The 72,089-nt window shown below is 36.0% G+C and overlaps 2 protein-coding genes across 3 annotated transcripts; one reads left to right on the top strand and one right to left on the bottom strand.

Moving 5' to 3' along the window:
* Window positions 1-41,059: 41,059 nt before the first annotated feature.
* LOC143611947 (auxin response factor 2A-like) lies at window positions 41,060-47,870 on the top strand. 2 transcript variants are annotated; one of them, XM_077086043.1, is made up of 15 exons: window positions 41,060-41,141; window positions 41,251-41,366; window positions 41,467-41,562; window positions 42,087-42,143; window positions 42,233-42,388; window positions 42,932-43,016; window positions 43,102-43,192; window positions 43,342-43,506; window positions 44,164-44,283; window positions 44,375-44,450; window positions 44,532-44,703; window positions 45,316-46,127; window positions 47,078-47,268; window positions 47,362-47,492; window positions 47,586-47,870. In XM_077086043.1, exons 1-14 carry the CDS (start codon window positions 41,078-41,080, stop codon window positions 47,486-47,488), a joined length of 2,328 nt encoding a protein of 775 aa, XP_076942158.1. In that variant the 5' UTR covers window positions 41,060-41,077; the 3' UTR covers window positions 47,489-47,492; window positions 47,586-47,870. The 2 variants fall into 2 exon arrangements, with proteins under 2 accessions (XP_076942158.1, XP_076942157.1); XM_077086042.1 differs by having other exon boundaries at window positions 47,362-47,494; window positions 47,575-47,870.
* An 825-nt stretch (window positions 47,871-48,695) lies between these two features.
* On the bottom strand, window positions 48,696-51,341 carry LOC143611949 (transcription factor ICE1-like). The gene is made up of 4 exons (XM_077086044.1): window positions 50,649-51,341; window positions 49,608-49,859; window positions 49,067-49,237; window positions 48,696-48,979 (listed from the first exon to the last, which is right to left on the bottom strand). Exons 1-4 carry the CDS (start codon window positions 51,339-51,341, stop codon window positions 48,896-48,898), a joined length of 1,200 nt encoding a protein of 399 aa, XP_076942159.1. The 3' UTR covers window positions 48,696-48,895.
* Window positions 51,342-72,089: the final 20,748 nt, after the last annotated feature.

Genomic DNA, 72,089 nt, shown 5'->3' with positions numbered 1-72,089 from the left:
CTTTGTTATTACATACATTTTCTTGGAAACAATAAAACGACTTTACTTGAGACTTCATTTTCGATTTTTATTCTTATACTTTCAAAGAGTATATGATACGCGATTTACATATTTCGTCATTAATTCGAGTCTCATGATTATTGCGATTTTCTTTTCAATTGATGAGATGTTTCGATGGTAATATTATGCACATGAGATTTCATTTCGTGTTTTGTCTATTTATGACCGAATTCAAGTTATTCAATAACAATTGGTGTACTACTTTCAAAACCTTATTTATGCTAAAACAATCTCATTTACATTTTAAACGATATTTTCATAACTATGTTGTTCATGTTTGAGCATTTATGTTTTTCAAGCAAGACACAAATTCTATGCATTATTCTACATCATTTCATTTAATCTATCAATGGCCTATGTGTGGCTGTCCGCAGGTTTTGGCGATATTGGAAACTGTTACCATAATGACGATTATGTAAATGGTTTCACAATAGAGGTCGTATTCGCATTTTATCACGTTTCATCGATTGGTTTGTTAATCAAAATTCTATTTATTTTTAGTTTGATACATGTATACGTCACCCCAAAGAACTCACCGCATTCTCTTGATACTTAATCATTTCATGCAATCATATCCGCAAATACTTATAACCTCAAGTTTGTTCACGTAAGAAATTTATCGTACGATATTATTGTTAATGGTATCGTTGTTTATCCCAACCTCATGTACTCACTTATTGGATTTTCTCATTTTCACTAATTGGATTCTTCCTTTCCACTTACCGGAGTCCTTATAATCGGGTTTCATTTATCGATTTTATTTAGTACCTTGATTTACGGACTTTGATGTTTATCTTGATGACTTTTAACTTCAAATCTTATTTCATATTGTTTACCCTAATTTATTTATTTATTCGGTCGTCTCTACTTATTTTAAACCAAATTATTATTTTCACCTACGTTTATATCTTAAGATTTTTAGTTGTCTTAATTATTTATCCCATTTTTCCTACTTATTTAAAACTCAATCCAAAAATGTTCAACCACTAGTATCGGTTTGTCAATATTGGTAACATTTAACAGATTTTATTTACGCTTCTAATGTTTAAGATTTCAAAATAAATATGTCTTTTAAACCACACAATGAAACGAACCATGTGGACTATACGACGATATAAATAATTATGGGTGCACACTTAATTATCGAAATCCTCGTATGGAAGCCATAGTAAGTACGCTTGTGTGTGATAACTCAGACCCGAGAATGATAGCGGAAAGACGGTAGAAATGCGAGTTATGATAAGGGCATGGTGGATATGCCGCTGGTACATCCTATATATAAGTGTCTTTATTATGTTCCTCATTTGTGGCGTTTTTTAAGTCATGCAATAATTTGACGTTATTCTTTTACTTAAAATTTTACATGCAATTATTTTACTAAAAGCGACATTCGTTAGTAATTACCTTTTTTCTTTAAGTTTATTTTAATTTTGGGATGAAATTTCCAATAAGTTGGGAATACTGTGACATTCGTCAATTTCGGGGTCCTATTTGTATTCGTTTGTGTATTCTTTTATCATGTAAACCGACCCGATTTCTATCCCGAACATTTCAAATATATAAAATATTGGATTTTATGTTAAAAAATCATTCCCACTTGTTCAATTTGAAAACCCCATTTTACGGATTCGAAAACGCCTTTAAAACGCTCAAACTACATCGAAAACAAACTTTCGGGACGCAAAACGAACCACGCAAGACGAGCTGACCAACCCAAACCCCCTAGCACGCCGCGACGCGCGGACATGGAGGCTAGGCTGGTCGCGTAGCGCGGCCTCAGACCTGCAGATTACTTTTTGTGTTCCCTTGTTTGTTCTATTGTCCAACGAATCCAAATTTTAACCATTAAACCTCTTGTTTAACCTCTTTAATCACCTCCTATAAATACCCAATCCTTTTCCACATAAATCTCTGCTCATAAACTATTTTCTCACTCAAATCCAAAAATCATTCAAGGTTGTTTTTCATGTTTATGTCAAGTTTGACTTCCAAAGTCAAACTAAGTTAGTTCTTCATTTTTATTTGTATATCTTGGTCTAAATTAATACTTGAAGCATATGGCACAACATATATATAATATACACCCCTTGTTACCTTTGGTAGTTACTTATCCGGCCCCGGTTGGTTAAGTTTCAGGCCTCGTAAGGCAAGGCTACATGGAGGACTTTCGTGGTCCTTGTTATATATTTTCCACATCTAACCATTTAACTTTATTATTGCTTACTAAATTATGCTCATTTTAGTTTGCTTGTCATATTTACAAGTTCCATGGTTAAGGGTTCTAAGAGTCTAGCCTCGGTTTAACCGTAAATAGCTCTAGACCGTAAACCGAACTTTGTTTACTAATTTTTGTTAAACAATTGTTTAAACATGCTTTATGTTAGATTTAAGTTTAAAAAATCATTATTATACAAGTTCATTGATATTGGGCATGTAGAAACCATCTATGAACTTATTGTGAGATGGAAACCCAACCAAACCAAACTTTCATTTAAAGACTTTATTGTTAACTTTTTGGTTGTAAAACTTAAGTTTCTTCATTTATAAATTATTATACAAATTCTTTGATATTTGGACATGTGGAAACCATCTATGAACTTATTGTGAGATGGAAACCGAACCAAACCGAACTAAACCAATTTTCACTCACTTAAGACACACAAGTGTGTTTTTAGCTATCAAGACTTGTATAAATCTTTAAAAATACTTTATAAAATGATTTTGATTATCTTCTTAAGTACTTCAAAATATTGGATCCAACTTGATCTCATAACAAAGTTTGGACCGACAAAACCGAACACTCGCTTAAAGGACGTTGTTAGTTCTAAAACAACAGAACTACATACTTGGTTAAGTCTTATTAAATTTTATTGAGTTATCTCATAACATCTATGAGTTTGGAAAGTTGACTTTGGGTTTAACCAATTATCAAGACCCGAACCAACAACCCGAAACACTCGTTAAAACCCGTTTTAATATCTATATTACAAATGGACATTCATTCTCGCATTTTTACCCACCTTATTACTTAACATAGGTTGAGTAAATATTAAGGGCTAGATATTTTAACCCGGTTTCGAGCAAACTTATATTTTTAAAGGACTATAGTTACAATTTATTAAATATTTACATTTTTAAACCTTAAACTTTAAATTGTTTGCATCTATTATCATTATTTTATTTAAAGACTTCCTAGACAACCATTATAATTCAAGACTTCTTTTCGTCTAGACTTTGCTCGTTAAACCTCATCCTTCCGGGTACTCGTCACTTTTACCGAATCAAGTTTGTTACTTGAATGTGAGTACTTTCATACCCCGTTTTCCCATCTTTCGTTTTGGGGGTGATATTGCATCTTATTCAAACTAAATGCTTTATACTTGAGTCGTAAACCACAAACTTTATTGTATACTTTACTTAAATAAATGCTCGATTTGGTGTTCTATGATTACATGCGTATATGCTTATGTGTTTACCGCTTTTGGTTGGTTGATTCATAAATCCGTGAAATATCTGGTATTCTCTTATATCACGGTGCCGTTAATGTATTCTTATTAACGACTTCATGAAATCCGAATCTATTTGGTATTCTCTTATAGACGTTGCCGCTAATGTATTATTATTAGCGACCTCAATTTTATGCAAATTATTGCTTTTATTTATTGTTTCGTATAAAAGTTGTGATATTTTCTTATTATATACATATGTGTTCAAACTATGAAATTTCTCACCAACCTTTGTGTTGACAAACTTTATTTTATGCAATGTTACATGTTTGACTTTTGTGGACTCGAGAACTTTACGAAAAATGTTATCAAGTGTCACACCCCGTCTAGGGCCTAGGAGCGTGACCCATAAGTTGGTATCGTAATTGTAAACAAATCAGAATTGCATTTAGTTGCGGAAGACTTATAAAACTTTAAGGATCGAAAGTGTAACTTTATATATATAATCAAAAGACGGGATTATAAAATACCCGTTTAAGTTATTACAAAATATTTATGTGTTTATGATTACAAACCACCATATTAAGTTATTACAAAATAATCCGAGCCATCGGATATTAGTAGCACTTCGACACTCTAAGTGCTAAACATGTTCACCTGCAAAATGTAAGAAAATACGTTAACAACGAATGCTGGTGAACACGCTGACGCAAAAATAACTCTTTTACTTTATTACCCCTCGAGACTACGCCTGCCTCGGCCCAACGTGGCTTAGGAATAACAAAGTCAAATAACACATTATAAACTAGAGCCTCTACGCTAGGTCACCTCAGCAAACACCGCAGTGTTCGACTTAATTAAGTACCCGTAAATATACACATAAGGTCGTACTCCCCGCAGGAGAGCATCCTACGACCAAGGGTGGTGCGATCATGCCATTACATCGCATAGTACCACCTATGTAAGGATCCAGACATACGTATACCACAGCCTGAGGGCTAGGTTTATACCCATAGTTATAACAGTTTTAGGAACACATAGTTCCTTGTAAACACTTTCACATAACAAGTTTGACTCAATTGAAAACAAGTTTAAAAGTTTTGGGGGCGTATTCACCTTATCTCTTTAGGATCGGCTTCACTCACCGTACAAGGGTTTTTCCCTTTCTTTATCTCGAACCTATAGTTACGAGTATAAATATTTTTAGTCAGATACACGATCCGGCTTAAGACCTTTAGTCTTATATCTCAATCCTCGATTGAACCTTTAATTCAATTCTTATTTACTTGAAAACCTCTTGTTTAAAAGTAAATTATAAACCTTTAGTTTATATTCAAAACCCGACGTTTCTTCTTCTCCAAGAAATGTAATCTTTTTCTTTTATTATTTAAGAATACTCTTTATTCTTTAAATAATATTTTCATAACAAAGAATATATACATATATACTTACACATATATATATGTTATTACATATTCAACATTCAATCTTTCATTCATTTCTTTGTTATGTTTTCTTTTCTTTTATCGAGGCATCGAGTATAACCTCGACTTAAGGCTTAAGCCTTGAATATAATATTCAATTATATTAAATTCATTATTACGCCTAACCTCGTTGGCGTTTAGAAATACTAGGGACTTGAGCAGCACTCCGACGCTGCTTTACTTCTCGATCGTCAAACGAATACACCAAACTTCAATACTCATTGACACGCGTATCGAGACTCATTGCCATTTCAACAACACCTTCTTGGTATGTGAGTTGAGGATGGCACAACTTCTAAAGGAAACGTCCATTACACAAACGTGATATTCGAGGCACGCTTATCGAGGAAATCGTTTATATGATTATTGGATTTCTAGTGAGAGAGTAGAGAGAGGTGAGAACTGTGTTTGGATGAGTGAAAATGAGCAGCCCTTGGCCGCTATTTATAGACCAATTCTGTTTTCCTATCGCGTACCGTGCCCAGCTCTTCAGCAAGCCCGTCGCGTACCGCGACGTAGGCTTGCTGAGTCAATATGTAGGCTTGCCACGTGGCGACACGTGGCAGGCACCGCGCCAAGTGGCGACACGTGGCAGCAGTGTTGCCACGTGGTGACACGTGGCAGCACATAGTGCCACCGTGTGCCACGTGGCACACGTGTCACAACCTGTCAGACATCCCATCGCGTACCGCGATTGGTGTCTCTTTTGACCCGGCGCGTACCGCTATGGGTAAAGAAAATAGAATTTTCAATTTAAACCCTCAAGTTTGGATTTTGGCAAATTTTAGTCCCTAGACTTTGGAAAGTTGATACTTTGAACTCGAAATTTTCACGGTGTTACATCCTCCCCACCTTGAAACAAATCTCGTCCTCGAGATTGCTTTATTCAAACAAGTGTGGGTATTTACTTTTCATTTCCGATTCGAGTTCCCAAGTATATTCGGGCCCTCTACGCGAGTCCCATTTAACTTTCAAAATTTTCAAAGTTTTTCTTTTTAACTTCTTTGTTTTCGAATCTTCAATTTATATTGGACGTTATACGAATTTTAAGTTTTCGTTTATTTCTACGTGTTTTAATGGCATAGCCAAAGATTCGTCGGTCAAACACTTACGTAGATTCGAAACATGGAATACATCGTGTATTTCTTGCATTTCCTCGGGCAATCGCAAACGGTATGCAACATTGCCGATTCGTTCGAGTACCTCAAAAGGTCCAACGAATCGAGGACTCAATTTTCCTTTCTTACCAAAGCGAACGACGCCTTTCCAAGGCGAGACTTTCAATAATACTTTGTCACCGACATTGAATTCTAATGGCTTACAACGGACATCAGCGTAACTCTTTTGACGATCACGCGCCGTCTTAAGTCGTTCTCGAATTTGGAGAATCTTGTCGGTTGTTTCTTGGACTATCTCGGGTCCAGACAATTGATTATCTCCGGTTTCAGACCAACACACCGGCGTTTCACACTTTCTTCCATACAATGACTCGAATGGTGCGGCTTGAATACTTGCGTGATAACTATTGTTATACGAAAATTCCATTAGGGGTAAGTGGTCATCCTAACTTCCACCTAAGTCGATCACACAAGCGCGGAGCATATCTTCCAACGTTTGAATAGTCCTTTCACTTTGCCCATCAGTTTGAGGATGATAGGCAGTGCTAAGGTTCAATTTCGAACCAAGAGCTTGTTGGAAACTTTTCCAGAAGTGAGATGTAAAACGATTGTCTCGATCAGAAATGATAGACAGCGGTACTCCATGCAAAGCAACGATGTTGTTTACATAAATACGCGCTAGTCTATCCATTGAGTACGACTCATTGATGGGTATAAAGTGTGCGAACTTCGTCAATCGATCCACAATAACCCAAATATCATTGTGTTGTCGAGTTGTCTTAGGGAGTTTAGTAATAAAATCCATAGTGATTAACTCCCACTTCCAAACAGGAAGTTCGGGTTGTTGAAGCAATCCCGAAGGCTTTTGATGTTCAGCCTTGACTTTCAAACATGTCAAACATTTCGCAATATGTGAAGCAACATCCCTTTTCATTACATTCCACCAATAATTCTCCTTGAGATTATGGTACATTTTGTCGTTTCCGGGATGCATCATGTATTTCGACTTATGAGCTTCGCTCAAGATTTTCTCACGCAAACCTCCAACGATTGGTACCCAGATCCTATTACCGAGTATAAGGATACCATCGTTACCTTTGACTAATGAGTCAATGGTGCCGTTGCGTTTTTCATCGGCGATTTGGTTTTCATTGATCGCTTGAGCTTGAGCAGATTTGATTTGTTCGAAAAGATCAATTTGAAGTTCTAAGCGCAACGCTCGGACTCTTTTAGGCTTTTCATGCTCCTTACGACTTAAGGCATCTGCCACAACGTTGGCTTTGCCTTCATGGTAAACAATTTCACAATCATAGTCGTTGAGCGTTTCCATCCATCGCCGTTGGCGCATGTTCTAGATCATAAGTCGTATAGTTCTTTTCGTGTACTTTGAGTTGTCGAGAGGCGCAAGTGATTACTTTCTTGCGTTGCATTAGTACACATCCCAAACCCGAGTGAGATGCGTCACTAAAGACTACAAAATCCTCAGTACCTTCCGGCAAAGCCAAGATAGGTGCTTGGGTGAGCTTTTGCTTCGTCCCCCATTCATACTTGATGTTCTTGCGAGTTAAAGAAGTTAAGGGAACGGCGATACGAGAAAAATTTTCAATGAACCTACGGCAATAGCCAGTCAAACCTAAGAAACTTCGGATCTCAGTTGGTGACTTCGGGACCTCCCACTTAGAGATAGCTTCAATCTTAGCGTGGTCTACTTGAATACCGTTAACGTTGATGATATGACCAAGAAATTGCACCTCGTGCAACCAGAACTCGCATTTCGAGAACTTAGCGTACAACTTCTCGGTTCTAAGAATTTCAAGTAATGTTCGAAGATGAATTTCATGATCGGCCTTTGACTTAGAGTAAATAAGTATGTCGTCGATGAATACGATAACAAATTTATCCAAGTAAGGCTTACAAATACGGTTCATCATGTCCATGAATGCGGCCGGAGCATTAGTAAGTCCAAACGGCATAATTGTGAACTCATAATGTCCATACCTTGTTCGGAAAGCAGTCTTTGGAATGTCTTCGGTCTGAACTTTGAGTTGGTGATAGCCGGAACGAAGATCGATTTTTGAAAAATATCTAGCACCTTGAAGTTGGTCAAAAAGATCATCAATTCGAGGAAGTGGATATCGGTTTTTGATTATGACTTTGTTCAACGCACGATAATCGATACACATTCTCATGGAACCATCCTTCTTCTTGACGAATAAAATTGGCGCTCCCCAAGGCGACGAACTCGGTCGAATGAAACCTTTTTCCAAAAGCTCGTCGACTTGTTTCTTCAACTCCTTCATTTCGGCCGGCACTAAACGATACGGATCTTTGGCGATTGGAGCAGTACCAGGAATAAGATTAATCCTAAATTCTACTTCACGATTGGGAGGGATTCCGGGAAGTTCATCAGGAAAGACGTCAGAAAAGTCAGAAACAATAGGAACGTCTTTGATTTCTTTTGGCTTTGATTCTTCAGTGACATAGGCCATGAATGCGAGGCATCCTTGATTTAAACATTTGTTAACCCTAATCATAGAAATTATGCTAACTTGGCCAGCGTCTTTGTCCCCTTCAATTCGAATCGTCCGTTTATAGGGGGCTTGAAGTTCAACAGTTTTGCTATTGCAGATAATACGAGCATGGTTATCGGATAACCAATCCATACCAAGTACAATATCAAAACCAGCCAGACTCATGGGTAACAAACAAATACGCAGAATATAACCAGCTAATAGTATTTTCCCGTTTTCAAAGGCTTCGGAAATTTTAACGATTTCGCCACTAGCAGTCTCGACGCTTAGAGTTTTATCTAATTTTATTAAAGGTTCGTTTAATAGACTACAAAAATTATAATCTATGAAACTTAGATTTGCACCCGAATCAAACAAAACTCTAGCATAGGTGTCGTTGACTAGAAACGTACCGGTGATGGTTTCCGGCACATCAGTGGCCCTTTTTGTGTCGAGTACAAAGACTCGAGCGTTTCCTTTCTTGTTTTGGCCACTTCCACCCGCACCACCAATAGCAGGCTTGTTCTTTGGGCACTCGAAGCTCAAATGGCCCATTTCCTTGCAATTAAAGCAAGTCATTTTCTTCTTCCAGCAATTTCCAACATCATGTCCCGTACGATTACAGGACTCACAGACTTTAGGAGATGGGGCGAAGTTGCATCGGCCCTTGTGGTATCTCCTACAAGTCTTGCATGGCGTAGAGTTGTTTCGGTTTACGCCTTTGCCTTTAAAGCTAGAACCACTTCCAGTCCTTCCTTGAACATTTGTTGTCGTCACCTTCTTGTCCTCTTCTTTGTTGCGGACCATGCCGCCCATCAAATAACCGGCCAACTCCATAGCAGAGTCAGCGGTTTGAGGTAGGTGAGACCTCACCATGTCGCGGATTTCCCGAGGCAATCCCTATATGTATTGAGTGACTTTGCTGGACTCAGGGTTAACCAGCTGGGGGACAAGATGACTGTGACAATCGTCAATTTCAGGTTAACCCCGTTAACTCAACTCCGTCAATTCAAACTTTAAGATCGTTGAATCTATAACGCACACTTCATTACATTTAAACTAGGGTTTAAATGACGCTTAACACTTACTACATGTGTAGTCTTTCGGGATTTGCACCGAAACGCAAACGAGTTGACGCGAACGATTGATAAATAAACGACAAACGTCAAAACACTAATTATATGATAATTATGTGTTAGGTATATGTGTGTTACTTGATTGTTATGTGGAATGTTAAACAAGAAACAAGAACCAACTAGTTTAGGCTAGAGATGTAACACTTGAAGGATTAGGGACTAGAGTGTAACTTGTATTATTATAAATATAACCGTAACACTAAACCCTAAATTATTTTCTAAACACAAGACCTGATCGGCCTCCCTCCTTGCTCCCTCACGGCTGCCGTCCACAACACTCTCACATATACACCTCAAATCAAGTGATTAATCCAAGAACTAGGTGCTAGGAAGGTATACTTGATCATCCCTTACCTCCTTGTTGTTTAATTTTGATGTTTAATGGGTTAAGTATAAACCCTAGGCAGCCGATTTTGGTTCATGTATATGGTTAATATGATTGTTGTTATTTGGATAATGAATTGATAACTAGATTGATGTTGTTGCATGATTCATTGTTGTCTTTGATTTGAGTTAAAACACAAACCCTAATCTTGTATGTATGGTGTAATTGAGTTGCATGGATAGTAGTATTAGTGTCTAGCATGTTATATGATTTATTTGTGATCCATGGCTAGTGAAATTGTTAAGTTTTGATGTGAACAGAATCTGGACAGAATGTATGTACGATGTTCAAGTGACTGTAACGAAGTGTAAACGTGAAAATTGGTTGAGATTGTGGGTACTGCAGTAAACTAGGTTGAGTCTAGTTTTCATGAAGTATAAGTTTGTAATTTTTGGACAAGTATAAGTGTGCTTTTATGATTTTACAAAAACGTGGTGCAAAGCTGAGCTGCTAGACCTGCTGTTAGGTTATGTTGTAAATGTTATATCTCATGAACTACGAGACCAATTGGGTTGGTTCCACTTCTGGAAGTTGACTCATTGAGTTAGGAACCAAACCCAAGTGGTCTTGAATTTATTGGATTTTTCGTTTAACGGGAATTGCAAATAACATTTTGTTGCGCATGAATCTGACTGATATGAGTTTGCTGTAATGTTTTGGTCATTATAAGAAAAATATGTGGAATAAAAATAAGATAAAATATGTTCTGGAAACCTAAGATATGTATGCTTCTGTGGTGATTTTTGGTGAATTAATTGAGACGTTATGATCGGTGAACTAGTGCAATCTTTCAAGTAAAAATTCTGTCATAATGAAACTAGCTGCTGAGTTGTGTAAAAATGCATGAAATATGATAGTTTTTATATAATTGTTGTGTTTTGACCAAAATACCCTTGCGGGGAATAGTTGTAAATTGATTGCCATGAATTGACCAAATTGCCCTTAAGGGGAATAATGGTTAGTTAATCTTTGTTTGTTGACCAAAATGCCCTTACGGGGATAATTGCTAGTAAAGTATGTTATTAGTACGTGACACGAAAGTAATTGCTCACTCATGTATCGTATCACAATTGTACTTGTTTAAGTCACACACAATTCACAAACGAAACACGAAATCTGTTACGTGCATAGGTATTATGTGCCGAGTCTAGAGACTCGTTAAACGTACCGATACTTAGAAAATCTCTTTGTTATTTAGAACGCTAGAGAGTTTCTACGACGCACATCACTTGGTGATCTAGATCGGGATATTCTTCGCAAACAGTGAGTTTCACTTACCCCGCTCTTTGAACTGTTTTCAAACGTTTTTCACTTGGGGGAGATAACATACTCCGATAAACGCATTTTCTGAGATAAACGCATATTTAAGATTTTGTTATAAATTATATATCACTTGTAAAGGCTAAGCGGCAAACGTAACATTTGAGGTCCCACACATCGAACCGGTTAATATTTGGAATAGCGAGTCACTGTTGAGTAGTACTACTGGGTTTGACAAACCCCACCCGACGCTAAGCTCAACTGGAGGTTGAGTGGGTGTAATTTTGGCTAACACTTACCATGGTCTGGGTTGACCTGGTGACGGGCACTTGATAAACAGTCAGCTTCGGTCTCGAACCACTTAGCGATACTTGTTGTATAGATTAGCTACCTAACGATATATAATTTGACATAACACTATCTGGTAATGCAAAACACTTAAACGCCGTAACGTGGTTACGCAACACTTAAACGCCGTAACGTGGTTACGCAACACTTAAACGCCGTAACGTGGTTACGCAACACCTAAACGCCGTAACGTGGTTACGCAACACTGAAACGCCGTAACGAGGTTACGCAAAACGCTAAACGATTTATCTTATATAACTTGTGAACTCACCAACCTTGTGTTGACACTTTTAGTATGTTATTCTCAGGTAGCCGAGGCGGGCGCGCGGTTTAGGAGCATGCATTAAACGAAAATACTTTTGTTCTGCAAACTTGCTTTTAACAGTTATATTTGGTTTTAAGTCGTCCTGCGTGACACAACTTTTGAACTAAGGTTTTACGCTTCCGCATTTCTTTGCATTTAAACGTTTTTCTTTGGTTTGATTATAACTAATGATTCCGATCCTGCCAGTTCACACCCTCTGACGGTAAAACTCCGTTAGTGGATTTTGAGGGTGTGACAGATTGGTATCAGAGCCATTGGTTATAGCGAACTAGAAGCTGCATGCATACTAGACTATAACCGCGACGACCCATTAGTTATAATGATACGCACTGCATAGGTTTGTGTAGTCTTGAAATCTTATTTCTTTACCTCTTTCACTCATACGCGCGCATATTCACGGCTTACCTGTAGGAATGTCGACGCCACCCTCATCATCATCCGATTCGATGACGCATGCTCATGGGAAGGAACCGCAGTTACCTACTGCCTCGCCACCCCGTGTAGTCCCGGAACTCGAAGCTCCTGCACCGAAGAGGTACCGCCTATCCGGAGGCCTGTATGAAAACGACGTTAGCTGGGATTGGTACCCCAACATGATCAGACGTATGGTCTACAGTGAACAAGTTCCCCCATTGCCTCACCCGAACCACCCTGCTTACCCTAACACTCTACCACCCATAACCGAACCTGTGGAGCGAGTTCTCGCAGCTGTCGTTTCTTGTTTGGAGCGTGATGTGGGTTACATGCGCTACACGAGAGAAAATGTTGCCAGACTGTTTAAAGACGGAACCGAGACTCAGGAGGAGATTGCCCGCATGGCAGCGGCAATGAAAGATATGCAAGAGACTAGTGAGCAACAAACGAAGGTTATGATGAAGATGCAAGCTGAGATGATAGACTTGCAAGAGCAACTCCAAGAAGCAAGGACCCGAACTGAGATAGCGTTAGAGCGTTGCGATGTCTTACAAATGCAACTTGCTCAGAACGCAGCCGAACCTGAGGCAGAGCCTGAGGCCGAGCCCGAGGCAGAGCCTGAAGTAGAACCTGAAGAAGATCCCGAAGAGGAGCTTGAGGAAGATCCCGAGGAAGATCCCGAGGAAGATCCCGGGAGGAACCCGAAGAAGAACCGGAGGAAGAACCGGCTGAGGAGGAGGCACACTCGGAGGTGTCCTCAGATGACGACATCTAGTGATGATGACACTTAGATGGAGGGGTTGTCTCCATCCGAACTATTATTTTCTATGATTTTAAGGATTGATTGGAAATACTTTGTAGCGAATACAATGGTTTTAATCATGAATTTTTATTTAGACTAATATGTGGTTGTGATGTGATGTTGTTTCTTATTTTTCTTTCTTACCTATATTTTTTTTTACATGTATGGTGTGTTGTATATGAAGGAAAAATTCATGTTTAACATTTTATACTGTGATTCTAGGAAATGGCCGGAAGAAACGCTGGACGAGGACGTGGGTAACATCAGCATGACTGCAGCTGAACTCCAAACTCTGCTGAATGAACATGTTGCTGCCGCTTTAGCTGCACACGTTCAGAATCAAACAGGAGGTTCGAATGGAACATGTACCTTCAAGAACTACCTAGACTGCAAGCCCAGTACGTTTAAGGGCACTGAGGGAGCAATAGGCTTCCTGCGTTGGGCTGAGAAGGCCGAGTCGGCTTTTGAGATGTGTAATTGTCCCCCTGCCAGTAGGGTCAAATTCGCTGCTGGGACACTTGAGGATTCCGCCCTCACTTGGTGGAATTCAAACGTCCAGATCCTTGGGTTGGAACTGGCTAACGCGATGAACTGGGAGGAGTTCAAGAGCATGATGCGAGAGGAGTACTGTTCGAGGGAAGAAATTTCGAAGTTAGAGTCGGAGTTTTGGTCGTTGAAGATGGTGGGTTCGGAAATCGAAGCCTACACCACTCGTTCGCACGAGTTGGCTGTGATGTGTCCGCGGATGGTGGATCCGCCGAGCAAGAGAATAGAAATGTACATTGAAGGTTTAGCACCACAAATTCAGGGCATGGTGACGTCTTCCCGACCAGCCACGATCCAACAAGCGATCCGTTTAGCTCACAAACTGACGGATCAGGCTGTGACCCAAGGTGCGTTACCACCTAGGGGTTCGACCACTAAAGCCCGTGACAACCCGAGTAATGACCACGTCAGCAACAGTAACAGCAACAGCAACCCGAACAGCGGGAAGAGAAAGTTTGACAACACCAGATCTTCATCCTCGAACCTCCCATCGCAACACCACTACCGTAAGCCCGAATTTACTCGGAGCTTTAACACTCAGAATCACAACAACAACACCAACCACAACGGTAGCGGGCAGGTTTCGAGCGGATATGCTGGGAAATATCCAAAGTGCAACAGGTGCAACTTTCATCATGTTGGCCAGTGTGACCGTGTCAAGTGTCAAAGATGCGGAAAGATAGGTCACCAAGCGAAGGAATGTAGAGTTGACCTTGCGGCGAAGGGTGCTCCTAAGCCACCGATGACGACTAAGGGATGTTTTGAATGTGGACAGGAAGGTCATTTCCGGAAGGATTGCCCCAAGCTGAAACAGAATGACAATAATGGGGGAAATGGAAGTGGCAGTAATGGTGGAGGAAATGGCAAAGGAAGAGCGTTTGTGATTGGATCGGGTCAAGCCCGCAATGATCCGCATGTGGTGTCTGGTAAGTTCCCTGTAAACGATTGTTTTGCTTCTGTTTTGTTTGACACTGGAGCTGATAGGAGTTTTGTGTCGAAAACTTTTAGCCAACTTTTAGACCTTACTCCAACCCCGTTAGACGCTAAGTTTCCTGTTGAATTAGCTAACGGTAAAACTGTGGTAACAACTCATATACTTGCGGGATGTAATTTGAAACTGTCAGGTCATGTCTTTGATATCGACCTTATTCCTTTTACGCTTAGTAGTTTCGATGTCGTTGTCGGCATGGACTGGTTATCCGAGAACCGAGCGGAGATTATATGCCATGATAAGATAGTCCATATTACCACCCCTTCCGGCGAGATCATTTCGGTCCGAGGCGAGAGAAGCGGCATGACCACCAGCGTCATTACCCTTTTGAAGGCACAGAAGTATCTACGAAAGGGTCATCCGGCAATTTTGGCGCAGATTGTTGAGAAACCCGCGGAGGAGAAACGAATTGAAGACATACCGGTTGTGCGAGACTTTCCGGAAGTTTTCCCAGAGGATTTGCCCGGACTCCCTCCTATTCGTCAAGTCGAATTCCAAATCGAGTTGACACCCGGTGCAGCACCCATAGCACGAGCCCCGTATCGGCTCGCACCGGCGGAACTTCAGGAGTTTTCCACCCAGTTGCAAGATTTGTTGGATAAGGGTTTTATCCGACCTAGCTCATCGCCATGGGGAGCCCCTGTCTTGTTTATCCGAAAGAAAGACGAGACTTTCCGAATGTGCATCGACTACCGGGAGTTGAACAAGGTGACGGTCAAGAACCGTTATCCTTTACCCCGAATTGATGATTTGTTTGACCAGCTTCAAGGATCGAGTTACTACTCGAAGATTGATCTACGATCCGGTTACCACCAGCTGAGAGTGCGCGAAGAAGATATCTCAAAGACGGCTTTCAGAACACGGTATGGTCACTACGAGTTTTCGGTTATGCCTTTTGGCCTAACCAACGCGCCAGCCGTATTTATGGATCTCATGAATCGAGTATGCAAGGCGTACCTCGAGAAGTTCGTGATTGTTTTCATCGATGATATTCTCGTCTACTCCAAGAACGAGACTGACCACGAAGAGCACTTAAGGATAATTCTGGAACTATTGAAGAAGGAACAACTGTATGCTAAACTCTCGAAATGTGAATTTTGGCTTCGCGAGGTTCACTTTTTAGGACATGTGATCAACGAGAATGGTATACATGTCGATCCCGGTAAGGTAGAGGCCATCAAAAACTGGGAAGCACCTAAGACTCCGACTGAGGTGCGACAATTCCTAGGACTGGCCGGCTACTACCGGCGTTTCATCGAGGGATTTTCAAAAATTGCTCAACCCCTCACCGCTTTGACCCACAAGGGCACTAAGTACAACTGGGGTGACGCGCAAGAATCCGCTTTTCAACTGTTGAAAACCAAGCTTTGTAGCGCCCCTATTTTAGCCCTCCCCGAGGGAACGGAAAATTTTGAGGTACACTGTGACGCATCTATACAAGGTCTTGGTTGTGTGCTGATGCAACTCGAGAAAGTTATAGCCTACGCCTCTCGACAACTACGGGTTCACGAGAAGAACTACACGACCCATGATTTGGAACTCGGAGCTGTAGTGTTTGCTCTTAAGATATGGAGGCATTACTTGTACGGTACCAAGTTTACCATTTACACCGACCACAAGAGTCTCCAACATATCTACGATCAGAAGGAGCTGAACATGCGACAGCGTCGTTGGGTCGAGCTGCTTAAAGATTATGATTGTGCCATCAAGTACCACCCTGGCAAGGCCAATGTGGTGGCCGACGCCCTCAGCAGAAAAGAAACAGATAAACCCAGACGGGTGAGAGCATTGCAACTCACGATTCATGCCAGCTTACCCGATCAGATTCGCGATGCGCAACTGGAAGCTTTGAAAGATGATAACCTTCCGTCGGAACTCATGCGGGGCATGAACAAGCAACTTGAAACCAGATCGGACGGGGTCCGATGTTTTGAGAACCGGATTTGGGTTCCACGATACGGAGAGTTGAGAACTCTAGTGATGGACGAAGCTCACAAGTCCCGATATTCTATCCACCCTGGCTCAGATAAAATGTATCATGATTTAAAGGCACTTTACTGGTGGCCGAACATGAAAGCCGACATTGCCACCTACGTGAGCAAATGTTTGACTTGTGCCAGAGTCAAGATAGAATACCAGAAACCATCTGGTCTACTGCAACAACCGGAGCTCCCAATGTGGAAATGGGAACACATCTCAATGGATTTTATTACGGGTTTGCCTAAGACACCGACGGGATGCGATACCATCTGGGTGATCGTTGACCGGTTGACTAAATCGGCACACTTCCTAGCAATTAAGGAAACGGACAAAATGGAAAGACTGACTCGCGTATACATGAAAGAAGTGGTGTCTAGACACGGAGTGCCTGTCTCGATCATTTCCGATCGAGATTCTCGTTTCACCTCGCACTTTTGGAAGTCGCTGCAAAGCGCACTGGGCACCCGTCTCGATATGAGTACAGCATACCATCCTCTGACGGATGGGCAAAGTGAACGGACTATTCAGACCCTGGAGGATATGTTGCGTGCATGCGTTTTAGATTTCGGAAAAAGTTGGGAACCCCACTTACCCTTGGTAGAGTTTTCGTATAATAACAGCTACCACGCAAGTATTAAGGCAGCGCCGTTTGAAGCGCTGTACGGACGGAAGTGTCGATCACCACTCTGCTGGGCAGAGGTGGGTGACAGCCAAATCACTGGTCCGGAACTGGTACTCGAAACCTCGGAAAAGATTGTTCAAATCCGAAATCGCATAGCAGCAGCACGAGATCGCCAAAAGAGTTACGCCGACAAGCGCCGAAAACCTCTCGAATTTCAAGTGAACGATCGGGTGTTACTCAAAGTCTCACCTTGAAAAGGTGTGGTTCGCTTTGGGAAGCGAAACAAACTCAACCCACGATATGTTGGTCCGTACCGGATAACTGAGCGCATTGGTCCGGTGGCGTACCGACTGGACCTACCAACAGAACTCAGTGGCGTACACGATGTATTCCACGTATCAAATTTGAAGAAATGCCTATCTGATGAAAATCAAGTAGTCCCTTTGGAGGAACTACAAGTTGATGAACAGTTACGTTTCATCGAGGAACCAGTCGAAGTTTTGGATTGGGAAACCAAAATGCTCAAACACAGCAAAATTCCAATCGTTAAGGTTCGTTGGAACTCGAGACGTGGACCGGAGTTCACGTGGGAACGCGAGGATCACATGATGAAAAAGTATCCTCACCTTTTTGAAGGGCTAACCAAACACCGAAAACCGTGAAACCCGGCAAACCGTCAAACATCACCGGAGGTATGAACTAAATTTCGGGACGAAATTTCTTCCTACTAGGGGATGATATGACAAACTGAAAATTTTTCTTACTTTTTTTCAGACACTCATCACGACTTGACTCAAATTTTCGGGACGAAAATTCTTTAACATGGGAATGATGTGACAATCGTCAATTTCAGGTTAACCCCGTTAACTCAACTCCGTCAATTCAAACTTTAAGATCGTTGAATCTATAACGCACACTTCATTACATTTAAACTAGGGTTTAAATGACGCTTAACACTTACTACATGTGTAGTCTTTCGGGATTTGCACCGAAACGCAAACGAGTTGACGCGAACGATTGATAAATAAACGACAAACGTCAAAACACTAATTATGTGATAATTATGTGTTAGGTATATGTGTGTTACTTGATTGTTATGTGGAATGTTAAACAAGAAACAAGAACCAACTAGTTTAGGCTAGAGATGTAACACTTGAAGGATTAGGGACTAGAGTGTAACTTGTATTATTATAAATATAACCTTAACACTAAACCCTAAATTATTTTCTAAACACAAGACCCGATCGGCCTCCCTCCTTGCTCCCTCACGGCTGCCGTCCACAACACTCTCACATATACACCTCAAATCAAGTGATTAATCCAAGAACTAGGTGCTAGGAAGGTATACTTGATCATCCCTTACCTCCTTGTTGTTTAATTTTGATGTTTAATGGGTTAAGTATAAACCCTAGGCAGCCGATTTTGGTTCATGTATATGGTTAATATGATTGTTGTTATTTGGATAATGAATTGATAACTAGATTGATGTTGTTGCATGATTCATTGTTGTCTTTGATTTGAGTTAAAACACAAACCCTAATCTTGTATGTATGGTGTAATTGAGTTGCATGGATAGTAGCATTAGTGTCTAGCATGTTATATGATTTATTTGTGATCCATGGCTAGTGAAATTGTTAAGTTTTGATGTGAACAGAATCTGGACAGAATGTATGTACGATGTTCAAGTGACTGTAACGAAGTGTAAACGTGAAAATTGGTTGAGATTGTGGGTACTGCAGTAAACTAGGTTGAGTCTAGTTTTCATGAAGTATAAGTTTGTAATTTTTGGACAAGTATAAGTGTGCTTTTATGATTTTACAAAAACGTGGTGCAAAGCTGAGCTGCTAGACCTGCTGTTAGGTTATGTTGTAAATGTTATATCTCATGAACTACGAGACCAATTGGGTTGGTTCCACTTCTGGAAGTTGACTCATTGAGTTAGGAACCAAACCCAAGTGGTCTTGCATTTATTGGATTTTTCGTTTAACGGGAATTGCAAATAACATTTTGTTGCGCATGAATCTGACTGATATGAGTTTGCTGTAATGTTTTGGTCATTATAAGAAAAATATGTGGAATAAAAATAAGATAAAATATGTTCTGGAAACCTAAGATATGTATGCTTCTGTGGTGATTTTTGGTGAATTAATTGAGACGTTATGATCGGTGAACTAGTGCAATCTTTCAAGTAAAAATTCTGTCATAATGAAACTAGCTGCTGAGTTGTGTAAAAATGCATGAAATATGATAGTTTTTATATAATTGTTGTGTTTTGACCAAAATACCCTTGCGGGGAATAGTTGTAAATTGATTGCCATGAATTGACCAAATTGCCCTTAAGGGGAATAATGGTTAGTTAATCTTTGTTTGTTGACCAAAATGCCCTTACGGGGATAATTGCTAGTAAAGTATGTTATTAGTACGTGACACGAAAGTAATTGCTCACTCATGTATCGTATCACAATCGTACTTGTTTAAGTCACACACAATTCACAAACGAAACACGAAATCTGTTACGTGCATAGGTATTATGTGACGAGTCTAGAGACTCGTTAAACGTACCGATACTTAGAAAATCTCTTTGTTATTTAGAACGCTAGAGAGTTTCTACGACGCACATCACTTGGTGATCTAGATCGGGATATTCTTCGCAAACAGTGAGTTTCACTTACCCCGCTCTTTGAACTGTTTTCAAACGTTTTTCACTTGGGGGAGATAACATACTCCGATAAACGCATTTTCTGAGATAAACGCATATTTAAGATTTTGTTATAAATTATATATCACTTGTAAAGGCTAAGCGGCAAACGTAACATTTGAAGTCCCACACATCGAACCGGTTAATATTTGGAATAGCGAGTCACTGTTGAGTAGTACTACTGGGTTTGACAAACCCCACCCGACGCTAAGCTCAACTGGAGGTTAAGTGGGTGTAATTTTGGCTAACACTTACCATGGTCTGGGTTGACCTGGTGACGGGCACTTGATAAACAGTCAGCTTCGGTCTCGAACCACTTAGCGATACTTGTTGTATAGATTAGCTACCTATCGATATATAATTTGACATAACACTATCTGGTAATGCAAAACACTTAAACGCCGTAACGTGGTTACGCAACACTTAAACGCCGTAACGTGGTTACGCAACACTTAAACGCCGTAACGTGGTTACGCAACACCTAAACGCCGTAACGTGGTTACGCAACACTGAAACGCCGTAACGAGGTTACGCAAAACGCTAAACGATTTATCTTATATAACTTGTGAACTCACCAACCTTGTGTTGACACTTTTAGTATGTTATTCTCAGGTAGCCGAGGCGGGCGCTCGGTTTAGGAGCATGCATTAAACGAAAATACTTTTGTTCTGCAAACTTGCTTTTAACAGTTATATTTGGTTTTAAGTCGTCCTGCGTGACGCAACTTTTGAACTAAGGTTTTACGCTTCCGCATTTCTTTGCATTTAAACGTTTTTCTTTGGTTTGATTATAACTAATGATTCCGATCCTGCCAGTTCACACCCTCTGACGGTAAAACTCCGTTAGTGGATTTTGAGGGTGTGACAATGACAGTACTCGAGGAATTTGGTATTGTACTCTCGAAGGTTTGTCCCTACGACCTTATGGTTAAGGAACTTGGTTTGGATTTGATTGGTCTCGTGCATGAGACAAAACTTTCCCATCACCATGGCCTTAAACTCTTCCCACGTCAGGCCGTACATTACATCTCTTCCTTTACTCATTAACAGCGCATTCCACCACTCGTGCGCTTCACCTTTGAACATGAGAGCGGAGTATTGAATCTTCTCCTCCTCGAAACACATGCTTGTGATAACAAGAGTTTCCATCTCCTCGAGCCACCTTACGGTTGTGATGTCTCCCTTGTCACCATGGAACTCCTTCGGTCCATAGTACTTAAAATATTTGAACGTACACCCACTAACTTTCATCCTTTTAAACTTTTGCCTAATACCTTCGTCGGCATTAGACCCATGATCGCTTTCTTCATCATGGAATGGTTTAGGATGAGATTTAACAGATTTAGAGGGATGAATGGAAGGGTTAACAGTTCGGGAATGTCTAGATTGTCGATTTTGAGATCTAAACGCGAATTCTTCCCTAACCGCATCTTTAATCATCTTTTGGATTCTATTCATGTATTTCTTAGGAATTTCTTCCTCTCGCTCGTTCTCAGGACCTTTCCCTTCTCTCATTTCTCTCTCATTACGAGCATTCTCGTTATTATTGCTTTGTTCAGACATTTTCTCTTAATATGTCTTTTAACTGAAATTTAGCAATTTCTCATATTAAACACACATTTTATTTCATATATACATATCACAAAAGGATATGTATATTTCATATTACACATAAGTATATATATCGTTCTAATGATATATATAACTGGTCCTATCATTACAAGAGAACATTTCAAACGTTTTTTATTTATTTGTACTTATATTACACATAACAGACAGGACTATTTTACACACAGTCTTCACATGGCCACCATCTTCAGTTCTTCAAGAACTTCTTCACAACCTTCGATATCTTGTTGCATTTACGAAGGATTGTTTCTCCGACTTTCTTCTTTTTCTTCTCCTCTTCGTCTACCTTCTTCCTCCAGTCATCGGTCTCGTGTAATGCACGATCCAAGTGTTCTTCATATGACTGTGGGATTATGTTGGGGTATGCATACTGCGGAGGTGGGTCACGGTAACCCAACGTCACCATCTCGTAATTGTTCCTCGACTCTGGATACGGAACATAATCCATGGTGGATGAAAGGTAGAGGTAGGTCTTGGCAGCTTGATTCTGCTCACGGATCTCATCGGCTTGCTCTTGGATTGAAGGAATTTCTCCTTGAAATGGTGAGAAGCTTGAAGAAGCTTGGTTCCTTAGTTTCTCAAGGTGTTGAACATACAGATCAACGGAACCATAGCTTGGTTGGTGGGAAGTGAGTGATCCATCCATTGGGCTTGCCATTTCGTTGGAATTCTCAGGATGCTCTTCTTCCGATTCTTCCTCAATCTCTTCCTCATGGTCCTCTTCTTCTTTAGGATCCTCTTCTTCGGATTCCTCTTCTTCTTCTGGTTCCTCTTCTTCCGGTTCATCTTCCTCCATGGGTTGTGTGGTTTCATCGTTTATTGAGATCATCTGGAAAGTCTCAGGGGGCATCATTACCCTCATTTTGGGTATGCGGGACGGCCCTTCATTATTGGTTGGTTGGGAATTGACTTCATTGAGAGTGGAGCTTCCGGCATGCCACTCCTGTTGTTCAAAGAGGTATTTCATCCATTCGGAGGATGGTTGAGAGTTCGGTAGGTATCCGGCTGGATAGCATTGTGGTGTCTTCGAGGGTTGGTAAGTGAAGATTTCTGTTGGATGGTATATCGGTACTTCGGAAGGTTGATACATCGGTAATGTCGGTGGGTGGTAGCTTGAATGTCTTGGTGGCTCCATTCCTTGTTTTGGTGGACTATCGGGCACATCTATTGGGTAGTGTCAACTTCCGGGGTGGTACACGGGGTTGGACAAGTCGTGTTCCACATCTTGGTTGAAGTATGCTTCATAGTAACCATCGCTCATGTTGTCTTCGGGGTAAGGTTCGGCTATTCCGGTTTAGAATGTAGAGTGAGAAAGAAAGGTTACCAGCCTATCTTATCTCTAAAACACATAATCAATTATTTCCTAAACTTGGATCGAAGCTTGGGTATTGTTTTATGATACCCAATTCGCTAAGATCGATGGCTCTGATACCAACCTGTCACACACCCATCTAGGGCCTAGGAGCGTGACCCATAAGTTGGTATCGTAATTGTAAATAAATCAGAGTTGCATTTAGTTGCGGAAGACTTATAAAACTTTAAGGATCGAACGTGTAACTTTATATATATAATCAAAAGACGGGATTATAAAATACCCGTTTAAGTTATTACAAAATATTTATGTGTTTATGATTACAAAACACCATATTAAGTTATTACAAAATAATCCGAGCCATCGGATATTAGTAGCACTTCGACACTCCAAGTGCTAAACTTGTTCACCTGCAAAATGTAAGAAAATACGTCAACAACGAATGCTGGTGAACACGCTGACGCAAAAATAACTCTTTTACTTTATTACCCCTCGAGACTACGCCTGCCTCGGCCCAACGTGGCTTAGGAATAACAAAGTCAAATAACACATTATAAACTAGAGCCTCTACGCTAGGTCACCTCAGCAAACACCGCAGTGTTCGACTTAATTAAGTACCCGTAAATATACACATAAGGTCGTACTCCCTGCAGGAGAGCATCCTACGAAAAAGGGTGGTGAGATCATGCCCATACATCGCATAGTACCACCTATGTAAGGATCCAGACATACGTATACCACAGCCTGAGGGCTAGGTTTATACCCATAGTTATAACGGTTTTAGGAATACATAGTTCCTTGTAAACACTTTCACATAACAAGTTTGACTCATTTGAAAACAAGTTTAAAAGTTTTGGGGGCGTATTCACCTTATCTCTTTAGGATCGACTTCACTCACCGTCCAAGGGTCTTTCCCTTTCTTTATCTCGAACCTATAGTTACGAGTATAAATATTTGTTAGTCGGATACACGATCCGGCTTAAGACCTTTAGTCTTGTATCTCAATCCTCGATTGAACCTTTAGTTCAATTCTTATTTACTTGAAAACCTCTTGTTTAAAAGTAAATTATAAACCTTTAGTTTATATTCAAAACCCGACGTTTCTTCTTCTCCAATAAATGTAATCTTTTTCTTTTATTATTTAAGAATACTCTTTATTCTTTAAATAATATTTTCATAACAAAGATATATACATATATACTTACACACATATATATGTTGTTACATATTCAACATTCAATCTTTCATTCATTTCTTTGTTATGTTTTCTTTTCTTTTATCGAGGCATCGAATATAACCTCGACTTAAGGCTTAAGCCTTGAATATAATATTCAATTATATTGAATTTGTTATTACGCCTAACCTCGTTGGCGTTTAGAAATCCTAGGGACTTGAGCAGCACTCCGACGCTGCTTTACTTCTCGATCGTCAAACGAATACACCAAACTTCAATACTCATTGACATGCGTATCGAGACTCATTGCCATTTCAACAACACCTTCTTGGTATGTGAGTGGAGGGTGGCACAACTTCTAAAGGAAACGTCGATTACACAAACGTGATATTCGAGGCACGCTTATCGAGGAAATCGTTTATATGATTATTGGATTTCTAGTGAGAGAGTAGAGAGATGTGAGAACTGTGTTTGGATGAGTGAAAATGAGCAGCCCTTGGCCGCTATTTATAGACCAATTCTGTTGTCCTATCGCGTACCGCGCCCACCTCTTCAGCAAGCCTGTCGCGTACCGCGATGTAGGCTTGCTGAGTCAATATGTAGGCTTGCCACGTGGCGACACGTGCCAGGCACCGCGCCAAGTGGCAGCAGTGTTGCCACGTGGTAGCACGTAGTGCCACCGTGTGCCACGTGGCACACGTGTCACAACCTGTCAGACATCCCATCGCGTACCGCGATGGGTGTCTCTTTTGACCCGGCGCGTACCGCTATGGGTCAAGAAAATAGAATTTTCAATTTAAACCCTCAAGTTTGGATTTTGGCAAATTTTAGTCCCTAGACTTTGGAAAGTTGATAACTTGAACTCGAAATTTTCACGGTGTTACATCAAGACTATTAGGATATTAGCAAAACGAACAATATATATTTGTTTACTTGTATTTGATTTGTTTTGTATGAACAAATGTGTTGTTTATTGTTTCTATGAAATAAAATGAGTTGATTAAATATTGTCTCTTTAATAGCGTCTTGTGTATTTGTCCAATCACGTTGCACCCCAGCATGTTCCACCGCCTTTGGTTGGGGTGTGACAAAATTCGTAGAAAGCAAGGAGAGACACAGATAGAGAGAGAGAGAGAGAGACGATGCAACATAGCGTCAGCGGTGGCCGATCCATGAACTAAATGGCTGCTAGGTTTTCGCCACTCCGCAGTGATGAGGGTGGACGTGGATTCGACAACGGAGATAGTCCCGTGCTCATATAAAAGCATAAACGAGTTCCATGATGGATTGGATGTTGCATATTCAATAGTCGGTGACCCGAAACTGCTGTTCCGGTGAAGTACGACTTTCAAACGCAGGGTCACAACGGTGGCATAAGACTTTCCAACGATAATCGACAGACGCGGCAAGGGTTTCATTTAGTCAGCATGTTGATGGTGGCCGACGAATGAGAGAGGGTCGGGAGGATAGGTGCAAAATGACGTACATAATACTCGAAATCACTAGATTGATCTTAGCTCGAGTAGAAATAGTGTCTGGAACCACTGGAACCGGTATATGCTCCATAATTCGTGATCCAGTAGCTTTAGAGATTCTAACGGGGTTAATCGTCCGTTAGCGTCCATCCTGAAGTTCCGTTTGGGGCGTAAACAAGATTTATTGCTTTAACCCATGGGAGTAACGGGGTCGTCGTCAATAAGTCTCTAAACTATCTAATAGTTTTTTGCGTGACGGGGGCTTAGCCAACTCTATCGGCCGGGTGGCCACGGAGGAATCTCGCTAGAGATTCACAGGGGGATTGTATTTCTCGGGGATACAATCCTAAAGTGAGGATTCAACTTTGGATAAAGCGTTATCCAAGTTTTAAGTTCCGCGGGCTTAGCTAGCCCCATCCTTGTCCAGTACATGGTGGTCTGGAGATGTCTCCGATGGGAGATTTTACCGAAGATGTGTAGAAGTGATGAAGATGAGGGTTTTTGATGAGGATTAACAAAGATGAAAAGTATTTTATTATAAGTTTAAAAAGGGTATTTTTGTGTTAATGTATATTTTTATAAAAAAAAATGATATATGTAATTTTAAGTTTTGAGTTGGATATATAAGTAATTAGGTTACTTAATAAGGAGATATATGTAATTCTCTCTAGAAAAAAACAGTGGTTTTAGTGTAATTTTGAGCTTTGAGATATGTGAAGGGATGTAAATGCTCTAACTAATTGTACATGTCTATAAACACTGTCTGATTTTGAAGATAAATTACGAGGTTTCTAAAAAAAGTAGACCCAGGAGTATCCTAATATCTACTTATGGTATCTAAATACATAAAACAGAGAAAAAAATTGCAAGCAATTTGTCGTGAAAGTTAAGGGGCATCTCGGGCACCCATCAACAACCATTGGCTGACCTATGCCTAAGCTACGGGGGTCGGCCAACCCTGTTGGAAAAAATAAATTAGTGTTATATATTAGATAAAATTCCGACCGACCGTTGTACGATTTTGGCGTCGACCCCTGTGAAATACTGAAACAGGAAAAGGAAAAGAAATGATATCCAAAAATATTGTGACAGTTGCCAGAGGCGTCGAGCGGCCACCAGCGAAACCACAGGAGTTGAACGAGTGAGAGGGACGGTCGAACATGCGTCTGTACATTTGACGATCGGAAAATAACCAGGGGAATGACGGCCTCCTATGTTAAAAAAAGGATGAATTAATCTTTAAGTTTCAGTTTAGCCCCTATAAGTTTCCAAATTTACACCTATCTTTTCTATATCTATTTATACTATCTATTTCTTAGCATTTATGTAATTATTATGTCATTCATATTATCATATACACAATTTCACTTTCAAAAACGTTAAATACACTTCCTTTGTTATTTACTTTTGTCGAAGTTATATAGGTGTTATTTTTATGTTTGAAAAATATATAGAAACTATTAGTAGTTTAGTTTTTGAAATCAATTCGATCGGTAAATTGGTAGTTAAATTTACAATAAAATAATTAAGCCAATCAAAGTGTATTGCGCCTCACAATTGACGTGATTTTATTATGTATTTACAATTGAATTTTGTTCGTCTTTTTATTATGTGACACGACCTGACCCGGGCTGGCAAAACAAAAAAAAATATTAACATGATGATATGCAACCACCCTTAAAATTTCCGACCCTTGTAAAAAAAATTTCTGGGTCCGTCACTGTCAACCACCCATGTTATAAATAACTATCGAATATACAATTACGTAAGTACAAGATGCATTCGTACAAATAACCAGGGCCGGTCCAATAGCTTTAGTGGGTCAAGCTAGGGCTTGAGGCCTCCAAACAACAAAGGCCCCATTTTTTAAGCTATTCTTTAAAAAAATTAATTGTTTTTTTTTTCTGCGATTGATGTTTTAACTAGAATTGTGCCAAGAAGTCAACAAATATGAATTGCCTTTGCTGAAATGGAAAGTGCATTTAATGGAAAATGCAATTAATCATCCATCAAATTAAATTGCAATTTATATATATATTAATTTTGAACTTTATTAACATAAAACGTGCTTTGAAGGTTGTAGTTTCCGCTACTTTTGTTGTACATGATGTATAAATGGTTGTACATACTGCTGTCAATTTTGTAACCTCCTTTTCTCTTTACACGTGTTTTAACCATAGATATGTGTTGCCTTATTTGACATCCACGTATTTTTCCTTTTACGTATTTGACCATTTCTCATTCTCTGCAACTGTCTATATACTTCATAATTATCACACCATCGCTTTCTTTATTCTTTGTTGATGTCATCGCAGCCGTCTACCATCACCGTCTTCGACTACGAACTGCGACCATCACCACCACACTTGTGACATTTGTCAAATTTGAGTCTCGATTAATATTTGTTTTGTAAACTTTCATATAGTAAAACCGACCCAACATCTTTTAGAACCTTATTTAATTATTATATAATATTATTATATATCTAGATTACCAATAAATCGATGTTGGTCACACTATTGAGTCGTTAAGAAAAACATAAGGGGTTTAAAATGATTTTCGTAAACTCGTTACAAGCTTTAGAAACCTTTAAACTTGTATTAAACCATTATTAGAACTTGAGGGGCCAAAATGTAACTTTTATATACCATCCATATAAATAGATAAAATCCTGAACCTAACATATTAACCACCCATCTTCTTCCCCACTCCTTCCGGCCGCCGCCGCCGCAGCCACCCCTCCGGCCACCACCTCCGGCGATGCCATTTCCGGCCAACCCCGCCTCCCTTTAACCCAGCCCAACCTCCGGCCACTCCCCCTTTTCCCTTCTCGTTCTCCGGTAACCCCACACCCAAACCCCTCGACCTCCAGCGAGCCCAACACCACCCCGTCTCCCCTTTCTCCGGTCACCACTGACCACCACTTCCCCTTTCCCTACTCGTTTCCCCGGTAACCCCATCACGCCGGCCACCCCGTCTTCTCCTCTGTCGTTTTTCCGGCGGCCGGACTTCCGGTCGCCGTGGCCCCGATGCACCGGTTCTCTCTTCGTCTCTCTCTCTCTTCGTCTCTCTCTCTCTCTATCTCGGTCTCTCTCTCTCTCTACCTCACTCTCTCCCACCGCCTATCTCTCTCTGGTGGGAACATTCTCCGACGACCGTTGCTCGGCTCCGATATTTGTTCTCCGCCAAACATCATGGTAAGGAGATTTATAGCTTCAATCATTTTTGTGTTTAACTCTTAACTAGTAATCGAGTCGTGAGTTTGTTTTCCCCCTAAACCGACTTTGGAGAGTATTTTGTTGGGATTATTATTATAAACCTCATAACTAATTATTATTATCATTATTATTATTATTAACTAGATTATTATTATTATTATCATTATCATTAACTAATTATTATTATCATCATTATTTTTATTAACTAGATTATTATTATTTTAATTATTATTAAGATAATTATTAGTTTTATCATTATTATTATTAACAAGATTATTATTATCATTATTATTGTGATTATTATTATTATTACTATTATCTTTTAACAAAACTATTATTATTATCATTATTATTATAAATATTAAAGTTGTTATTAATATTATTAAAGGAGCATATTATTATTATTTATTAAAAATTATATTTATTATCATTTATTATTAGCAATAATATTATTATATTTATTTTGTGGACTCGTTTAGAACTCGAACCGACATCGAGTATGGTATCATTATTTATTATCAATATTATTTACTATTATTACTATTTTTATTAACAACACTTCAAATTAATACCAAGATTTTTATTTTTTAATTATTATTATTAGTATCATTAATAATAATTATTGTTATAATTATTATACTATATTAGTAATATTAATAATAATTATTGTTATTATTATTATCATCATTATCTTATATATCTATATATATAACATATTCTAAAATCATTATTATCATTTCTATCTTTACCATTAATAATATTATTATAAACCCTATTATCAATTCATTTTTATAAAACCGAACTCCGGATTTAAACCCGTCTTGTTTCTATTCAATATTGGTTTAGCCATTTAAAAGCTCAATCATATGATATTATTTTTATTCTAATTATCAATTATGTTCGAGTCCCTAATCATTAACAAACTAACCGGTAACCCGATTAACAACCGAACCTTCTCGTTCAATGTTTCAAATGAAGTTTCAACTAAAGTTCAAGTTCATTAATATATTTTATTTATTCGTTTTCATTTAGCTTTCAGTTGGATTCGTTCGTTTCGTTCGCAAGCTTTCTACATTCGATCATTTATTATTTCTCGATTCGTCAATCAATGTGAGTACATTTCATCCCCCGTTTTCCCTTTTATGTTTTGGGGGTAACATGCATACTTATTTAAAACAAGAATGATTTATTATACACTTTTCTCAAACCACAAACTTTAGGGTATATGATACTTGGAATACTTGCTCTTTTGTGTGTTATATGCCTCATATGCTTTACGTGCGCAAGTGTTTATTTTTATGTTGTTGTTGAGCCTCATTAAGTATGATCATACGCTCCCCTAACTACTTAGCCTTGTGCTAGTAGAATAGGGCCTCATTATCCGAGTATGTCGGTTGTTACCGAGTAGAAAGAATCCTCATTTACATATGTTTTATATGCCACGATTGATGCTTTTATTTATAGTCTCATATACGTTTGTGGATTTCGCTCGTATTATATATATACTCAAACTGTGAAATTGCTCACCAACATACGTGTTGACAGAATATTATTTTATGTATGTTACAGGTTTGACCTTTGTTGACTCGAGTACTTGATGAAAAACGTTACCAAGAATATTAGGGTATTAGTAAAACAAACAATATGATTACTACTTATTTCCAAATTTGTTTATATAAACGAGATGTGTTTATTTATTGATTTATTAAATAAATGAGTTGTTTAAATATTGGCACTTTAAATAATGTCTTGTGTATTTGTCCAATCATGTTGCACCCCGGCATGTTCCGCCGCCTTTGGTCGGGGTGTGACAACACCGTTCTCGCATCTCCCACCATCGGCTTTAGTACCACCTGATTTTATTAGGGTTTCGTCGTGGTAAAAGGCTGGTTGTGTGGAGGCAATGGGAATATGGTCGATTTGAAAACCTTAGGTGGTGCGCTGACGGTGTGGGTTCAGTGGCCGGTTGTGTAGTGGCGGTGTTTGCAGGGTTCGTGGTGCTGCAGTGTGTTGGGAGTCGAGCGGGAGAAGCTGTTGGCCTATTGTTGTCGGGTTGTGTTTGGAAACCCTAGGTAGCGGTGGTTCGATGGCCTCTTCCCGCCTCTCTTCGCCGGCGATGACTTTGACTCGGAACGACCTTTTTGGAAGTATGATGGTTATGTTTGTGATTTTGCCTCTTTAGATCGGTTTATGGATCCTCGGGATGTTTCAGGTCAATAAATCTTTGTTTCAAATTGATAGGAAGTATTTATGTAAAGATTTGAAGAAGAAAAAATTGATTGTGTTTTTGTGTGTTTGTTGCAGGTTACTTAATCTTAAAAGGATAAACTAAAAAGAGATCAAGTAAGAAACTATTTACGAAATAGCTGATATAATTCCTTATTATAAAAGGAAAAAAAAAAAGACAAGTCCTCTTCACAATTATTGGATTTTCTTACAAGTGGAGCAATAACAATTCAGTAACACGATAGTTCTTGGAAAATTCATTGTGTTAAACATTGTGTGGTTTGTCCTAGACTGAGTTTTAAAAAGACTGGTAATTAATTTCGGTTAAGTTCTCGAAATTTCGACCTAACAACTTTTTTACTTTTTTAAGTGTCATTCGTGTATGGTTGTCATAATAGTTATGTTACAGGCATTATATCATGTTGCTGGCATGGTGTGAACCTGAGCCTATTTTGATACATTGAACTTTATTACCTTTTGTCACATACCCAGAACCGCTATCAAATGACTAGTGCACGTTTATTTATATAAAATACGCACATGAGATACGTGTATTTGCCTATCAATTTGCTTGCAATTTTTATTTGTGTACACAAATTATTTGGTTTGGTAGCTATGAAGAGTTGATGAACCAAATTTCGCATCACACATCGGCTAACCTTGACCCGACAATGACAATAAAACCAGATGGCTGTATCATTGTCAACAAAGTTACAAAAATAGCATTCAACTAGCCAACAAAGTTACAAACATAGCACTCAACTAGCCGGTCAAAACACAAAATGATTCAAATACCCCTCAAATCACACCAGTAACACCTAATCCCAAAAACACCACCTTGAAAATGCATGAACCTGATACCCCGGGTCCTATTCTCCTGTTACTTTTTCTGTTTCTGCTGTTGATTAGAAAAATAACTCTTGACAATTGCAGGCAACACCGAAACATCAAAAGAGCAACAACTGAAACAGGGGAAACTCTCTTTTTGCTAATGACAAATATGGCCACCCTCTAATTAGGCAATGACTAAACTTGCTTTTGTAAAGTTTATGTGCCTTAATATATTTTTGTAAAGTTTTTGGCCCTTAAATTAGAAACGACTGTGTGGACGTAATGTTATTTGTATTTCGAATGTTTTGGTAATTATGGTTAAAAACTGTGAGCGGTTTAATTCCCCTTCACATTAGATGATAGATATGAAATGAAGTTCCACTAGAAATTAATACGATCGTGTTTAATTTTTGAGTAGCAAGTACAAGGTGCTAAAACGAAAGTCTTAAATCTCTTAAAAAAAATTAACAACCCCGTCGCATTAATGTGGCGGGTTTAAATACTAGTTAATATTAATACTGGAATTGAAAACTGTCATTATAAAATATGTATTTCCAATTGCCTTCAAATTAAATTATACTTATTGTGTTGTGTGGATCAAACGTCCAGTTGCCAAATTGCTAAGGGGTTTACACTATTTTACAGCCCTTAAATTAATTATGTCAAACTTTAAAGATTAGTGTCTAAATCTAATTTCAATTCAATTATGTGAATTGCTTGTTATTTGCTAGTTAGTGATTAGAGCATTGTTAATATTCTCTTTGCTTTTTAGTAAAAAACTTGAACATTACAAATTAGAAGTTTGTTGAATAGCTAAAATTATTACTAATAATAATGTTGTCGGTATTAAGCTTGGGGAAACACGAGGGTTTATATCAAAAAGTTTTTGAGAAAGGGCCCCCAACTTTTTAGTTTGATTGAGGCCTCTAAAAACCTTAGACCGCCACTACAAATAACTTAGATATAGTGTTCATTGGAATATTAGCGATGAATAACCCACCCAATGGTGTACTCGTCTTACAGCCAAACTAAAAAAAGTGAAGCATGTGTTCCACTAACAAAGGATACAAGAGAAAGATTTAATCACTAAATTTTCGCTTTAGTGTTGATCATTGAAAGTGCGGTTTATAAAACATATTTCAAATATAAACATCGAAATAAGAGTACTTAAATATTCAGTTAAATAAGGACCCGCATAACTTTAGACGCCAATTTGTTACATTTGTTTTCAATTTCAGATTTTATTTAAAAAGCTTAAATTCATAAAACACTAATCCCTTATCCCTCAATGGGAAGTAAAGTTCACCTAAATATTATAATACAATTTCGTGAGAAACATGTACGTAGTGAAAGCATCTATAATAAGGAAGCATAAAAACATAAAGAAAAAAATATGTATAGTTAGCTTGGTTGGACTTTCATCCTAACCAAGCGTAAGGGCTTAGGGCCATTAAAAAATAAGGCCCCCAAAAATTTATATATATATATATATATATATATATATATTGGATTGGACTAATTTGAGTTAAATAGAGAGGCTCAAATAATAAAAAAAAACCTGAATTTAGTGCCATGGGAGTAGACATAGTTTATAAAAAACAAGAAATCAAACATAATAACTACAGCGCGAGATCTAGGTAGTATATAAAAGTTAAAACTCTTTTAACGAAGAAACTTTAAAAAAAAGGTACGTTCATCTAGGAAATTTATTGAACCATGATGATAAAGTAGATATTGATGGTTTTAGATCTATTTCAAGAATTAAAATTACTTCGAGATATTATATACATGTAGAATCTAACACACAAGTTGATATATTAAATTATATTAAAATTTTTAATTGTTTTTCGAATGCATTCATTGCCTATAGAATTATGTTAAGTGTTCTAGTAATAGTTGCTTCCGATGAACGTGGCTTTTTCAAATTAAAATTGTTAAAAAATTATTTAAGATCTACAATGTCACAAGAAAAGTTAAATGGTTTAGCTATTTTGTCAATTGAAAAGGAGTTTTAAAAGAAATTGATTATAATCTTTTTATTAAACAATTTGCAACGATTAAAGCTAAAAAAATAAATTTTATCTAAACATATTTTCATATTTACACACACACTAAATGATCTTTATAAATTTTATTTATATATTTCATCTAAACCTATTTAAAAAAAAACTTTGTAACTCCGTCAACTATAAACCTTTTTAGTTTATAATTGCCGGTCTCCAAGTCTGGATAAAGGAGGAGGGTTTATATTAAAAAAAAAAAATTTAAATGCCTCAACTTATTAGTTTGCTTAGGGCCACCAAAAACGTTGGAACGGTCTAATTAGCCACTTAGCCGCCATACCATGAAAACACAATTATTTAAAAACACCCAATAAGAAATTTTAAAAACACCAAAAAACATTATCACATTATCACCCAAAAACGATTTTTATATTTCTTTTTCAACACCCAACCCTCCCCTTACCTAGCCTCACCACCTGCGAGAAGCAAAGTTAATCCTTGTTTTTGTGCATAAACTCAATTGAAAAATGAATATTAAAAATGATCGTATACAAATTAACACTTTCGTTCGAAGAATACCAACTAAAAGAAAATGGACTGGGTAGAAAAATGGTAAATAAGTGAAATTTATTGTATAACATAATTATATTGTATCACAAACACCAAGTAGAGTCTTTTTATTACTCTACTTGTAAATTTGCACGGAGTAAATACATTACTCCACTTGATTTTCGTGATATAGTTTAATTAATTATACACTTAGTTTTAACTTATTAACCAAAATCTCACTGCCTGGTTTTTCTCTTCAATTCGCATGCTTCGAACATATTTTGTTTAAACTTTGTTGGTTAACCGCTTCCTACTTATAAATTATAAATAATAATATAGAGTGAACATCAACAGGGTGGCAAATTGGCAACAATATTTAATTTCATTATCACCTACTAACTCGTTTGATTAAATACCTAACTATGGCTGAAACAAGTTGAGCTGAGTATGAGTTTACTTCATTTTGACTTACTAGAGCTTGAGCTCGGCTTGTGAGTTGTGTTTTTTAAGTTTGGGTTTAGTTCATGATTTGTTATTTTAAGTCCGGGCTCGGCTTGTTTATTACTCCCTCCGTCCCAATTTAAATGTCATAGTTTGACTTTTCAAGTCTTTCTTTTGCAACCTTGACTGAAATTATTTTTGTTCGTGTCATATAATACTTGATGAAAATTATATCAATGTAAAATACATTTAAAACCCAATCCATTCATATATTTTACATCAAGTATTATATAACACAACAAAAATATTGTCGGTCAAAATTAAATAAGAAAAACCGAAAATGTCAAACTAGGACATTTAAATTGGGACGGAGGTAGTATATGTTAATTAATTTATATACATTCTTAATTATTTTTGTATCATTTTAGGAAAACTTTAAATGAGCTTAAGCTCGGCTTGAGTTAGTGTAGTACCTTAAACGAACAAAAGCTCGGCTCCAACACGGTTTGTGCGATGTGAAATTGATATAAAGCAGTCCAAACTCCAAAAGTGCTAAACTAAAGAATACACAAGGCTCAAACTCAGGCTCGGTAACTAAAGGAGTATTTGAGGCTTGTGTTCGGCTCGAGTTCGAAGAAGCTTGGCTCATTATGCTTGAACTGTTTAATCATTAATGCGTTTAAATAAATAGATCAACCTATCAACATGTTTAATAAAACATGATGACAAGTTAACATGTTTATGACCAAGTTAACACATTTATAATTTGATTTTTATCTGTCTATTTGTTTGGGAAGTTTAAACATATAAGTTAAATATGTTTGTTTGGGTTATCAGAGTTTATAGAGTTTATAATTTGTAAATATAAATAAGTTAGGATTAATCTTTTTAACCAAAACAAAATCATGAACCATGTTTGAATTAAAGAATTTAATCATTTGTAATGTGATGTAGTGGCAGAAAGTTTAGGTTCTCAATGTAGACCTAGGTTCAATCCTTGTAAACAACACTTTGGATGGATATGAGTGACTCAATGAATAAAGACTAATATCCAATTCGATCTTAAGGGCGTCCGGGTTTTACCAGAAGTGGCATTAGAACGGTTGGGTTTTCCCGGAACTGGAGATGACTTAGAGGCGTTTAAGGCTCCGTACATTTAGTTAGGGCCAGCTGACGGTGATCTTTCGCCATTGGAGCATCCGTACAAGGTAACTAGTGAAATCTCTATTTGTTGACCATTTAAAAAAATCACAAAGTCGTCTGATTGACCTGAGTTCGGAGAGAATGATGGTCAAAGAAAATGCCGTCCAAAAACGCGGCTAGTACAGGGGGCGGCAATAAGGTGGGACCCTCCACGAAAATGCACCACTCGTGCAACACACATGGCGGATGCTCATTCGTTGTTGCTAAAGTATGTTGTTTCTACTGAAATTATTTGAGTAAAATTACTTTGAATTCCGTTTTCAAGTCCGCCATTTATTAATTTAATTGTAATAATAAAATATAAAGTGGAATTCAACTCCGTTTAGATTGCGAAATAAGTCCACGTCACCAAGTTGTGACAAACATATGGTCCCTTGATGTCACGTATCTACCGACTGGTATCATGGTTAGACACTCAAATAGTTGTTTTTAATTGTCCTTCGACTTTAACTAAGTGTCTTTTAAAGCCATAAATTTTCTAGTCTTTAATGAACCACCCTTTTTATTAGTTATGAAGTGTATATATGATGTGGAATAACCGATAAATATTTTAAGAACTATAATAACCGTATAACACGTTTTTGTCTGGTGCATAAAAGATAATTAAAATAGCGAAAAGAGAAATGTGTGACAGTTACGTAACAAGAATGCATAATGAAAATGTAATACATTACTTGTAATAACTAAATTCTATATTACAAGTTTTTTAAGTTTATATGAGCTAATATGGGACTTTGGAAGTAAAGATCAATATCCTCTCATTGTTAATTGAAAAAAGATAATCAAGCAAATCATCGTTATTAGTTATTACATGTAAATTTATAAGTTTACATGTATTTAGGAAATCCAATAGGAAATATAGTTAGTCGATTTTGATGTAAAATATAAGTATATGTATAGTTATTAAGAAATCTTAAAACTTGTAAATATGAATATATAACAAATAAACTGATAAAAGATTATCGAAGTTAATCTTCTTTTAAAAACTAAGCATCCACAATAATTTATCTAAAAAGCACAACCATTAAAAACCACAAAACTATCAGTCTCATGACCCTAAGAAAAAAAAAAACAAAAACAAAAAACGACTCTAACCTCCCGTACATCAAGTCCGCTTTGAGGGTGCCATTCCACAAACCAACTGATAGTAACACGTTGATTGGGTCAAAGAGACTCAAAAAATAATCACACAAGAAGGACAAGACTTTGAACCAATTTTCTTCACTTATTATTATGATATAGATGATTTACACATGCCGTAAGCAATCAACTAGTACCTAACATGCAAGAGTTTCATGTATATGATTAGAATTTAGAAGGAAACGTGGATTAAGTAACCCACCATAAAGGAAATATGCTTATTATTCTATAATGGAATTAACTAGTAGTCTAATAATATCTATATTATATATAATACACCAAACAATGGCAAATTAAGACATCTATTTTTAAGTAATTTACAACACTTAAAGCATAAGATACATGTGTTAGTAAGGGTAAACATGTCTTTTAAACACAATCCATTCAACTTACAAGTTTGGTCCCTCATCTTTAACCATATTATGTTTTTAATTTAACTTGTAAATTAACTTCCCACCCGTTATTTTAAACGACTATAGCCTTTTCATACGTTAATATTTTTATAAACAAATTGCACCATAAAAACGAGTATTATATTCTCTTTAATTTGGATACGATATTGTTGTAATTTTTTTCATTTTAAATAAATTAATATGTTACGTAGGGGTGTTCAGTGTCGGTTTTGATGTTTTTTAAGTTAAACTTGTGAGTCCAACCGTTAATACTGATTTTTTGTCGTCCAAAACCAAACTCAACCATTGAAAGTTGAAACCGAATCGTTACTAACGACATGGTTCCAGCTTGGTTTCACAGTTTAAACTTTAATAATAAATTTAGTTTAAAAGAATTAATAATTTAAATGTACCGTCAATTTTAACTAAAAACCAACATAATATGATACTTGAGATGATCATAAATAAAAATTGATAATTTTAGCCACATAAATGGTAAATATTAATGGAAGATATAGGACGCGAAATAATAACAACCAATATTACAAAAGAAATCATATTGCAGTTAGGTTAATTTACAGTATTTTCTGGTTTCATATGGCCGGTTGCCGATATAAACCGCGAACCAACCATTCACTACGTTTTGAAAATTTTGAAACCGACCAACAAACCGAAAGTAAAAAAGAAAAATAAAAAAGAAGTCAAACCAATGACCGATTTAAACGATTTCAAAGTTTTAACCGAACAATAAACACTTATATTTGTACGTGATTAACATGTTCAAACACCTGCTGCATCGCGCGGGCACCCGTCTAGTGTAAAGAAATACAATAGGTGATTATGGAACGTCTCAACTTGGGCTTGTGGGCAGTGTCGAAGCTTGAACGAAAACTCTAGACGGGGTGGGATGGGGGACTTGAATTTTTGAACGAAAACAGATAAAATTACATTGCGTATACAAATTTTCGGACGAAAACAAATAAGTTTACAATACTGAGAAAATTATTAATTAGAAGAGAGGGGGGGGGGGGGGAGACTACAAAAAAAAAGTGACCAGTGGGGACTAAAGTAGGTTCGAAGGTGTCGGGGTGTGGTGGTGATGCAAACGGGCCAAGAGACGATTACGATTTTGGAGGTGGTGTGACTATATACGTTGGTAGGGGTGCACAAAGTTGGTCCGGTTATGGTGACTTCACCATAATCGAGCTTCGGCTATGGAGGATAGCTTAACCAGCACCATGGCTAAATGGTCATTTAAGCGTCGATTACGAGTCAGTTTTGGTTAAGTTCGGATAATTGTCCAAGCCATTTGATTGTTATTTTTTCAATTGTGCAATTGAAAATGATTTGGCTATGGTGTTCAAAGCTCAATTATGAATTTTTGAAGCTAAATATATCGACTCCAAACTTGGTTTTGCTGTTCCAAACATCATATAGTTGCAACTTGCGAAGTATATTTAATTTTTTGGAGCTGAAAAATGAGGTATAAAAGATAAATATGTAAAAGATGGGAACACAAACATACAAGTATAGTTCGGTTTCGATTAAAGTCGGTATCGAAGACCCATTAATCGTAACAAAGAGTATGTTTGGGATTGAGTCTGGAAAATGCTTATTAGTTTTTCAAAAAGTCATTTTCAAAAATGATGATTTTGGGCTTTTAGAAAACTGTTTTTTAACCATTTCAAAAAAACTAAAATAAAAAAGATTTTTTTGATTGCCAAGCACATTTTAACTTATTCGATTTTTAAAAACACCAATAAGCCAATAAACGTTTTTCAAACTCAATTCCAAACATCTCTCAAAACCGAATGGCCAGTTATTAAATTTATTTGACAATACCCGTTGGTGTTGTTTAGTTATGGTTTATTTTGGTTAATAGTTCGAGTTTTCTCACCCCTACAAGCTGGTGGGACACTGGGACGGTTATTGGCGCAAGTATTACCACTGTTGTGGGTGTAGGAAACAGCTTTTTTTTCTGTAAGTATTTAAATGAGCATTTATAGTATAAAGAATGGGATTAATTATTTTATTTTTATAATTGCAATTAAATTGATTTTGAGTTTACTTTACCGCTACCCAACTCGCCTTGGGCAGGCTGGTGTGCTTGATCAACTCGGGTACCCGGATAAGAGGCGACTAGAACGCCCTAGGTAGTAGGTAAGAGAGAAACATTTGCCCACCTTTTAAATACAAACAAATAAAGAATTGTATAAAGTATTATATTTCATTATATAAGAAATATTAAATTAGCATAATTTATTGCACACAAGTTTCCAAGTTGCATTCTCGGTCCTTCCAAAGGCACACAGCACTGCGGTCTGGAAACCGGGGGTCACTGTTACTGGCCGGTTTATTGAAATTATAAATACAACAAAACCTTTAACTTTTGTTTATATATAAATGTGCCCAAATAAGTTTTGTTGGTAACCATAATTAGCCCCTCTAGTTTAATCCATATACAAAGCAAACAGTCACACACTCACACCAACTCAATAAATTAACTAAATTCCACTTATAACAAACAAAAATTGACAGGGTCTATAAAATGTAAGATATGAGCAAACAATTTTTTCTATTACGGAATATACAGATGTTGCTCTTTTTAAAACCCCGACTCTAATAACATGTTATAATATCAAAAATTGTCATGGGTTTCACTAACTTTTTCCGCCTCTAATCTTCTTATATAATCTCATTAGGTAGTAGGATACATAAGGTTTATGATTTTTTCAACAAAATGTTCTCATGGTTAAAATTACATAACAAACAACGACGAATGCCCCCTTGTTCTTTTGCGCAGTAGTGTAAATATACCTATTTATGTCTGAAAATTTTTATACGTAGTGTAAATTTATTTGTTTTAGACCAAAAATTTGAATCCAGCTCCCCCTCATTTATGAAAGTTTATATATACTTTGAGTCCGGTTGACGACATTTTTGTTCAAGTTTCGTCATTGATAAAAAACCTAACGCGTTGTATGTCAAGAACGATTAGGGTGTAAAAAGAGTAGACCCCGTAGAAAAGTTGAATAACCGGCAATAACCGGTGACCATACACACACAGTTGTCTCAGAATGAGGACCTGCGAATGAAAATGAAATAATTGCACTACCAGTTTTGACCCCTTTGTCTCTCCAAAAGCCTCTTTCTCTCTCTCTCTAAATTCGTCAAATCTGTAATCCTCATAAACAAATAATAATATTAAGATTATATTCTTCTTCTGCTTATAGATTGATTCGCCAATTGTCTTTGTGTCCGATTTAGCAACACAAGAATAATCCTTGTTTCTCTCACACTTAATCTCTTGCTTGCTAAGCTGATGATTTGAGAGTCTTATTACATCGAATAATTAATATTATGACGTCTTCTGAAGTTGCTTCAACCAAATTTAACGGAGTTTCCGTCTCCGGTCACAGTAAAGGTATATTCCGTTACGGTTATGATATTATTATCTGTTTGATTTCACTTGAATCTGAATTGTTGCTTAATTAATAATATATATATCTATATATGTGTGTGTGTGTGTGTAGCTGATGAGGATATGGCTCTATATAAGGATCTATGGCGAGCTTGTGCTGGTCCACTCGTTACCGTGCCTCGTAAAGACGACCTAGTGTTTTACTTTCCTCAAGGACATATCGAGCAGGTTTGTTGTTGTTAATCAGATTAAGTTATTATATATATATTTTTTGTGAATTTATTTGAGATTTTATATATACTTTTTTGTTGATTATTGGTTTTGATAGGTCGAGGCGTCTACGAATCAGGTGGCTGATCAACAGATGCCGGTGTATAACCTTCCGGCGAAGATACTCTGCCGAGTTCTTAACGTCGAGTTGAAGGTAGAGAATCTATACAAGAAAATATCAACAAACTATTGGGGTGTGCACAGCTTGGTCTGGTTATTAGGCTCAACTGAATTAACCAATCGGTTTACGGTTAATCGGTTTGGTTAATTTCGATTAATAACCAACGTTTAATTTAGGCTAAAACTTTTACTTCGAAGTACATAAATGAATGCATATATACGTGAAATGAAGGTATAAATACATGAAATGGAGAGTTAAATATATGAAATAGAGGTATAAATACTATATGAAAATATGAATGGTTCGGTTATTTTCGGTTAACCGAGGGTACAAAAGATAACCGATAACCAATTTTCGGTTAATTTTGGTTTGGTTATGTTGGTTTTTGGTTCGGTTATTGGTCACCCTGACAATCTTTATACCAAAGTACAATAATACCCCTATACACAATTAACTATCGTGTTCTATCACAGTTGAAAGTACAATCATTGAAAATTGAGGTAGATTTTGTGTTATGGTTGTTAGTTTGATTGAGTTTTTGTTTTGTGCGTGTTTAGGCGGAACCGGATACAGATGAGGTGTTTGCACAAATTACTCTGATGCCTGAACCTAATGTGAGTATCATGAACTTGACGAGTTCGGATGATCTGTTTATATGTTGTTTAGATCGTTGATGGTTTAATCATCGTTTTTGTTATGGCAGCAAGACGAATATGCAGTTGAGAAGAAAGAAGCGCTGCCACCAGAACCACAGTTTCGTGTGCATTCTTTCTGCAAGACGTTGACTGCTTCAGATACTAGCACTCATGGTGGATTTTCAGTTTTGAGAAGACATGCTGATGAATGTCTTCCTCCATTGGTTTGTAGCTTACTTGAAAAGATTACTTTTCTTTCCCGAGTTAGTTTAATTTGTAAACGCGGTTTGGTTATGGGCTATAACAGATGTTTCATTTTATAGGTTTTCGTAACAAATCATTTTCGGTTGTAAACGGTTCGGTTAACTTGGTTATTAGAATAATTGGTTTGGTTAGTTTCATTAACCATCAGTTAACTGTTGTCTTTGAACATGGGTGGATTGAAGCTAATTTTAAAATAATTTTAGTAATACATTTTAATTATATATGAGAATAAATCACAACTAATATATTACCATGAAACGATATAACAAAATTTTTTCAAATGTTTAGTTATAAAAAGTAAGTATAAAGGTACGTTCTTATGTTGGTCATAGTTCGGTTATTTATTCACATATAACCATAACCAAACCAACAAAATTGGTTACAAAAAAATTATAACCGGATGACTAGCTGGTTATTTTGGTTATAGTTTTATTATTTAGTGTTTTTGCTCAATCTTAATTTGTGTTGTTGGTGATGGATGTTTTCTTGTTCTTTTTGTGCAGGACATGTCTAGGCAACCTCCAACTCAGGAATTGGTGGCTAAGGATTTACACGGAAATGAATGGCGCTTTAGGCACATCTTCCGAGGTACGTTGAAATGGTTATTGATTGATTAGATGGAAACTTGTTTAGTTGTAAGAAATAAACATTTATAATTGTTTGTAAATGGCAGGTCAACCGCGGAGGCATCTGCTTCAAAGTGGTTGGAGTGTCTTTGTTAGTTCCAAAAGACTTGTAGCTGGTGATGCTTTTATTTTTCTAAGGTAATAGTAATAGTAATAGTAGTAGTAGTAATAATAATAGTAATAGTAGTAGTAATAATAATAATAATAATAATAATAATTAATTTCACTTTTAATTTTAAGAATCCATGTATTTATAAGTTTATTTTCACTTTCATGATAATATGCAGAGGCGAGAATGGTGAACTTCGAGTTGGAGTAAGACGTGCAATGAGACAGCAAACAAACGTTCCTTCATCTGTTATATCGAGTCATAGCATGCACCTTGGAGTCCTTGCGACAGCCTGGCACGCCAATCAAACCGGAACATTCTTTACGGTTTATTACAAACCCAGGTATGTAAAAGTTGGAGATAATCGTTTTATGTTTTTTTAAGAGGCATTTCAACATTTTTATCATTCAACCGTCCCATTTAACGTGTAAACGAACGCGGCATGTTTGTGTTTGTTTGACTTTAACAGTTTAACCGAACAAACGATTGAACACTAACATTTAAACAGACAAAGTTTTGTTGTTTGTGTTCGTTTGTTAAGAAAATGAACATGTTTGTGTTCGTTTATGTTCGTTCATTGAAAGTATAAACTAACGGTTTACGAACGAACCTAACTGAACAAAGATGAACGAACATAAATGAGCTAAACCTAGTTTAAAGCAATGTGAAGAGCAATGTGTTGGGCCTAAAATGCTATTAAAACTAGACTAATATGCAATGAGGCAAAAAAATTTAAATGATTATATTAGTGAACGTAAACGAATAAAGTAAACGAACAAACATAAACGAATTTAGTGAACGAGCGTAAGTGAACAAACAATGTGTTTATGTTTATTCGTTTAACCGAATGAACAAAATATTTTTGTTCATGTTCGTTCGTTTATTAAATAAACAAACATAAGAACTTTCTGTCGAACAGTTCATGAAATGTTCAATGAACGTTCGGTTCATTTACAGGCCTAGTCCCGGTATTTAATAACAATTTTCTTTAATTCCACAGGACTAGTCCTGCAGAGTTCATTGTTCCATATGATCAATACATGGAATCTGTCAAGAACAATTATTCTATAGGCATGAGATTCAACATGAGGTTTGAAGGTGAAGAGGCACCTGAGCAAAGGTATAGTTGACTAGAATTATTCCAAAAAACATCTTATGGATTGCATCTCTTCATTTTGGTATTAATGCATTATAATTTGTTTAATATTTAGATTTACTGGAACCATTGTTGGGATTGAAGAGCGTGCTTCGAAAATGTGGCCTGAATCTAAATGGAGATGTTTGAAGGTACTACTAATATTCTTATCAAATTGTACCTTATTTTGTGATGAGTGTCACAAACTATAAAATATTTTGTATCGGTTGAAGGTACGTTGGGATGAAACTTCCTCAATACCCCGTCCAGACAGGGTTTCACCTTGGAAAATAGAACCTGCTCTTATGCCTCCTACAATTAATACACTTCCCGTGCATAGGCAAAAACGACCCCGGCCAAACATTTTGCCTACATCTCCTGATTCCTCTCTTCTTACTAGAGAAGGTACTTTTTTGTCAGTTGTATTTTTTGTTATAAATAAGTAACGCACTAGTCATGATTAAAAAGGGATAATGTATTTGGAGAATTGAAGGTTATCAAAATATTCAAAAAATTCATTATGGCCACCTGTTTATTCAAACTACTTTATGTATCCTGTCTCGTTTATGCCGAATTCAATCAACATGTTATAATATTGTAAAAAGACAAAACACCCTAGTTTTTTGTACATCAAATCATTGATAGATCGATACAAAGGTATTATCGTCTTTCCATTATTTTTATAAGCATTTTCTATGTACGCGTGTTTTTGGCTAAATTTGGTATAAATGAAACTACTAGATGGCCTATAAAGTAGAGAAGGGTGGACTTAGTTTGTGAGTTAGTTATGTTGACTTACTAACACTTTTGAGATCATTCTTTTTTTATATGTGTACCTAGATCTCTATTTATGAAACACTTACAATGAATTGAAATCATACCTTCTCTCTCTACTCTCTTCAGTAGATGATTTTAAGACACATTATCCCTCAGAGAACAATATTTTACCATAACAATTTCATTAGTTGAGTAATCTTGAAGTATGAAAATTATTTTCAACAAGTTGACTCTATGCAGGACAATCAAAAATGGCTGCAGCGGACCCTTCACCCGCAAGTGCATTCTCAAGGGTCTTGCAAGGTCAAGGTCAAGAAAAATCGACCTTGCGAACCACTTTCATGGAATGTAAAGAGCCAGATTCTTGTAACCGATCCTTTCAATGGACACCTTCTGTAACAAATGATGAAAAACTTAGCCCGTTTTCTGTTTCTCAACATTATGGGTCGGGTTACGAGCCGGATAAACTTATGCCCATTAGGACTATTGGATCCTCCTTCACAGATCTATTGTCGGGTTTTGGCACAACCAATGATTCTACACCAACCAGTGGCCAAACAAATCCGTGGTCCATTTTACCCTCCAATCTCTCCCTTAGTCTATTAGGCAGTGGTACAAAAACCGGTATTCAATCAAGTGAAATATCATACCAGACAACAAGAGATGGTAGGTACAGTGCTTACGACGATTACGCCCTTCATCCTAGTCAGCAACACGGGAACTGGCTGATGCCACCACCACTTTATACCAGTGACCTGATGACAAAACTGGTTAAACATGATGAACCCGTGAAACCCAAAGATGGAAACTGCAAAATATTTGGTGTACCGCTTGCTGGTAACACAAATGCATCTGATGTAAGCAACAGTTTGCAGTCTCAACAAAATCTCTCCTTTGACTCTGACTTAAGGTTGGAACAGTCAATGCACTTGAAAGCTGTTAACAATTTGGTAATGGATGAAGAGCAAGAGAAAGATTACCAAAGTTTCCAGTCAGTTGTAAAGGATGTTAACGTTAAAGCTCACAGTGGTTCAACAAGAAGTTGCACAAAGGTAATTCTATTTTACAGTTACAATTTTGACCCCTTTACTAATAAATGCATTGACGGGTCAAGTTTGGTAAAATAGTTTAAAATGAAATGGGCCAAATGAGCCGATGGTGTATCATTAACAAATAAAGCTTTTAAATCTCCTCACTAAAGAAATCAAATTGTTAATTAAAAAATAAGTCATAGTACTTACTACTTCGTATTCATATTGACTGTTGACTTACTTTCTGGGCAACCAGGTCAGCAACCGTGCAAAGTATTTACAGTTTTAACACGTGTAACCTGCCCGGCAAGTACGCTTGTAAACGAACACGAACTGGAGCATGCTCATCTTCATTCTTTTAACTCTAACCGAACAAACGAACGAATGCAGACAGTTAAACGAACAGGGGTTTCTTGTTCATGTTCATTCGTTAAGTTCGTTCTTTAACAGTATAAATGAACGGTTCACAAACGTAAACGAAGATGAACGGACATAACCGTACTAAAACCAATTAAAAGTAATGTTAAAAATAATCTGTTGGGTCTAAAAAGTTACTAAAACCAGACTAAGTAGTAATGTGGCAAAAAAATTTTAAATGAATATATTAACGAAAGAACTTAAACAAACGTAATCTAACAAAAATAAATGAATGTAATAGAATGAACATAAGCAAATTTTGAAACACAAGCTTGAGACGTATCAGCCTATATTCCTACTAATGTGATCTCCATTACTGATGGACAAATCTGTTCGGAAACAGAATATGACGAACATAAATGAACATATGAGGCATTTGGTCATGTTTGTTTGTTCAACCAAATGAAAAGGTTTTATTGTTCATAAACGAACTTTCAGTCGAATGTTTTGCGAACAGTTCACTGAATGTTCGACTCGTTTACTACTGACAAGTCAGTTTTTTTACATCCATTGACTATAATTGCTGTGCTAACTTTGATGGTTAACCTTTTCAGGTTCATAAGCAAGGGATTGCCCTTGGTAGATCTGTGGACCTCACTAAGTTTAACAACTATGATGAATTGATCGCTGAGCTAGATGCTTTATTTGAGTTTGGTGGTGAACTAAAGAGCCACAGCAGAAACTGGCTTGTTGTGTATACGGATGATGAAGGTGACATGATGCTTGTTGGAGATGATCCCTGGCCGTAAGTATTTTCAGTTTTTAGTCTTTTACAATAATATATTTATTTTTTGAATAAAACAATATATGTTCTAATGTGCGCGTGTCTGTGGGGCAGGGAATTCTGTGGCATGGTTAGGAAGATCTTTATTTATACCAGAGAGGAGGTTCAGAGGATGAATCCCGGGACTCTAAGTTCAAGAGATGATGACACGTCATCAATAGCTGAAAAAGACCAGGAATAATTAGGTAAAAAGTTCATCTGATTATTGCATTTTGTGTTTAAAAGTGTGTTTTATGATTTTAATTATGGTTATGGGTTTTGTAGGTTTGATGTTATAGGGAGCGGCAATTGAGAACTGAAATAAGTAACTTCTGGATGGACAAGATTCTCGGGTAATATAATATTTTGGATTATATATATATATGAAAAATGTAATATAACTATTGGCGAGGGTAAGCGTTTTATTCTGTACAGTATGTGTTCCCCAGTTTTTGCATGCACGTATGTTAGAAGTTGTATGTGAATTTCAAGAGTCGGTTGGAGAACTCTTGTCTTGTTGCTAGTTTAATCACGTGTATGTGTAGTTTATTTGGTTAAGAAATCAATAAAGTTATGTTTTGAGACTTGTTAGCTTTGTTTAATCGTGTAATGCACGACTTAGTGATGAAAACACATCACTGCAGTTGATGTACTGCGAGCGATTCCATAAAGTGCAACGAACAAATTAGATGTTGATTTTAGGATTTTTGATTTTGTATGTTCTGTTTTAAGTATCTTTCTGTTTGTGATTTTGTACCTTATAACATAACTTAACAACTAACAAGTGGAACTGTGAAAGTATAAACAAATGTATCAGATAAATTACTTTATTATGCATCATGTTACTGTGTTTGAATAATCTGTTCTCTTATACAAAACAACACTATTGACTTAAATGACAATTGACAAGAAGCATAACTGCATTGGTGGGTTTTACTTCAAATTCAATAAGATTAACAGCCAAGCAACGTTCATCGTCTCCATATCTTTGTACTCAAAGAAACGTTAGTTGATCATTTCTTCGAAGTAATATTTTTAAAACAAAAATACAGTCATTTCTAAATGATTAGATTCTCTCTTATAGAACAACCATTTTGTTCTAACTTACGTTTTATAAAATTCTGTCTTAAAAAACTAATTTGATTTTATAGCACTTCTCTTAGTGATCAATTTTTAACTTTGTATCTTATGTAAAATTGGACACATGTTTTTATAAGCGTAAAAGTATTTTGTAAGACTTGGTTTATAAAAGATGTGTTTAAAAAGTTTTTGGAAATTATAGCTATTATCAAGTGATTTTAACCTTGAAATCGAACACTCATCACTTCTCTTTAAATTTAATTTAGATTAGCAATTATTTATTTTGCTTAAAAATCATCAAAATATAGATAAAAATCATAAATATATTCAGCATAATCATTAATCAACCACAAATTTTAATCAACAAATAAATTGTGATTAAAAAATACCAAATTTAAATAACAATAAACCTCTAAATCCACATTCCAAAACCCTTCAGCCAGTTCATCAGGATTGCATTAGCCTACTCAACCAAACTTAAAAACCAAAGAACCAAACTACTAACGACTAAACCACTTCGGCAATCGACTCAAGCAACACCATGGTAACCCGCACACTCTAGCAACATAGCTCTTATCTCATCAGGATGAACATCTTGACCTTCTTTGCATTGCTACACAACCAAAAAATCCGCAGTCAAAATCACAAAATGGATCAAAACGAATTGTACAAATAAATCAAAGACAATATAAATTATAACCTCAGCGCGAAAAACATCAAGAACAAAACCATCGAAGCAACTGACAACAGCTTGTTGAAGATCCAAACCAATATCCTCTAGCCCCTTAATGGTTGACATCAGCAAACCAGGCCTCCTACTGCAAACCATATGGATGTTCACTGCTCTTCCTTCTCTCTGGCTCACCTCAACCTAAAGACGACAACAGAAATGATAAATATATGTTTACATTATTATTATTATTATTATTATTATTATATACTACAATGATAAAAATAATTAAATATGTTTAACGTTATGTACAAAAATTAATTAGAATATATATATAAGAATAGTTATAAATACACATAAATAAATAATAAGATATAAATGAAGTAAAAAACGAGCCAAGCACGAGCTTTAGAAATATGACTTGAAACAAGCCAAGCTCGGGCTCGGCTTGGCCCGTTTACAACCTAGTTAAAAGGCTTATCATTAAAGCCCGGAAATTTACAAATAGTTTTTAACTTCAAATAAATTAGCATAATTCTACAAATATAATTAAGGTATGGAGTGTAAATACTATTGCAGGCTGGCCAGTTGGGCTGGGGATCGCAGTGGGGCAAAGTTCTTCTTTGATCCTTGAAGGGAGACTGGTGGGAGTTGGTGTTAGAGGGTAGAAACCGGCTCCGGGGGCCGCCATTGTGGCGGGGGCAGTTGGTGTTAACATTGAGCTAGGTGGGGTTGTTTCAAGTTCATGGTTTAAGTCATTGATCTTTTGAAGAAGCTCTTTCATGTACTCGATTGCGTCTCCAAGAATTGAAGCTCTGTCCATCTGAAATAAACAAACAAACAAACAAACATTAAAGGCTTTTCATGAAGTTTATAAAAAATCCACGGGTGTACATAAAACCATAAAAAACTAAAAACCGAACCGAAACAGAAACCGACGGTTTGATTTTATGTTTGTGTAAAAACTGAACTTATCATTCGGTTTTGGTTTTGCATTTAATAAAAACCGAACAACCCGAACCCTGATTTATAAAATTTTCATTTTAGGTAATTTATTAGAATTAATAAATATGAAACTAAAATACTTTAGCCCAAATTAGGGTTGTAATCGATCCGAGTCGCGCCGAGCTAGGGCTCGAGCTCGAACTTAAACGAGCTGGCTACCTCATCAAGCCAAGCTTGTCAAATTTTTTAAATTTATTTTAAGATATTAATATATAAAAGAAAAATAATATTTTGTAACATACATTTATAAAAAATAGAATTAAAACATTAAATTGTTTTTGTTTTTTTTATAATGCTTTAAGGATTGAGTTGCATAATATATGCATTATTTTTATTTATTTATATTTTGGTATGCCATTATTATTTACATATACGTGTTAAAATTTTGGGTTTGATCTAAACAAGCCAATGAGCCGAGCCGACCCTGGCTAAGCCAAGCTGGCTCGTTTAGATTCAAGCGAACCACGAGCCTCAAACATTTTGAACAGCCCTAGCCCAAACGTATAATAATCAATTAATTACAATCAATAAAATAATTTAGACCCAAATTCATTATTTTAAACCACTAAAAGATTCAAAATTTAAACCTTAAGCTTCTTCCTCTTACCTTACTGATTCTGGGAACAACAGAGCGGAGCATGTAAAGGCGATCATTCAACTTCTTTCTCCTCCGCCTTTCCGCCATCAAATTCTTCGCCGGCGGCCCCTTTTTCTTCCCCTTTTGATCATTCCCACCACCACCATTCACAGTACTACTGCTACCCCCACCACCATTATTTACCTTCACCACATTTTGCTCAAAGCTGCCATCAAGCTCATCCGAATCGTAATTCAAACCCGACCCATCAAAATTCAAATCATCCACATCATTCACCCCATCTCCATTTCGCCTCAAAGCAGCTCTCTTTTGAAACAAAGTCGGCGGTGTGGCTCCGGTGGACACCAAATCATCCAACGGCTTAAGAAACTTCGGCCGGCTTACCACAAACGACCCGGGTTCCGAAAACGGGTACCCGTCAATTTGCGACTGTGGTGGGTCGAAATCAGAAACCCCGAGATCAAAGGTTTCGTTAAGGGAATGGGTCTGGGTCTGGGTCGGGTCAAGGTTTGGAAAAGCGGAATTGGGTAAGAACCAGTTGTTGTTTTGGTCTTCTGGTGGTTCTTCATCAGTTTCAAGCATTGATTTGAAAGTTGAGACTGAACTGATGTCTTGGTTAGTGTTTGTGTTTGTGTTGTTTGGTTGGGTTTGTGTTTCATCATCCATCCAGATGACACTGCTGCTGTTGGCTCTTGAGAGCATCTTAACAAATGGTTGTTTGAAAGAGAGAGAGTGATGGTGTTGCAGAGGTGAAAGGGTAAGTGTATTTATAGCTGGCTGGATACTTGGTGGATCTTTCAAATTTACAAGTTATATCGCATAATTAATGTTTATTTTAAAACTAAATAATGCATTTTATTTTATTTTATTTTATTTTATTGGGATTACGCTGTATAATAATAACCAAGTTTTTAAAATTGTTTCAATCATATTACTTGTAAAATCTTTTGTTTTAGTCAGGTAATTAAAGTTTTTTTTTGTTCTAATCCAATATATTTTACCTGAATAACAAGTTATGTAGGTTTTTTTTATTTTAAATATATTGACATTGCAAAATATATTTTAAAAATTGAGAAAAATAGTTTTTAAATTACAAAAGATAAAAAAAATGGAAAATTACAAAAATAAATAAATAAATAAATCTGAAAAATTGAAAAAAATCGTATTTTTTTTTTGCAATTTTCAGTTTTTTAGCAAAATCCACAATTAAATTTTTTTTTTCAATTTTTACTAATTTTGTCAAATTTTAAAAAACTATTTTGCAATGTCAAACTATTTAACAATAAAAAAACTTACATCACCTGTTATATAGTGAAAAAATCATTTTATAATTTTATTTCTCATTGTGTTTTGTGTTTATTTTCGTAATTAATTGTGTTTTTTTCCCTTAACATTGTGTATTTTTTTTCTTGATATTGTGTTATATTTTGTTCATCATTGTATAATATTTTGCTATCTATTGTGTCTTTTTTAGTTATAATTATGTCTTTTGTTCATTCTCGTTATTGTGTCTTTGAACTTGGCATTGTGTTTTTTCGTCGTTTTTTTTGGAACGAGAAGGACAGAGGAAACATTTGAGTTTTTTTTATTTTTTTTTGTTTTTATATATTGAGTTATGATTTTTTTTGAACTTTTTGTTGAGTGGTATTTTGTGTGGTCACAAATCCTTTTCCCACTTCTCATTTTTTGTTTTCCTTTATATTTTAACTTTTTCATATATATGTATATATAAAGTGTTTGGCAGATATATCGTGAGAAGGTTTTATTTTTCATAGTTACAACACAAAAAGTGGCGTAACGTTTGCTTATCATTAGAAAAAGACAACGACAGCCGTTTCCAGATAAGATCAGTTACTTAACCGAGAATAAAATATTATATTAAAAGAACAATGATGAATTTTTTGAGATAAGAACTGTTACATTTAAATGATAATAAAATATTACAAAATTAAATAGTTAAAAAAAATTATGATAACTTAGACAATTTTCACATCGTTCAATTTTTATCCATCTGTATAAAAGTTGTGTTCACAAGATATGTCTCGTTTTACATGCCAAAATGCATTTTTGACGTTTTTTTAAAATATGAAATGTAATCATTAAATAAAATAAGTAACGTATATGGGTCGCGCGTTAAGTGAATCTTTTCTACATATGCTTTCGGCGCAATCTTTATCTTTTCTACCACCACTTTCGGTGTAATCTTCGGCTAATCAATTCATTTAATGCATTATTTATGATGGTAAATAATCCAATACAATAATGACTTATCATACATTACGTAAAATTTAACCTACGCCATTGATTTTAAAAACACGATGTGGAAAAATTATAAATACATCAGATTCCGTTTTCATCCTAATTAAACATCTGCATGAATCAAATCGATTGTATCAAATCAAAACTCGATCCAAAACTACCTAGCAAAATATCCTGGAATAGTTCACAATTTGATTCAATAAACCTGATTGATTAACTAGACTAATTGAATCTTGTTAATTGGACTAATTGATCGATTGAAGACATCAAATAATACTGAATGTTCAATTTTGCTTCAGAATACAAATTAGATCATTTGAAATATTTAGTATGATTTTAATTTCAAGCATGATTCATCATTGAGAGTAATTTTCATAACTTATACTTATTTTAATAACCGGGGATAATTTAAATAAATGAGAGTAATTTAAACTAAACGTAGTTTTCATAATTGAGAGTAATTTTTATAACTGAGAGTAATCTTAACTTAGTGTAATATTCTACAAATTATGCACCAAAATCAGAGCTCAACTGAGTGTATTTCAGCAATGTTCATAATTAGACATCGTTGTTTAATTGTTGATTGATTACAACTAGTTTATCATCATCGATCATCGTCAGCTTGTCAATTTCATCTTTGTTTATTGCGTAGCCATTTCACAACCATTTTCACATATCGGTGCTCATCTTCGATATTCTTTGAATGATTCAGGTTATATTACATAATTAATATACATGTACTTTGTTTTTCTGTTAACTTTATGTAGGGTTAATATAATAAACCTAAGAATTTTAAAAAAAAGTCATACAATATAATTTAATTATATATTCAAAAATATGAAACTCTTATTCTTTTATCTAAATTTTTTTCTCATATCTGTTTGAAAGAATGTATGTGAGACAGATTTAAGTAATGACTCTCACGCTTTATAATATTATAAAAAAATGATGTTATTTTATCAAAATTTAATAATTTAATACAATAATGAATTATTATTTTAAATATTTTTGCTTGAGCACATTTATTTTAAACAACTATAAAGATTAAGTATAAAGATTAAAGTATGGAACAAATTTGGCTAAGAAACGTTTTTTTACTTTTCTACTAATGCATTGGCCTTTTAAATGATTATGATATATATGTAGAAGAGAGGAGGGGTATAGGACGACCTAAACTGACGTGGGATGAGAGAATTAAGCATGATTTGATAGACTTAAACCTTTCTGAGGACATGGTTGATGATATGAATTCATGGAGAAGTAGAATTAAAGTTAAGGATTTTTAGTGAGAAATGAATTCCTTAGGGCTTCTATTTACCTTATTTTGGTCACATTTATAGTATTAGTATTAGTATTACTATTAGTATTATTCTTCCCATATACATAGTATTAGTATATTCTTTTCATATATATTATTATTAGTATTATGATTATTATTATTATTACTATTATTATTATTATTATCATTAATATTATTATTATTATTATTATTATTACTTTTAAACTTTGATTTCCTTTGTATTGCTTCATACATATGGACTTTAGAGCTGAGGGTCTCTCTGGAAGCCTCCTCTTTATCCCTTTGGATAGAGGTACGGTGTGCCTACATCCCACCCTCCCCAGACCCTACCTATAGCTTTGCTGTTGGTGGGACTTCACTGGGTATGATTGATTGATTGATATATATATATATATATATATATATATATATATATATGTGGTAAGAATCTTAAGAGAACCTTTTGAAAATTAAGAATTTTAAGAACCATTTTGAGCCATAAAAAACATTTAAAAAAATCATAAAACGAAAAAAAAAAATTTAAAAAATAAAAAAACCAAAATTCTTATATTTCATTATGGTTTGATAAAAAAAAACTTTGTATTATACACATGTGTATAATTTCATAAAATCTCTAGTTACGTAATGTACACATATGTACATTATCATTTACCTTAAATTGTACGTATGTGTATAAAAAACGTGTATAAAATTTAAAAAATAAGTGTTATACATATGTGTATAATTTTGTTAAACCAATATTTTTTTTTCATTTTTTTTATAAAACTGGAATGAAAAATAATTTTTTTTGGTTTTTTTACTTTTTTTTTATTTTTTGTTAAGAAGAGTGTTTTTTATGGACTAAAATATTTCTCAAAGTTTTTAATTTCAAAATAGTTCTCACAAGATCCTAATCCTATATATATATATATATATAGAGAGAGAGAGAGAGAGAGATGACTTGGATTAAATACAAATTAAATTAACGTGTTAATTGTGAGAACCAAGTAGTGTAATTACACTACGATGTAATTACATAATTGAACTACTTGATTATCACAGTTAGTACGTTAACTTTCCCCTAAATATATTTATGTTAATTATGATTTTTTTGAAAGTTGATAAATATTTGAGTTTTTAAATACTTGTATGTTAACTTTCCTCTATCTTTGATCTCAGCATTGTGTCTTTTTGTAGTGTTTTCTTTTTGGAATGAGAATGACAGAGGAAACATTTGAGTTTTTAAATATTATTTCGTTTTTTTATATTTTGAGTTATAATTTTTTATTATTTGTTTTTGAAATTTTTGTTGAGGAGTATTTGTGTGGCCACAAATTCGTTTCCCACTTCTTATTTTTGTTTTCCTTTGTATTTTAACCTTTCCCTATATATGTATATATAAAGTGTTTGACATATATATCGTGAGTAGGTTTTATTTTCATAGTTACAACACGAAAAGTGGCCTAACGTTTGCTTATCATGAGAAAAAGACAATGACAGCTGTTTCCAGATAAGATCAGTTACTTAACCGAGAATAAAATATTATATTAAAAGAACAATGATGAATTTTTTGAGATAAGAACGGTTACATTAAAATGATAATAAAATATTACAAAATTAAATAGTTAAAAAAAATTATGATACCTTAGACAATTTTCACATCGTTCAATTTTTATCCATCTGTATAAAAGTTGTGTTCACAAGATATGCCTCGTTTTACATGCCAAAATGCATTTTTGACGTATTCTCTTAAAAAAATATGAAATGTAATCATTAAATAAAATAAGTAACGTATATCGGTCACGCGTTAAGTGAATCTTTTCTACATCTGCTTTCGGCGCAATCTTTATCTTTTCTACCACTACTTTCGGTGTAATCTTCGGCTAATCAATTCATTAATACATTATTTATGATGGTAAATAATCTAATACGATAATGACTTATCATACATTACGTAAAATTTAACCTACCCCATTGATTTTAAAAGCACGTTGTGGAAAAATTATAAATACATCAGATTCCGTTTTCGTCCTAATTAAACATCTGCGTGAATCAAATCGAATGTATCAAATCAAACCTCGATCCAAAACTACCTAGCAAAATATCCTGGAATAGTTCACAATTTGATTCAATAAACCTGATTGATTAACTAGACTAATTGAATCTTGTTAACTAGACTAATTGATCAACTGAAGACATCAAATAATACTGAATGTTCAGTTTTGCTTCAGAATACAAGTTAGATCATTTGAAATATTTTGTGTGATTTTAATTTTAAGCATGATTCATGATTGAGAGTATTTTTCATAACTTATACTTATTTTAATAACCGGGGATAATTTAAATAAATGAGAGTAATTTTAACTAAACGTAATTTTCATTACTGCGTGTAATTTTTATAACTGAAAGTAATTTTTATAACTGAGAGTAATTTTAGCTTAGTGTAATATTCTACTAATTATGCACCAAAATCTTTAATTGTTGGTGTATTACAACTAGTTTATCATCATCGATCATCGTCGGCTTGTCAATTTCATCTTTGTTTATTGCATAGCCATTTCACAACCATTTTCACACATCGGTGCTCATCTTCGATATTCTTTGAATGATTCAGGTTATACTACATAATTAATGTACCATATACTATGTACTTTGTTTTTCTGTTAACTTTGTGTAGGGTTAATATAATAAACCTAAGAATTTTACAAAAAGTCATTTAATATAATTTAGTCATTATATATTTGAAAATATGAAAAACTTATTCTTTTATCTATTTTTTTTCTCATATCTGTTTGAAAGAATGTATGTGAGACATATTTAAAGTAATGACTCTCATCTTTTATAGTATTATAAAGAAAGGATGTTATTTTATCAAAATTTAATAATTTAATAAAATAATGAATTATTATTTTAAATATTTTGCTTGAGCACATTTATTTTAAACAACTATAGAGATTATGTATAAAGATTAAAGTATAGAACAAATTTGGCTAAGAAACTTTTTTTTTTTACTTTTCTACTAATGCATTTGCCTTTAAAATTATTAGGATATATATATATATATATATATATATATATATATATATATATATATATATATATATAGAGAGAGAGAGAGAGAGAGAGAGAGAGAGAGAGAGAGAGAGAGAAAGGACTTGGATCAAATACAAATTACGTGTTAATTGTGAGAATCAAGTAGTGTAATTACACTACGATGTAATTATATAATTACACTACTTGATTACCACAGTTAGTACGTTAATTAATTTGTAAGTTAACTTTCCCCAAAATATATTTATGTTAATTATGATTTTTTTTTTGTGAAAGTTGATAAATATTTGAGTTTTTAAATATTTGTATGTTAACTTTCCCTATCTTTGATCTCGGCATTGCGTCTTTTCATAGTGTTGTTTTTTGGAATGAGAATGACGGAGGAAACATTTGATTTTTTAAATATTTTTTCGTTTTTTTATATTTTGAGTTATGATTTTTTATTATTTGTTTTTGAATTTTTTGTTGAGGAGTATTTATGTGGCCACAAATCTTTTTCCCACTTCTTATTTTTGTTTTCCTTTGTATTTTAACCTTTCCCTATATATGTATATATAAAGTGTTTGACAGATATATCGTGAGTAGGTTTTATTTTTCATAGTTACAACACGAAAAGTGGCGTAACGTTTGCTTATCATTAGAAAAAGACAATGACAAGCTGTTTCCAGATAAGATCAGTTATATTGACCGAGAATAAAATTTTATATTAAAAGAACAATGATGAATTTTTTGAGATAAGAACGGTTACATTAACATGATAATAAAATATTACAAAATTAAATAATTAAAAAAATTATGATACCTTAGACAATTTTCACCTCATTTAATTTTTATTCATCTGTTTAAAAGTTATGTTAACCAGATATGCCTCGTTTTACATACCAAAATGCATTTTTGACGTATTTTGTTTTTTTAAAATATGAAATGTAATCATTAAATATAATAAGTAACGTATATAGGTCACGCGTTAAGTGAATCTTTTCTACATCTGCTTTCAGTGCAATCTTTATCTTTTCTACTTCCGGTGTAATCTTCGGCTAATCAATTCATTTAATGCATTATTTATGATGGTAAATAATCCAATACAATAATGACTTATCATACATTACGTAATATTTAACCCACACCATTGCTTTTAAAAACACGTTGTGGAAAAATTGTAAATACATCAAATTCCGTTTTCGTCCTAATAAAACATTTGCGTGAATCAAATCGAATGTATCAAACAAACTTCGATCCAAAACTACCTAGCAAAATTTCCTGAATCAGTTTACAATTTGATTCAATAAACTTGATTGATTAACTGGACTAATTTAATCTTGTTAACTAGATTAATTGATCAGTTGAAGACAACGTTCAATATTGAATGTCAATTTAGATTCAGAATACAAATTTTGTCATTTGTAATATTTAGTGTGATTTTAATTTCACGCATGATTCATCATTGAGAGTAGTGTTGCAAAAGTCGAATTCCAAGGTCTTCGGACATCAACTTTGCCACCTTTCTCAACTCGGCCACCATTACTCACCAAGGTCTAACTCGATCAAAAGTCGGAGTGCTCTGGATTACTTGGCTTCCAAGGTCAACTTGGCCACCATATTTGTTGTTTTACTTTTGTTTAGTAAAAAATTAAAAATAACAACAAAACATGAATTTTTTGACTTATGGTTTTTTTTTTCATATGAATTATGCTTATTTTGACGTGAATTATGCTTGTCTTAACATATATATAATATCCAATAATTATTTTATGATATATTTATCATGTCCGAGTATTCCCCGAGTACTCCGAATACTCCCTACAACGGGGTCGGCCGTCTAGGGACCGCCTAGTGAGTTTACTGATTGAGAGTAATTTTCATAACTTATAGTTATTTTAATAACTAGGGATAATTTTAATAACTAAGAGTAATTTTAACTAAGCGTAATTTTCATAACCGGGAGCAATTTTCATAACATAGAGTAATTTTAAATGGACATAGTTTTTATAACTAAGAGCAATTTTCGTTGTGAGTAATTGTTATTGAGAGTAATTTTTATAGCCGAGAGTAATTTTAACTTAGTGTAATATTTTACAATTTCTAAATCAAAATCAGAGCTCAACTAGTTTATCATCACCGGTCATCGTTGGATGTCAATTTCTTCTTCGTTCAATTTCATAGCCATTTTATACGTCAGTGCTCATGTACGCCATACCTTTGATATGCTTTGAATGATTCTTGTTACGTTGCATAATTAATTTACATGTCTTTTATTTTCTGTTCACTTTGTGTAGGGTTAGGTTAATATTGTAAATAACAACCTAAGAATTTTACAAAAATTCATTTAATTTTATTTAGATTAAAATATTATGTTAGGCTAGTATTAGTATGGTTTGTATTTAATATTGGGCTTATATTGTAAACCGAGATCTATTGGATCTCGGTGGGCTTTTGGGTTGATTTGGGCTTGTGTGTAGTGCCTATATAAATGTATTTAGGTTTATTATAGGTTGGCCGTTCATAACGTAGACAAGATATATATCGGTGTGTTTGTGTAATCGGTTGTGCTTAAGCACTTGACCTTTAATATACGTGTGTTTTGAAGCATATTCTTTGTGTTCTTCGAGTGTGTGTTTACATAATATTAAATCATCTCGTGTTAGTTTCCGCATAATCACGAGATTGTGTGATATCACATTAAAAGTTCCGTTCTAAGGACTTACAATTGGTATCAGAACCTATTGTCCTATCCTAGGGTCGGTTGTGATATCATAGATTCAAGTATTGTATTATTCTGATTGTTTTAGTGTTCTCAGTGGTTGTTTTTCCGGTGATACTTTCGTCGGAGAAGGATAAAGGTTTTATTGGTTTGAAGATTGACTCAATCTTGGTTAAAATTCAAATCCCAGATATTTCGGGATTTGAATTGTTACCAAAGTTGAGACAAATAATAAACTGGTCAATTCCCTGCCACAAAGCTGGGATTGCAGTTATTAAGAAGACGAAGGATCTCAATAGGTTAACTATGTCAGAAGTCATGGCAATCATCAAGGCTTGCGACATGGATGACAAGCGAGCGTGCCATAAATCATGCAAACTCCTACAATGCAGCCAACTATAGTGTTGCTTCTAACAATGCCCTCATCTCGCAAGACAACTTTTCAATGTTATAGTCTTCTCAAGGGCAGTACACTCCGCAGTCTCAAAATAATTTTTCTATGTTTAAGCCTGCTCAAAGTCAATTGTCACAGACACCACCACAACTAACTCTCGTGTTCTTTTCTCAACCTGGTCAACAAATTGCTTCAGCTGCAAATCTTTAAGCGTTTGCCCATCAGTTTGAGGATGATAAGCAGTGCAAAGGTTCAATCGGATTCCCAACGCTTGTTAACTTTTCCAGAAGTGAGACGTGAATCGGCTGTCTCGATAAAAAATGATGTACAGAGGCACTCCATGTAATGCAACGATGTTGTTTACATAGATTCATGCTAATCTATCCATGGGATAGGTATCGTTGATAGGTATAAAATGTGCAGATTTTGTTAACCTATCAACTATAACCCAAATTGCATTATGTTGACGAGTAGTTTTTGGGAGTTTCGTGATGAAGTCCATGGTTATCATTTCCCACTTCCAAACGGGAAGTTCGGGTTGCTGAAGCAATCCCGAGTGCTTTTGATGTTCGGCCATGACTTTCAAACACGTTAAACATTTTGCAACAGGCAAATCGATATATTTTTTCATTCCATTCCACCAGTAGATTGGCTTGAGATTTTGGTACATTTTGTCACTAACGGGGTGCATCATGTATTTGGATTTGTGGGCTTCGCTCATTATCTTTTCACGTAACTCTCCAACGATCGGTACTCAAATCCTGTTTCCAAGTTTGAGTATACCGTCATCACCTTTGACTAACTAGTCAATGGTGTCTTTACGCTTTTCTTCGAAAGTCTTGTTTTCTTCGATTTCTTGGTGTTGAGCTAACTTGATTTGTTCGACTAGATCTACTTGGAGTTCTAGTCGTAGCACTCGAACTCTTTTTGGTTTTTCATGTTCTTTACGACTCAGGGTGTCGGCCACAACGTTGTCCTTCCCTTCGTGATAAACGATTTCACAGTCGTAATCATTCAACGTTTCCATCCATCTTCGTTGTCTCATGTTGATTTCCTTTTGTTCAAAGATGTGTTTCAAACTTTTATGATCAGTGTACACAATGAATTTAACTCCATAGAGATAGTTCCTCCATAACATTAAGGCAAATATTATGGCGCCTAACTCTAGATCGTGAGTTGTGTAGTTCTTTTCATGTACCTTGAGTTGTCGAGAAGCGTAAGAGATTACTTTCTTTCGTTGCATTAGTACGCATGGACGTGTCGCTAAAGACAACAAAATCCTCAGTACCTTCTGACAAGGCCAGTATAGGTGCGTTGGTGAGTTTTTGTTCAAGTAAATCGAACGCTTCTTGTTGTTTGGTTCCCCATTCATACTTGATATTCTTACGGGTTAACGAGGTTAGAGGAACGACTATTCGAGAGAAATTTTCAATGAATATTCGATTGTAGCCGGCCAAACCTAAGAAACTTCGGATCTCGGTTGGCGATTTTGGAATTTCCCATTTTGAGATGGCTTTTATCTTTGCGGGATCGACTTGAATTACATTCAGGTTTATGATGTAACCAAGAAATTGCAGTTCGTGAAGCAAAAATTCGCACTTCGAGAATTTGGCGTACAACTTCTCGTTTCTAAGTAATTCAAGCAAGATTCTGAGATGCATATCATGATCTTCCTTTGACTTAGAGTAAATAAGTATGTCGTCGATAAAAACTATAACAAATTTATCCAAGTAAGGTTTACAGATTCGATTCATCATTTCCATAAATGCGGCTAGGGAATTAGTGAGACCAATCAGCATGACCGTGAACTCATATTGTCCACACCTTGTTCGAAACGCGGTTTTTGGGATGTCTACGGATTGGACTTTTAGTTGATGATAGCCGGAACGTAAATCTATTATAGAGAAGTAGCTTGCTCCTTGTAGTTGGTCGAACAGATCGTTAATTCGGGGTAGTGGGTATCGGTTCTTGATAGTTACCTTGTTCAGGTCTCGATAGTCGATGCAGATTTGCATTGATCCATCATTCTTCTTGACAAAGAGAATTAGCGCTCCCCATGGTGATTAACTTGGCTAATGAAACCTTTATTGAGTAGATCATCTAATTGTTTCTTCAATTCCTTCATCTCGGTTGGTGCTAAATGATTCAGGGATTTGGAGATTGGTGTAGTTCCAGGCATAAGGTCAATTCTAAATTCTACTTCTCGATCGGGTGGAATACCTAGTAGCTCGTCGGGAAAGACGTCGGAAAGTTCGGAGACAATAGGCATATCCTTTATCTCCTTTAGTTTGGATTCTTCGGTGACGTAGGCCATGAATGCTAAGCATCCTTTATTTAAACATTTATTATCTCTAATCATAGATATTATGCTAACTTGGCCAACGTCTTTGTCCCCTTCAATTCGAATGGTTCGTTTGTCCGGGGCTCGAAGTTCTATAGTTTTGCTATTGCAAATGATACGGACATGATTTTTGGATAACCAGTCTATACCAAGTACTATATCAAAACCAACAAGAGTCATGGGCAACAGTTGGATAGGTAAGACGTAATTAGCTAACAAGATTTTCCCGTTTTCTAAGGCTTCGAAAATTTTAACGACTTCGCAAATAGCGGTCTCGACGCTTAAAGTTTTATTTAATTTCTTTAGAGGTTCGTTTAATAGACTACAAAAATTATAATCTATAAAAATTAAGTTGGCACCTGAATCGATAAAACTCTAGCATACGCGTCGTTAACTAAGATCGTACCGGTGATGGTTTCCGGCATGTTGGCCGCTTTCTTTGTGTCTAGGACGAAGACTCTTGCATTTCCTTTCTTTGGTTCATTATTTTAACCACTTCCGCCTGCACTCGAAACTGAGTTGTCCCATCTCTTTACAATTGTAGTAGGTCATCGACTTCTTCCAGCAGTCGGCCATTGCGTGACCTAGTTTGTGACACGAGTCACAGACTTTTGATGTAGAATAGAGAAGTGGCAACAACCCTTGTGATACTTCTTTCAGATTTTGCATTGAGTGTAGTTGGAGTTGGATCCAGATTTTCGTTGCTCTACACCTTTGCCCTTGAATCAGGTGCTTCCCAACTTCTTATAGTCGCTTGATGGCACCACCTTCTTGTCTTCCTCCTTGTTACGGATTAAACCGGTCATCTAGTAACCGGCCAATTCCATGGCGGAATCAGCGGTTTGGGGTAAGTGAGACCTTACCATGTCGCGAATTTCTCATGGAAGTCCCCAGATGTATCAGGTCACCTTGCTGGATTCCAGCTGGGGTCCGAGTCTACAGTACTCGTGGAATTTGGTATTGTATTCATGAAGATTAGTTCCCAACCACCTTGTGATTAAGGAAATTAGATTAGATTTGGTCGGTTTCGTGCATTGGGCAAAATTTTTCCAGCACCATCTCCTTGAATTCTTCCCACATAAGTTGATACAACATTTCTCTCCCCTTGCTCATGATTAGAGTGTTCCACCACTCTAAAGCTTCTCCTTTGAACATTTGCACCGTTTACTGAATCTTTTCTTGTTCGGCGCATTTGCTGATTATCACGATTGATTCCATCTCCTCCAGGCACCTTAGCGTTGCAATGGCCCCCTTGTCGCCATAGAATTCTTTAGGGCCAAAATTCTTGAAGTCTTTGAATGAACAACCTTCAGTTTTGAGTTTCTTAAATTTTCGATTAAATTCACCTCCAGCATTTTATTCATGCACACTTTCCTCGTGATGAGACGGGTTAGGGCGTGACTTGGATTTTATGGATTTTTGAGATTGGTCGGTGTGGTGAATTTGCCTAGATTCGGTTCTAAGATGAGATTTAGCTCTTACGGCTTTAGTTATCATTTCTTGTATTTGTTTCATGTATTGCTCGGGAAGTTGTTGATTATTTTCATTTTGAGCACGGTTGCCTTCTCTTCTTTGAGAAGCTTTCGCATTATGAGATCCTTGGTTCGACATTCTGAAATAATTATATTCTTTTCTTAAGCATACACTTTTATTTATCTTTATATATCTATATATCAGTAAAAGATATATATATATATATACATATATATATATTATTACACATATAACACACAACTTATATATACATATCATTACTTCTTATTTTCACATAACAAGAACGATTAACGTTCTTATTTTCACATAACAACACAAAATTACAAGAACAACAGATACATTTTCTTTGACAACACCGTAGGAGTTCCTAATCTTTCATGAACTTCTTGACCATCTTTTTCATCTTGTTACATTTGTGGAGATTTATCTCCCATCTTCTTCTTCTTCTTACCTCCTTCTTCGGCAACCTTCTTTCTCAGCTCGTCAGTCTTATGCAGAGCCTTATCCAGATGTTTCTCCTGGGATTGTGGCATGATGTTTGGATATCCATATTGCAGCGGTGGAGAACGATATCCTATCATTACGATGTCATAGTGATGTTTAGGATAAGGTGCGGAATTTGCTTCAGAGGGATGATTGAAGAATGCTTCTGCTGTTGCCTCTTGTTGACGGATTTCGTTTGCTTGCTCAGAGATTGTCAGAATCATACCTTGGAATGGAGGAAAGTCGGGTGGAAATATGATCTTGATTCCTTGAATGGATTGTACATAAGGGTCTTCAGGATCATAACATGGAGACACGTGGAAGAATGGATATTGACATCCCTATTCGGACGGACAATCACATTTTGAGTTGAACGAAGGTTCTTCTCTTGGTGTACTTACTAGATATTTCCTTCTAGATCTTCCTCTTCTTCTGGGTCTTCCTCTTCTTCCATGGCCTTTTCTGTATCAATCACTATAGGGTATAGGTGATACATTTCATACGGGTGAATGACTCTTATCTTTGGCCTTTGAGAAGGTCCATTGTAGGAGTTGGAGTGAGTGTCGGCGGGGTTATGGACAGGTGTTCCAAAATGCCATCGTCTTTGGTCGGAATGGCATCGCATCCAATCGGAAGAGTGAGACGTAGGTTCAACTTTGATTTGTTTATTGGCTAGCAATTCGTTGGACGAGTGGTACGTCGGGATATTGGATGGGTGATACATCGAGATATCAGAGGGTCGATAACCTGGGATATTTATGGGATGATATTCTTGCATCGGAGGATCGTTTGGTAGGTTAATCCGTAGTTTTTTAGTGCCAGGATAGTATACTGGTGTGGGTCGGTCAATCGGATGATCTTGGTTAAAGAAGTCTTCATATTAATCTTCACTCATGTTGTCTTTTGAGAGTATTGGTTCAGGGCGTCCAGCATTCCTTGCATCACGCATAAATCCTTCTATCACTTTCTTGAATGACATCTATGGGTGGTTTAGATTGAGGAGGGATAGAAAGGGTTACCAACCTATCTTATCCCTATTTAAATAAAGCAAATAACAATAAAAATTCTTATTCACTTGGATCGAAGCTTAGGTATTATTAATTAATACCTAATTTTCTAAGATCGATGGCTCTGATACCAACCTGTCACACCCCCATCTTAGGCCTGGGCGTGTGACTCGCAGTTGATATCGTTTTTGTAAATAAATCAGAGTTACGGGTTAAATGCCGAAATATTTGCGTGGATTAAAATATTAATATTTACATATCAAAATACGAGATTATAAAATACCCGTTTAATGTTAACAAAAGATTACTTGTTTATACAAAACCACCATTCAAGTTTAATATTTAACAAAATGATCTGAGCAATCAGATCGCCTAGTGATCACTTCGTTTTCCTAAGTGCCTATCCTTCGTTACCTGTAAAACAGCTTGAAAATACGTCGGCAACACATGTTGGTGAATAAACTGACACATAAAATAATTTATTTACTTAACCTCGAGACATAACTTTGGTCTCGGCCCGTGGCTTAGAAATAATCAAGTTAAAACTTAAAACACAATTACAAACTTAAGCTCTACTCGAAATCGCTCAGCAAACACCGCAGCGTTCGAGGTTACTTAGCTACCATCAGTATACACATGATTACCCTCTCTCGGACATAATTTAGGTCCGGCCCGTCATGGTGGAGGCAAATAATCTGGTGTGGCGCGGTATGCCCACCGTCTAACCACACATGTAAGGATTCAAACAAACGTACACGACAACCTGAGGGCCAGCGATTAATTTTGTTCATAATGTTTTAGATATACGTAATATCATGAAATCAATTTAATTTGACTCGGTTTAACAAGTTCTAGAAGTTTGGGGCGTATTCACCTTTGAAAGGATCAACTTCACTTCACTGATCGAATTGTCTTTGCTATCTCGGACCTATAGTACGAGGACAACACTTTGTTATTACTAGATCAATAATCTAGATTTAGACCTTTAGTCTATTTTGTATAATCTTTACCTCGATTATATTTTCTATTTGAACATTTAGTTCAAAACATCTTTTCTTTATTTATTAAGTTCAAACCTTTAGTTATTCTTGTTTACTTTTCTAAACACTATGTTTCTTCTTTTCGAGGAAACGTATACTTTATTTCTTTACTTATTATTTAAGAAACTTTAATAATATTTTTATTATTAACAAAGAATTATTATATATTCATATATCTTATTTATAAATTTTTTGTTATATTCTTACTGTTTATTCTCGAGGTATCGAGTTTACCCTCGACTAGGGTATAAGCCTTTTTAATATTTTATTCGGGTATTATCCCTACCTTGTTCGTCATATATTTTCCTAGACTTTCGGGCAACACCTTAACGCTACACGTTTCTCGAAAATCTTGATAAACACTTTCTTGCACATATATCGAGGCACGTTGGTCGTCGATCTTCATCGGCACACACTTCGAGGCGGGGTGTCAGCTTGTCTTGTGGCAGCACACACTTCGAGGTAATGCCGGGTTTCAGTTCGGATTACCAGGTACGATTGTCGGCTCGGTGGCACGCTTTTCGAGTTAGAGTGAGATAGTGTTTTGTAGTGAGAGAGGACTGAGTGATGATGAAATGAATGGGTTGATGGCCCTGCTTATAGGCGCTGATCAGATGACCCATCGCGATACGCGATAGGTCTTTGCCTTGGATCCATCGCGTATAGCGACGGGTCATCATCATATTTATTATTATTTTAAGGCATCACGATACCCGCGATGGACCAATCGTAGGTCATAGCGTATCACGACTAGCTTGGTCGCGTCACAACTAGCTTTGCCACATGTGCCACGTGGACACGTGTAACCGTTTGTCAGACCACGTGTAACACCCCAGCCTCTCGTATGACCAATATTGTCCGCTTTGCCCCCGATGGGTTGCCCATCCGGGAACTCACGGCTTTGTTTTTGGTTGCCCTGGTAGAGACTTCCCAGGTGGTCACCCATCCTAGTACTACTTCCACCTAAGCACGCTTAACAGTGGAGCTTTCATGCGCTCCACAACCAACTAAGCCCAAACGCGTTGGTGATGTTAAGAGGCAGGACATTACTTATGTACCAAGGATCTCTCTTATCCATGGCCGATGTGGGATAGCCTAAGAGTGGGACGATGTTGTGTTTGCCAATGGTGTTACAAACAACCCCCCTTTGGACTCATCGTCCTCAATGAGGTATGTCCCATCATCCCGAATGGCACAAGAGTGGCTCTAATACCACCTGTAACACCCCGGCCTCTCGTATGACGAATATTGTCCGCTTTGCCTCCGATGGGTTGCCCATCCGGGAACTCACGGCTTTGTTTTTGGTTGCCCTGGTAGAGACTTCCCAGGTGGTCACCCATCCTAGTACTACTTCCACCTAAGCACGCTTAACAGTGGAGTTTTCATGTGCTCCACAACCAACTAAGCCCAAAACGCGTTGGTGATGTTAAAAGGCAGGACATTACTTATGAACCAAGGATATCTCTTGTCCACGGCCGATGTGGGATAGCCTAAGAGTGGGACGATGTTGTGTTTGCCAAGGGTGTTACACCATGTAATCGCGATACGCGATGACGTTGGCTCTTGATCCATCGCGTATCGTGATGAGTCAAGAAATCTCGTTTTCGCTTTCTATAAACATAAAGACGGCTCGAGGCGATGTCAAAGTGCGCCATCGAAGCGCCACTTTACGCCTATCGTCGTCGCCTTCTCCTTCGAAATCGTCATCGTCCTTGTCCGAGCCCGTGCGAGTGCGCGTCGGGTGCGGAGCACCCTCTATTAGGACCACTGGGTGCATACTAAACATAAAAGAATATTACTATGAAAACTCCATCCCTTATAAATAGCTTCCAAGTTTATCCCACTTTTCATGTGAGATGTAACTTATCTTCCTTATTTTAATAATTATTGAATTCTTCCAACTTATAATCTTACCATATTTAAAATATTTTTGGGTCCTATTTTTAAAGTTGAAAATTTTGACCCAAAATATGTATGATATTTTTCGAGAGGTTACACCCCCGTTTCATGTTGTTGAACAAATATGACGTTGTCCAAAGAAAAGAACCCGTGTAGTATAAACTAACTAGGAAGATCCCCACCATATGTGATATAAATAGTCTATCAATTCCTATTCCCAAATTAATGCAATGGTTTTTAAAATCTTAACTAGTGTTATAACTCTCATTTACAAAAAGAAAGAAAAGACTCCCAACTTTTAAATTGCACTAAAAAAAACTTTATAAAATCACATTTTAAGTTAGATAGTAAGAGTGACTATTATAGGTCCATAAACTGTTTACCTAAAACATAACCTTTTTTTCAACACCACATCTAACACACATTAGACAAATAAAATTGAGCCAAAACCCTTTAACTTTTCAATTTTCTATTGTATATCCCCAATGTCACTCCATTAACACCTAGTTAAAGCTTACATTAACACTTGATTAAGACTATGATAATTGGTGACATAATGGGATGAATCTTAATTGACACACATGGAAGTCTCATATGTACTTTTCACTGTAACACAAACATGGAAGTCTATATTTATATTTCACTAAAATGCATCCAATGGACGTCTCCGTGCACTATTTTCTAACACACTCGTTGGAAATAAATAATTACATAAACCGTTATAAAACTTATTGGTTTATATAAAATAAACCAAATCCAACACGCTCATTAAGAAATAAATGATTACAAAAATCATCATAAGGCTTATTAGTTAATATAAAATAAACTACTTATAACACTCGTTTTAAGAAACGAGACGCTTGGACAAACATTTTAAACCATACAATTTATAACTTGTAAGAATTTCTAACATGCATGTTGCTTATAGAATAATCCATGTCTAACATGCCCGTTCTAGAATTTAATGTTCACAAAGAACATAGGTTTACACCAATAAACCCGGTCTAACACACACATTAGAAAAATAACGATTGTAAAACCGTCTTAAATCGAATGATTGAATCATAAACCATTCATCTTGTATCATGGTATATGATTTAATAATATACCACATCTCTACAAATCCACATCTTGTATCACGGTATAGGATTTAGGATTTTACCACATCTCTATAAATCCATACACAACTATTTATACTACATACGCACTTTCAAAGACAAATATGCAGGATTGTCGCGACAATCACAAAATAATTTTAATATTTTCAGCGTCCCCAATATCCTTAGTAAAAAAGGTTTAAGATTCCCTTAACAATCTCACAAAAATCTGTTTTTAAGATTGTAGGAATATTGGTCACTTTCTATATCAAAATTAATACAAATAATAACGATACTCTCGTTATTAACATGATAAAATAAGTAGTACAAATACTGTAATACAAAATACAAATAAGCAATGAAAAACATAAAAAATACGTTAAATGATTCAACTAAAAAACTTCATATGATAAAAGTCTTAAACTTGTTATTCAGCAACATTTTTTTTGTATTCTCCCTGATAAGAACTTAAAAATAAAATTTCCAATTTTTACCACAACAACGGCTTCTAGTAGTCTCTTTGGCTGCAAGAATGAACAAAACAAAAATTGACTGTTGAGGCTGAGGCACGTGTTCAACATGTTTCCCTTAAAACAGATTTCACGCCTCTACATATGACAACTCGTCTGTCTCCCAGGGTACAATGGCAGAAGCAGTTTGTACTGCCAGAGACGTCCACATGCCCGAGGTTACATCAAGTAAATTTTAGTGTTAGAACTTGTGAAAAAAAGAATAAAAGGTAGAGGAATCGAATAGAGAAACTCATCTCTATAGGTTCTCAACAAATGGGTCTTCAAGACTTTCTTCTTCACCAAGAACTCTTCATGTATGCATGTATTTTTCCTTGTAATTTCAAGCAAATACTTTTTCTAGAATTTTCAAATGAGGCACATAGCCTACCATATATACAAGAGTCATAGATTATGAAGAATCTCACTTAATTATAAATTATTTAGAGTCATAAAATCTAATAAACTAATGAAGTTCCTTAAGTAACTCTACTTAAGAGTTTTACCATGTAACATCCCGAAATTTCCATGAATAATATTAAAATATTAATTTGTCGGAAGACTTAATGTGAGTTAATAGAAATAATAATAAAGATAAAATGATGGTAGGATAAAATAGATGGAATTAGATCATGGACTTAGAATGAAGATGAGTCTAAGGTCAATGGGCTTAAGAAGTATAAATAATCCTTAAACCTTAAATCTTTTCCATGTCCATCATTCTACACCTTAGCCTACACCATAAAAACACACACTTAAGCCAAACACTCTCTACACTATTCTATTCAACGATCCAAGACTAACCGAAGGTAAAAAATCATTTATATCAACTGAACCAATATTTAAGAACATGACACCTCAGCCCCGTGATGCCGAATGAGTCGTTTGAATCTAGATCTAGCTTTATTCGGGTGTTTAATTAACCAAAAACGAGCTTAAGGGCCACCTTAGCTTGGATCTGGACACCCTGAAGCTACCTAGGTTATGAACAATCAAAATCTGGCCAACCATGGTGGCTAACGGTGGCTGACAGTGCCGGAATCGAGGAAAAACCCTAAAAATGCGAAGAAGAAGGTCTGCACTGAACATATGCGTTGTATATGTTATACATGCGCATATGTTTGGGCGCATAAGTATGTACGTATAAGTTATACGTGGTGTAACTTATACATTGGATGATGATTAAGAGTGACATATACGGACACATAACTTATGTGGCACATAATTTATGCGCTGGGGGGACTTATACGCCCCTAAAACTTATACGGGCCTAAGTGATTTTCCAAATAAACGAAAGATACATGGCGTATACGTATGTAAACGATAGATATGGACTTATATGATGGTTAAGATAAGAATAAGTAAAAAATTAATAATGTAAGGTAACGTTTAAAATGAAGATTCGATTTGATTAAATAATTGAACTTCAGTTTTTCTGATGAGGTAACGCTTAACCCCAGCTAGGGGCTCTGCCCCTTGGACCCTGCTAGGGGCTGCCGCCCCTAGAACCTTGCTACCAGGGGTGCTGCCCATGGACCCACGTTCGTTGAGGGTTCTACTAATCTACCTATGATATAGTTAGAAGTAGTTAATGAATGCTTATAATTAATATACAGTTAGTCGTGCACAGCTAAGAAGCGGTATTACAGTTAACTCAGAGAAGAACAAGACGAAGGTGATATTTTAGCCCCATTTCCTTGTTATGTTTTCGGGGCTGTGTTCATACTCTATGTGAGAGTAATACACTTACCTTAAATGGTAAGTGTATTCCTTATGAATGTTATATGTATGTGAGAGGATATGTGTAAGGATGAATTTATATAATTGTATGAATGTATGGTTGTACGAGTATGTAGGGAACATACCCTGATAATATCTTCGAATGTACGAAACAAA

Source organism: Bidens hawaiensis, unplaced genomic scaffold, assembly GCF_021521415.1.
Source record: "Bidens hawaiensis isolate Kalapana, Puna unplaced genomic scaffold, B.hawaiensis_p1.1 tig00032758_1, whole genome shotgun sequence".
In the NCBI taxonomy this organism is placed as follows: Eukaryota; Viridiplantae; Streptophyta; class Magnoliopsida; order Asterales; family Asteraceae; genus Bidens; species Bidens hawaiensis.
This window is presented reverse-complemented; position numbering and strand designations above follow the sequence as displayed.

Excerpts from the sequence above, each read along its gene's own strand:
- LOC143611947 (XM_077086043.1), top strand. The coding sequence starts at position 41,078 with ATGACGTCTTCTGAAGTTGCTTCAACCAAATTTAACGGAGTTTCCGTC. Across the intron at positions 43,193-43,341 it reads GATGCTTTTATTTTTCTAAG|AGGCGAGAATGGTGAACTTC; the intron begins GTAATAGTAATA and ends GATAATATGCAG. Across the intron at positions 47,269-47,361 it reads GTTGGAGATGATCCCTGGCC|GGAATTCTGTGGCATGGTTA; the intron begins GTAAGTATTTTC and ends TCTGTGGGGCAG.
- LOC143611949 (XM_077086044.1), bottom strand. The coding sequence starts at position 51,341 with ATGCTCTCAAGAGCCAACAGCAGCAGTGTCATCTGGATGGATGATGAA. Across the intron at positions 49,860-50,648 it reads TTGTTCCCAGAATCAGTAAG|ATGGACAGAGCTTCAATTCT; the intron begins GTAAGAGGAAGA and ends TGTTTATTTCAG. Across the intron at positions 48,980-49,066 it reads TTGATGTTTTTCGCGCTGAG|CAATGCAAAGAAGGTCAAGA; the intron begins GTTATAATTTAT and ends TTGGTTGTGTAG.